Consider the following 72,089-nt stretch of genomic DNA (forward strand, 5'->3'; position numbering starts at 1 on the left):
GGCCAAACGTAATTGAAAGGGGGGCCCGCAGCTCATGACATTCTTTTGGTGAAAAAAACGGGCCCCATTGCAGGGGCCTGTTTTTTTTCTACCAAAGGCAAGTCGCGGCAGTTTGCCGGGCCCCCCTTTCAATTAGGTTTGGCCGGGCCTCTCACATCAGTACCCCTAATACCCTCCCTGATGGCGGCCCTGGGTACCATGATATAGTGCTGGACGGAGTAGCGTTAACAGGCGGTGCCACGGTAGGGGGGCCCAGAAAATGTAGCTGTAGGGGGCCCTGAAATTCCTGATGGCGGCCCTGGTTACACCCCTGGCAATCTGATTTTAGTCTACCCTAAAATGCCTAAAAATCCCAGCCAGACATACAATATAAACTGCTGTACCAGTCGCTACACAAAGCTTATCCAGACTTCCAGTTAATATGTATTAGATTTTTATTGTCAAAGCAACACACGCCTAGAACATCCAATTCGTTCTTTCTTTACTTTTTTTGTCACATTTTTTAGTCCAAGATGGGATTTTTATTTCGAATGTTTTATAAATTATTTTTTGTGTATATATATATATATATATATATATATATATATATACATACACTGTTCTATGTATGTAACTGCTTGGTGTAACTGCAGAGTTCTGTGGTGTATTTTCAGCGTGACAGTTCTGAGTTCACCTCTGCTTCAGTGGAATCTGTTCTTGCTGGTAGTATAAATAAAGTTGTAAGATCACAGCTGTGGTGACGTCACATTAACGCGACTAATTTGAGCGCACTCTATTTTCACATCTGCTGTTCAGGTTTCTGTAAAAAGGAGTTTATGTCCCGCAATGCCTAAGGTGGTGTCGCGGTCGGTGGTTTGCTCGGATACCCGTGACCGGGAGGAGTATGACGATGGAGAGAAGCCATTACACGTGTATTACTGCCTGTGTGGCCAAATGGTGCTTGTGTTAGGTGAGTGCGGCCCTGTCCGGAGTAAAGCCTGGAGCTCCAGCAGGACAGTGCCGGATAAGAAGTGTGCGCTGTATGTACATGAGAGCGGGTGATGGTACAGTAGTTATCTGTCTATATATGGTGGCTGGCAGCCATAATGCCAGGGAATATTATATGGGGGGCTAGTAAATTGTTTTTGGTCAAAGGCGACTTGTGCCGGCCTGTGGGGAATCTCCTGCTGGGAACCGACACCTTTATTATGAAATAAACATGTGTCGCTCATGCTCATTGACTATTAGAGCAGGGGTCTCAAACTAGGCTGGGTAAGTGGGCCACATATAGAAAAAATTAGAAGTTGACAGGCCGCATTTCAGCAACCCAGTTTAAAGAGGCTCTGTCACCAGATTTTGCAACCCCTATCTCCTATTGCAGCAGATCGGCGCTGCAATGTAGATAAGAGTAACGTTTTTTTTTTATTTTTTTAAAACGAGCATTTTTGGCCAAGTTATGACCATTTTTAGATTTATGCAAATTAGGCTTTCTAAAGTACAACTGGGCGTGTATTGTGTTACATCGGGGCGTTTTTACTTCTTTTACTAGCTGGGCGTTGTGAATGGGAGTGTATGATGCTGACGAATCAGCATTATCCACTTCTCTTCGTTACCACCCAGCTTCTGGCAGTGCAGACACACAGCGTGTTCTCGAGAGATCACGCTGTGACGTCACTTCCTGCCCCAGGTCCTGCATTGTGTCAGACCAGCGAGGACACATCGGCACCAGAGGCTACAGTTGATTCTGCAGCAGCATCAGCAGGTAAGATTACGCGTGTCTTGCTGGAATCTCACAGAAAAGATTATACAGCTGGCACCCTCCTGTAACTGCCAGTACCGGAGCTATTCTCCGATCCGGCTGATTAACCCCTCAGATGCTGCTCTCAATAGAGTGCAGCATCTGATGTGTTTTAACCCGACCGGCAACCTAGCAGCGCCATCGCTGGGTTGCTATGGCGTCCGAGTCTGCCTTGTACGGGAGCCGATGAGGACCCGCCTGCGGCGTGTCCTCATAGGCTTGCAGTCAGTGAATAACTGACAGCGCTAATACACTGCACTACGTATGTAGTGCAGTGTATTAGAGTAGCGATCGGGGCATCAGGCCCTCATGTCCCCTAGTGGGACAAGTCAAAAAAGTTAATAAAAATGTCGGGACACAAGTTTCAAGTTAAAAAAAAAAAAGAGCTAAACTGACTTTTTTCCCATAGTAAGTCTTTTATTATGGGAAAAACCTTAAAAAACTATACATAATTGGTATCGCCACGTTCGTAACGACCCAAACTACAAAACTATTATGTAAATTATCCCGCACGGTGTACGCCGTAATAAAACCCCATGAAAAACAACGCCAGAATTTTTGTTTTTAGGTCACATCTCCTCCCAAAAAATGCTATAAAAAATTATTAAAAAGTCACATTTACTCCAAAATTTTACTAATTAAAACGACAATCCGTGCCGCAAAAAATAATTCCTGACACCGCTTTGTGCACGCAAAAATAATAAAGTTATGGGTCTTAGACTATGGCGACACAGAAAACAAATGATTTTATAAAAAAAAGTGATTTTTATTGTGCAAAAGCCGCAATACTTAAAAAAAAACTATATAAATTTGGTATCCCCGTAATCGTATTGACCCGCAGAATAAAGGTAACATGTAATTTAGGGCGCACTGTGGATGCCGAAAAAAAACCCAATAAAAAACTATTCCAGAATTGCTTGTTTTTGGTAATTTCCTTTACCAAAAAATGAAATAAAAAGTGATCAAAAAGTCGTATGTGTTCTAAAATGGTACCAATAAAATCTACAGCCCGTCTCGCAAAAAACAAGCCCGCACACCGCTCCATCAAAATCCAGTAGGTGCTCCTTTGCTTCTGAGGCCGGTGCTTCAGTCCAGTAGCACGCTACGGCCACGTGGGATATTTCCTAAAACTGCAGAAACTGGGCAATAAACATTGAGTTGCGTTTCTCTGGTAAAACCTTCTGTGTTATAAAGAAAATTCGATTAAAAATTAATTTCTGCAAAAAAAATATTGAATTTGTAAATTTCACCTCTACTTTGCTTTAATTCCTGTGAAATGTCTAAAGGGTTAAGAAATTTTCTAAGTGCTGTTTTGAATACTTTGAGGGGTGAAGTTTTTAAAATGGGGTGACCTTTTTGGGGGTTTCTAATATATAAGGCCCTCAAAGTCACTTCACAACTGAACTGGCCCCTGTAAAAATAGCCTTTTGAAATTTTCTTGAAAATTTGAGAAATTGCTGCTAAAGTTCTAAGCCTTGTGAGGTCATAGAAAAATAAAAGGATGTTCAAAAAACGATGCCAATCTAAAGTAGACACATGGGGGATGTTAATTAGCAACAATTTTGTGTGTGGTAACTGCCTGTCTTACAAGCAGATACATTTAAAGAGGCTCTGTCACCAGATTTTGCAACCCCTATCTGCTATTGCAGCAGATCGGCGCTGCAATGTAGATTACAGTAACGTTTTTATTTTATTTTTTTAAAACGAGCATTTTTGGCCAAGTTATGACCATTTTTGTATTTATGCAAATGAGGCTTGCAAAAGTACAACTGGGCGTGTATTATGTGTGTACATCGGGGCGTTTTTACTTTTACTAGCTGGGCGTTAGGAGTGGGAGTGTATGATGCTGACAAATCAGCATCATCCACTTCTGTTTGTTAACACCCAGCTTCTGGCAGTGCAGACACACAGCGTGTTCTCGAGAGATCACGCTGTGACGTCACTCACAGGTCCTGCATCGTGTCGGCCACATCGGCACCAGATGCTACAGTTGATTCTGCAGCAGCATCAGCATTTGCAGGTAAGTAGCTACATCGACTTACCTGCAAATGCCGATGCTGCTGCAGAATCAAATGTAGCCTCTGGTGCCGATGTGTCCTCGCTCGTCTGACACGATGCAGGACCTGTGAGTGACGTCACAGCGTGATCTCTCGAGAACACGCTCTGTGTCTGCACTGCCAGAAGCTGGGCGTTCTGAAGAGAAGTGGATGATACTTCTCGTCAGATTGCCCAGCTAGTAAAAGTAGTAAACACGCCCCGATGTACACACATAATACACGCCCAGTTGTACTTTTACTTTTAAACAAGCCCAGTTGGACTTTTGCAAGCCTCATTTGCATAAATACAAAAATGGTCATAACTTGGCCAAAAAATGCTCGTTTTTAAAAAATAAAAACGTTACTGTAATCTACATTGCAGCGCCGATCTGCTGCAATAGCAGATATGGGTTGCAAAATCTGGTGACAGAGCCTCTTTAAATTGAGAAAAATGCTAATTCTTGCAATTTTTCGCAAAATGTTGGTGTTTTTCACAATTAAATACAGAACATATCGAGAAAATTTTGCCAGTAACAAAGTGCAATGTGTCACGAGAAAACAGTCTCAGAATCGCTTGGATAGGTAAAAGCATTCCGACGTTGTTACCACATAAACTGAAACGTGTCAGATTTGAAAAATGAGGCTCTGTCAGGAAGGTCAAAAGTGGCTAAAGAGGGAAGGGGTTAAATATCGGGCGCCAAATATAACGGCACCGATATCTACATTTTTTTTCTACCTTCCTCCATTATTTAAAGTGCCCCAGGGTTTGTGCAGCCCTCCCCATTACATGCTGCGCATGTATGGGAAGGTGATAGGTACTCTTTTCAGTCAACGAAAACTTCACAACTTATTACCAGCTTCCATGCCCACAGCCTGTTTGGACCAAGCTGAACGCTACTGAATATGATAAGGGGCATCACCGTCTGTATGTTGGCAGCGTCTGATGTTTTTGAAGGGTTAAGTGATTTTGGGCTACTGATCTGTTACTTATTCAAATCTGGAAAAAGTGTCAGTCTACCCACTTTGATGCCAGCTTTCTGCCCTAGAACCTGTTCGGGCCAGACTGATCAACTGATTTTGATGTGTCATTTCTCTCTCTGTTGGCAGTGTGAATTGTGTGGCCCAAAGTAATTTAACCCTTCAAAAACATCAGGTACTTATTCAAATCTGGAAAAATTGCCAACTTGCCAGCTTTTGTGCCCAGAACCTGTTGGCAGTGTGAGATCAGTGTCCCAAAGTCATTTAACCCTATAAATCAAACTTTGTATTGCCCACTTTGATGCCCATCTTTGTGCCAGCTCTTTCTGTTTTTAGGCTTTTTTAAAGTGTTTTCGCTTCTGGGCAGCTTAGTATTTTATTATTAACATAAGTTTTTACTTTATGTTCATAAAAAAACAAAAATACTGAATGCGAATAAGAAACCAACTTCAGCATCGTACATATTCTTCGGATGTAAACCTTTTTGTCAATCATTTTTTATTTTTAAAGTGTTTTTTTACCATTTTAGTAATGACCTGTTCCCATTGCGTTTGAGCCTTCCGTTGGACTTCTACTTTGAGAAAATTTCTGGGAGGCTGAGACTGATGCCACTCTATATGCATACAATGGCATATGTCGCCAATAGGCTTCCTGTGTGTTTGAAAAGTGCAAATTCACACTGCTGCTACCTGGGCATCTCTTCTGCTTGGGCTTGTTACTCAAATGTAGAGGCGGTATAGTCCAGGTGCCCAAAATGGGCTTAGAATGAATCTGTCACTCTTTCTTTTTAGCCCATAGACCACACACTACATAGTGACATGTCAGAAGTTTTAATCAGTGGCGGTCCGAGCACGGAGACCCCCACCGGTCGCTAAAAGAAAGCGGCAGAAGCGCTTGGGTAAGCGCTGAGCCGCTTACTTTCTGATCCGCTTTTCCCGGAAATTGAGTAATTGACGTACGGGCTCAATAGAAATTCTATGAGCCCGTACACCAACTGCTCGGTTGAGCTGCAGTTAGATGTGTTTTTACCGCGATTTGATGCGATTTTCAATGCGGTTGTGGTAAAAAAAAAAAAAGACAGAACCGCATGGAAATATGCACCAAGTCGCGGTAAAACGCATGCGGTTTTTCGATGCCATTCTAACCGCACATCAACCGCAATGCTTGTGCATGGACTCTTACGTCGTCTCACAATCTGTTGGGCTTCATTTATCGGGCAGTCCTTTTTCACATAGATAATTTTAAAACTGGGGCTAGACCTAGATGTTTTTTTGAAGTGAGCGATAAATCGCTGTCCATAGGAATAAATTAGGCTAGGGCTTCTTATCTAACTGCAATACATGGCTGTGATATTGCTGTGTTAAATCGCTGTTCATAGGAACTCATTGAGTAGCTTTAAATTCTCTTTAAAAGCGCTCCAATCAAGTCATTTAGCGGGTTTTTTTTTTTGGTTTTTTTTTTTTCTTTCTTTGTTTTTTATATCTATATCATTGTCGCATGCTGGTTTTTCAGAGCTACACACTTCTCAGGAGCGATTTTGAAGAGGTTTTCAAGATGTTCAATGCTTTCCTATGTACAAACGATTGATAACTGTCCTTTCACATCGTGTTTTTTTTGTAGTCAGAAAAACAGCTCTAGCCTAATGCATTCCTATGGACAGCGATTTATTTCTCACTACATAAAAAAAAAAGTCTAGGTCTAGCCCCAGTTTTAAAATTCACTTGTCTATGCCCCAATAAAAAAACCTGTCAGATATGATCGAATAAAAAAATAAGGGCGGTGTTTTGCCAAAACTCGTATGTCCACATGTAGCGTAAACACTACAGATTTTCCACAGTGTAAGGCCCCATGCACACGACCGTAAAAAAACGGTTTGCGGTCCGCAAAAATGGACCCATTCACTTTCATTGAACGCGGACACCTTTTCCGTAGTACGGAAGGGTGTCAGTGCCGTGGAAATGTTCCGGAAATTATGGAACGTGTCCGTTCTTTTGCATTTTGCGGGCCGTGCTCCCATACTTTGTATGGGAGCACGGCCTGAAAATACGGCTGTCGGTGGCCGGCCGTGTCCGCAATCGCGGGCCGTGATTGCGGGCACGGTCGTGTGCATGAGGCCTAATACAGTAGCAGCAGAGTGGATGAGATTTGAACAAATCTCATCCACATGTGTAAAAAAAATCTGCCGAAAAACCATTCATAGATTGACCTGGGGTGTGGTTTTTTGAATCCGCAGCATGTGAATTTATTCTTTGGAATCACTGATTTTCTGTTTTCTCAATAGAATTCAATGGGGAGTTAAAACCTGCAACAAATAGATGTTGCGATTTTTTTGCAGCGGAAAATCTGCGATTACACCTCAAAAAAAAAGCTTGTACTTAGGCTAAGTTCAAACTAGCGTTAGTATATGTTTACCTCTCTTCCATCAGAGGAAGAGAGGATCGAAACGTTAAACTAAAAGCAATGGTTCTTATAAGAATTACCATCGATTTCAATGGTAATTATTTTGTTTCAGTTGCTTTCCGTTTGTCTCCATTCGCTAGGTTTCAGTTTTTTTCACGGAAACAAAAGTTATGCAGACTACTTTAGTTTCCTTCCATGAAAAAAAAACGTGAACCTAGCGAACGGATACAAACGGAAAGCAACTGAAAGAAAATAATTTACCATTGCAATCAATGGTAATTTTAATGAACCTGTTGCTTTCCGTTTAATCTTTCGATCCTCTCTTCCTCTGACGGAAGAGAGGTAAACGTATACTAGTGTGAAAGAAGGCTTAATCAGATCTCTATAGTTCTCCAACCAGGCCGGCCTCCTCGGATGATGTTTTATCCCATGTAACTGCTGTAGCAGTCACATGGGATAAAACTGCATCTCAGGAGGCCAGGCTGCACAGACAACAGAGGGATGTGTCACCATGACTACGGAGACTGGTAAGTATAGGGTTTTTTTTTTGTTTGTTTTTTTTTTACCACTGTTTTCCGCAGTGGACATTCCGCCCCAAAAGCTGCACCACAATTTGGTGCTTTTTTTGCCTGGACTTCCCTGAGGACTCCACGGCAGATACGCTGGATACTTTTACGCAGCGTATCCGTCCTGTGTGAACCCAGCCATGTTCTATTATGGAGCTGCATCTGCTGTGTCAGTAGAGGCTGAAGCCAATTTTTTACTTATTCACTGGTAGACGCATTACGAGGTTCTGTTCACATCACGTTTTTCTATTCTGTTGAAAGGTACGGTTTTATTTTTTTGGGAAAATGTACCTTTAATAGAGGATGCAGCCGGAAACCAAAATTATTCAGGCTGCTATTTTATGTCTTATTTTACAAAATAAGTCAATGGCGGTTTTGTTGTTTTTAATGAAGCTTTTTTTGCCAGATCCAGGACTATAGAGTCTTCCTTTTATATTTTCTATTCGTTTTGAAACCACTTCTAGATTTGCCTCAAAAATCTGCAACAAATACGTGATGTGTGAATTCAGCCTTGGAGCCATTTTGTTACTCAACGAACCAATTTTATCAAATTCTTGGACACCCGTGAGCAAGATATCATTCTGCCCTCAGATTACCTGCTGTGCCAGCTGTGTCTGATCCTTCAGCTATCTGAGATAACTGACTGATCAGTAAATGAAGGCCAACAGATTGCCAGAATCATGTAAGGACGTAAGAGTCCATTCACACGTTGTGCTTGTATACTAACGGTAGTGTGAACTTAACCTTAGAATCGCATTGGAAAAAAGCATCCAAAACTGCATGTGTTTTTACCGTAACTTGGTACGTATTTCCATGGGGTTGTGTTTGTTTTTTTGTTTTCTTACCATAACGAAAAAAGCGGTAAAAACAAATTTCAAAAAGTAAAGATTCTTTTTAATAAAGTATTTTGAAAGTTACACCATTCACAGACATTTTTATTTATTTAAAAAAAGGGAAACTGTTCACCTTAATAGTTTTTTGTAAGGTAGAATTGTTCTTTACAATGGAAGTGTGACGCTAGTGTGAACAGAGCCTAAACCTGTGTTCCAAAGTGAATGAAAAGATATGGGTTCCATATTCACATGGCCATGTTTGGCCTGTAAAATACGGACAGTATGTGAGCCATATTTCCTAGATCAAACACCGTTCAGGGAGCCGGACTCTTGGCATCATAGTCATCCATGATGCTGTATGGGACAGTAGACCCGTGGTGGTGGTGGGGGGGGGGGGGAGTGACTTTATAGCATCATAGATAACTATGAGGCTAGGAGTTCGGCTCCCTGAACTGTGTTCGGTCTGGGATATATGGCCAATGTACAGTCTGTATTTATTGAAGCAGGCCTAAACAAGCAGCGGAGGGAATATTGGACTCGGGTTGTAACCCGCACATCATGGGCTCACAAGCCACAGGTTGCGAACTATGGAGTACATTCACCCTTTGCTCAGCTGATCATGATCATTCTGTCTTTTTAGGTGGCATTGACCGGTTCTGCAGCTATTTAGCTGTGCCAGTCTATCTGCTCATGTTACTTTCTCTGAGAATATATTAACAAATTTATTTGCGTTTCATGGCTAAATTAAGACTTGTGAACTTGGCTCTTTGGGAAAGCAGCACTTGAATTGTGTAAGGCTATAATTGGATTTGAGTCCTTGTGTGCGATTAGGACTCCCTGCCTGCTGTGCTGCAGTAATGATTTAATTTTTGACCCAGCTCCGTGCCGTGCTGATAACGATTCTTCGCTTATGTTATGTTAATCAAAGACATTTTTTAGCGGTAATGACCAGTACCCTTTTTACTGTTGTCTGCTGTAAACAAAATAATAAAGCATGGCATGCTATGGAGAATTGTAAAACCCCCTCTGAGTCCATGAAGATTTTTATTTTATTTTTGTTCTCTCCGTGCTTGCGCACCTCAGTGTGTCGTTTTTTTGTATTTTTTTTCTTCCGTTTTTTTTGTTGGTGAAAGAGGAGCGATTGCCATACAGGTTAAATAACACTTGTGACAAGTAGGTGATGGAAATGAAGCAAATTCTTCCCTGAGGTAAGCAGCAATAAATATTCTCCCAGCATGGCAGGACTCTTCCCTGCATCCCCCCCCCCCCCCCCCCAATTTATAAAAACCAGAGCAGGTTAGAAAACAGTCAGAGGTAGACAATGATGTGACTGAATACAAATAATTAGGAAAGTCTTCAGACCGTTTCAATTTTTCCACGTTTTGTTATGTTAAAGCCTTGTGCTAAAATAAAGAAAATTCAAGTTTCTCCCCATCATTCTGCACTCAATACCCCAAAATGACGGTGATAAAAGAATAAAGTAAAATATTGCATTGACGTAGGTATTCAGACCCAGCACCTTTTGGCAGCGATAACCGCCTCCAGTCTTTTTCGCTATGATGACACAAGATTTGCATACCTGGATTTGAAGACTTCCTGCCATTCTTCATGGCAGATCCTCTCAAGCTCTATCAGGTTGGATGGGGACAGTCGGTGGACAAACCTTTTGAGGTCTCTACAGAGATGTTCGATTGGGTTCAAGTCAGGGCCCTGGCTGGGCCACTCAAGGACATTCACAGAGTTGTCCCTAAGCCACTCTTATACTGTCTTGGCTGTGTGCTTAGGGTCATTGTCTTGTTGGAAGGTGAACCTTCGGCCCTCTGGATCAGGTTTTCATTAAGAATATCTCTACTTTGCGCCATTCATCTTTCTCTCAACCCAGACCAGTCCCCCTGTCACAGTCACTGAAAAACACCCCCACAGCATGATGCTGCCACCACCATGCTTCATTGTAGGAATTGTGTTGGGTAGGTGATGAGCAGTGCCTGGTTTCCTCCAGAAATGACGCTTAGATCTGAGGCCAAAAAGTTCAATCTTGGTTTCATCTGACCACAGAACCTTGTTTCTTACAGTCTGAGTCCTTTAGGTTTTTTTTTTTTTTGCAAACTCCAGGCGGGCTTTTATTGAGGAGAGGCTTCTTTCTCACCACTCTGCCATAAAGCCCAGATTGGTGGAGTGCTGCAGTGATGGTTAACCTTCTGGAAGTTTCTCCCATTTGCACACAGGATCTTTTGAGCTCAGCCAGAGGGACCATTGGGTTCTAGATCACCTCTCATCCTAAGGCCCTTAGTTTGGTGGGGTGGCCAGTTCTAGGACAAGTCCTGGTTATTCCAAACTTCTTCCATTTTTAATAATTATGGAGGCCACTGTGCTCTTGCAACTTTCAGTTCAGCAGGCAGTTTTTTTTTGTGCCTCCACACAATCCTGTGTCTGAGCTCTACAGGCAGTTCTTTCCTCCTCATGACTTGGTTTTTGCTCTGATATGCATTGTCCGCTGTAAGACCCTATATAGACAGGGGTGTGTCTTTCCAAATCATGTCCAAACAAATGTATTTTTCACAGGTGGACTCCATTCAAGGTGTAGAAACATTTCAAAGATGAGCTAGAGAAATGGGAGGCCCCCAGAGCTAAACTTCAAGTGTCATAGCAAAGGGTCTGAATTAGGGCTGGGCAATTCATTGAAAAATAATTTAAATTCAGCGCATTTAATTTGTCATCTTGCAAATGTCGGTTTTATCAATTATTTTTTTTCCAGTTTAAACTCTATCTGCATATTCAGAATACAGATACAGTTGAATCCAATCGTAGAGCAGGGATCATAAGGTCTCTGCTTTACCATTCACTATGTATCGCCGGACATGAGGCAGTGACCTGATCACGCCTGTCTTTTCTGTGCTGCACATACAGGAGGAGCCGAGGGATCTTCTCCATTCGTTGTTGGAACGGGTTAGGGGAATATGTATATTATTTTTATCAGGGACTATTGAGGCCAGCTGTGGGGGCATTATACATCGTTGGGGCAGCTATGGGGGACTCTATACTGTGTGGGGTGCAGCTATAGGGGCATTATACTGTGTGGAGGGCAGTAATAGGGGCCATTATACTGTGTGGTGGACAGTAATAGGGTGCCATTATACTGTGTGGTGGACAGTAATAGGGTGCCATTATACTGTGTGGTGGACAGTAATAGGGTGCCATTATACTGTGTGGAGGGCAGTAATAGGGTGCCATTATACTGTGTGGTGGACAGTAATAGGGTGCCATTATACTGTGTGGTGGGCAGTAATAGGGTGCCATTATACTGTGTGGTGGGCAGTAATAGGGTGCCATTATACTGTGTGGAGGGCAGTAATAGGGGCCATTATACTGTGTGGTGGACAGTAATAGGGTGCCATTATACTGTGTGGTGGACAGTAATAGGGTGCCATTATACTGTGTGGTGGACAGTAATAGGGTGCCATTATACTGTGTGGTGGACAGTAATAGGGTGCCATTATACTGTGTGGAGGGCAGTAATAGGGTGCCATTATACTGTGTGGTGGACAGTAATAGGGTGCCATTATACTGTGTGGTGGGCAGTAATAGGGTGCCATTATACTGTGTGGAGGGCAGTAATAGGGGCCATTCTACTGTGGAGGGCGACTATAGAGGCATTATACTGTGTGGGGGCATGTATGGGGCATTATACTATGTTGGTCAGTGTCAGGGGGTTTATTATATAAAGTAGTGTACAGCAGGCTCATTGAATAAATAATTCAATAGCATAGCATGCAAATTTGGGGTGTGGCATGCAAAAGGGGTGTGGCCTAAATCTGTCATTAATCGTAATCTAGGTTACATGTTAAATTAATTGTGATTTTTTTTTTATTTACTGTATGTTTCGGACTATAAGACGCACCCGGGTTTTAGGCAACAGAAAATAGGAAAATTATTTGTTAAATAATTTTATTCTGTTTCACCACATTCTTTTATTTTATTTTTTGCACATTTTATTATTTTCCCTAGGGGACTTGAACCAGTGGCCTCTTGATTACATGTGGAGTTACTGAAACAGCGTAACTCGCTGAGCTACGCTGTTTCCCATGCTCTCATAGTAGTGAATGGCAGTTACGGAAGCAGCGAAGCATGCGAGCTACACTATTCCCATAACTACTACGAGAGAGTACAGAAAGTTACAACGGGGTTTAGGGGGCCCCGTTCTAGAGATAGGTGCGGGTCCCAGAGGTGGGACCCTACCCTACCTGACATTTATGACATATCCTGTGGATATCAGAAAAAAGGAGATTTTTGAAGCAGCACTAGTCCCGAGTATGGTGCGGTGCACGCTGTCAAGCCAGGCAGACCCACTCCAGCACGATGTATATCCAAAGAAGTAGTAGGACAACAGCACACGTCTTCAAAGACCCTTCACTCACTTCACTCACTATGGGTCGAAACGTTGCTTGTCGTTTGTGGATATCTTGACAATAAAACCACTTTGATGATTTGAAGACGTGTGCTGTTGTCCTACTACTTCTTTGGATATCCTGTGGATATGTCATAAATGTCCTTCATGGAAAAAAGTTGTGAAAGGATCTGAAGACTTGCCGAATGCACAGTATATGTTCTGTAAAATATTGTGAAATACGTTGGAGGTATGTTATGATTGTTTATAGCCAGAGTGTGGTACTGCTTCCAAGTGACGTAAAAACCACGTCTGAATCGGTGACGAAAAACTGACACAATCGTCCCCCATTGGCAGAGGCGTTGTTTCCCCTGGGCGTCTTTGGCAGATCTGGGGCAAGAAAGCGCCATGATCTTGACGCGGTTTCTGCCTCGGAGTGTCCATTGAATGGGATGCATAAATCTGCAGCGTTTTTTGACTGCAGTCCTTGCATTCTCTTCAATGTGGAAAAAAAAACCTTTAAAATAGCCTCTATCTTCCACAACCGTTCCCTTTTCGTTTACGGCAGTGATGTTTGTGCGACGTCTTTATTTCGTGATCTAAAAAACAGAGAAAATTTTCACGATCCTGTCCCAACCTTCTGGAAACACCCATCGGATGGTCATGTGATTGGATTTCCCAGGGGTTTCCTAGCAACATTTTGTATTGTCTGTTACTTTTGCAAACCCATAGATTTGAATGTCTGCAAAAACGTACAGGGATAGGACATGTTCTATCATTTGCGAAACGGAACAACGGATCCGCAAAACATGGCTGTTTAGATGACTCCATAGAATTGTGCATAAAATGCGGATAGCCTGTGGAAAAACATGGTCGTTTGCATCAGCCATAAGGCTCCATTCACATTGCGTTTTTTCTATCCGCTGGGAATATACGTTTTTAAACACTAAAAAAGTATTGAAAGGTATAGCTCGGTGCGCAAAGACTATAATGGGTCAAACGTAGACCAAAATAGCATCTGTTTGGTCTGTTTGTCATGATTTGCGTTGGTATACTGGTTTTTGAAAGCACTGAAAAGCGTAGTCTGCTACACTATTCTGTACTTCAAAAAAACGTATATGCAACATAACTTTTTTTAGCATTGATTTTACTGGACTACGTATGCAAACGTAATGCTATACGTTTGTATCCGTTTACATACAGTAAATCTATTAGTTTTTTTTTTTTTTTTCTATAACTGTTCTCTTTAAAAAAAAAAGTTTTTTTTTTTTTTTTGGGGTACAAAATGATCGAATGTATACGGACGTATGGGTATATGCTAAATGTACACGCTATAAAAAACACAGACTTAAACAGTAAATGTTATACGTTTTCAATGGTCCACGTTTTTATAATAAAAACGTATACGCTCGGCGGATAGCACAAACTGTGAATGGGGCCTTAGTTGTGCTTTAAAATCCCTCACTTCCGCATTATTAAGCCTTGCTCCTGGTTATTGGTGAAGACTTAGAACAGGTAGTGTATCTGTATTTATATAGTTTCTCCTCTGCTCTTCTGCTTCAGACTGCCAGCTGGAAAAACTTCCCATGAGGCCTCGGGACAGAGCGAGAGTTATTGATGCAGCAAAACACGCTCACAAGTTCTGTAACACAGAGGAGGAGGAAGCGGTGTATCTGCGCAGGTATGTCCCTTGGGTCACATTCTCTGCTCTGCCTTCACTTAGACTGTTAGTCACAGATGAGATACTGGTGTTACATGCATTTTCTATTGCCGTCCACGTCTTGTTTCATTGCTTAGACCTTTCTTTTGTGTAAATGGTTTGTCCCTCAAAGCAGAAAACCAGATTCTATTCTTATTTTGCTGCAGCGGGGCAAGTGTACCAAAGTAGAAGTGATTTCTGCCAGACAATTGTGCTCGGGTATCAATTATCATTCATATATGTAAATGAATCAGGCGTTTTGTTTATGAACACACAGTGCTATATTAAATCCCCTTTTTTTTTTTTCTAAATGAAAGGTGGCATGTCAGTTGTCATTTTGTGTCATTTGAATCGTCCAGTTTTGTGAGGCTAGAAATGGAGTACATGCTTTATAGGTTAGCTCCATCACACAGACTTCCCTCCAGTTACTGTACAAAGAACACTTATCTGATCTACAGTGACCCGTAATATTTCATGCCATAACCTCTCCTATAATGGAATTTGTTATTTGCAGTTTTATTTTCTTCTTGTTACTTTTTAAATGCATCAAAACTTTGTCAACCATTAAGTATGTATCTGTCAATTGAAATCCATGATCCTGAAAAACGACCCTTTAACCCCTTCCCGCTCCTTGACGTACTATTACGTCATGGCAGCTGTATCGTTCGCGCTCCATGCCGTAATAGTACGTCTCGGGAGTAACGGCCGTTTCGGCCGTCCTCCCGACACATACAGGAGCTGTGACGCTGCTGTCTTGTTCAGCAGCTGTCACAGCTCCTACAGCGGGGACCGATCGCTGTGTCCCCGCTGATTAACCCCTTAAAAGCCGCGTTCTATAGAGATCGCGGCTTTTTAGGGGTTAAGCTGCCATCGCCGGCCTGCTACGCGATAGCGGCCGGCGATGGTGACTATGGCAACCGGACACCAAACAATGGCGTCCGGCTATGCCATAGACGGAAGCCTAGTGGGTCCTGACAACGTCAGGACCCACTAGGCTTGCTGTCAGTGAGTAGCTGACAGTTCTAATACACTGCACTACGCATGTAGTGCAGTGTATTAGAATAGCGATCAGGGCCTCCTGCCCTCATGTCCCCTAGTGGGACAAAGTAATAAAGTGAAAAAAAAGTTAAAAAAAGATGTGTAAAAATTAGAAAATAAAAGATTTAAAAGTAATAAAAGTAAAAATCCCCCCTTTTCCCTTATCAGTCCTTTATTATTAATAAAAATATATAAACAAACAAATAAACTATACATAATTGGTATCGCCGCGTCCGTAACGGCCTGAACTACAAAAATATTTCATTATTTATCCCGCACGGTGAACGCCGTAAAATAAAATAATAATAAACCGAACCACAATCACAATTCTTTGGTCACTTCACCTCCCAAAAAATGGAATAAAAAGAGATCAAAAAGTCGCATGCACCTAAAAATGGTACTGATCGAAACTACAGTTCGTTACGCAAAAAATAAGTCCTCGCACGGCTTTATTGATTGAAAAATAAAAACGTTATGGCTCTTAGAATAAGGTAACACAAAAAGTGAATGATTGTTTACAAAACATATTTTATTGTGCAAACGCCATAAGACATAAAAAAAACCTATAAACATCTGGTATCGCCGTAATCGTATCGCCCCGCAGAATAAAGTGAATATGTCATTTATTGCGCACGGTGAACGCTGTAAAAAAAAAAGTATACAAAAACAATAGTAGAATTGCTGTTTTTTAGTCACCGCCACCTAAAAATAGAATAAAAACTGATCAAAAAGCCGCATGCACCCCAAGAAAACTACAATGGATTCCTCAAGGGGTCTAGTTTCCAAATTGGGGTCACTTTTGGGGGGTTCCCAATGTTTTGGCACCACAAGACCTCTTCAAACCGGACATAGTGCCTAATAAAAAAGAGGCCTCAAAATCCACTGGGTGCTCCTTTGCTTCGGAGGCCGGTGCTTCAGTCCATTACCGCCCAAGGGCCACATGTGGGATATTTCTCTAAACTGCAGAATCTGGGTAATAAGTATTAATTTGCGTTTCTCTGATAAATCCTTCTGTGTTCTAAAAAAAATGGTATAAAGAGGATTTTCTGACAAAAAAAAAATGTAAACTTCACCTCTACTTTGCTCTAAATTTTTGTGAAACACCTAAAGGGTTCATAAACTTTCTACATGCTGTTGTGAATACTTTGAGGGGTCTAGTTTCTAAAATGGGGTATTTGATAGGGGTTTCTAATATATGGGCCCCTCAAAGCAACTTCAGAACTGAACTGGAACCTAAAAAAATAAATAAATTAGGCAATACTTCGCTTCTTACATTATACTGATAATGAGCCGTGCCCACCCCGAGATTACACCAGTTTTGACCGTTTGTCTAAACGGAGACCCCTATTAGACCGTTCCAGTGCCTGGTTTTCCCAAGCATACACCCCTGAGAAGTGTATTTCTATTGATGAGTCCCTGGTACATTTTAAAGGGAGGGTTCAATTCCGCGAGTACCTGCCGGGTAAGAGGGCAAGGTATGGCGTGAAGATGTATAAGCTGTGAGAGTGCATCAGGGTATACCTACAGGTTTAGGATATATGAAGGAAAGGCCACCCCCAAACCAGACTGCATCCTGGACTACAATAGGTACATGGGAGTGATGGACTTGTAAGATCAAGCCCTGAAGCCCTACAGCGCCATGCGGTGTGGTATAAGAAGCTGGCCGGGCACATCATACAGATGGCTTTGTACAATGCGTACGTGCTACGTCGATGTGCAGGCCAGACGGGAACTTTCCTGGAATTTCAAGAGGTGATTATCAAGAACCTAATCTTTAGGGACCAAGAAGGGGGGGCACCCAGTACTTCTGGAAGCGAGCCCACACGCATCGTACCAGGGCAACACTTTCCAGGGGAAGTTCCCCAAACTGGCAAGAAGGGAAAAAGTCAAAAGAGGTGCAAAGTCTGCTATAAGAGGGGGATAAGGGAGGACACAATATATCACATGTGACACGTGTCCCGAATAACCAGAGCTCTGTATGAAAGTGTTTTAAAATTTATCATACATCCCTTGGTTTATAATTTACCCCAATTTTACTTACCCTGATGCACTCCACACAGCTTATCCCCCCTCGTCTTTCCCCTCTGGGCCCTGCTGTGTGTCCAGGCAGCTGATAACAGCCACATGTAGGGTATTGCCATACCCGGGAGAACCCACATTACAGTTTATGGGGTGTAGGTCTCCGGTCAAAATGGTCACTACACCTCTAGATGAATGCCTTAAGGGTGTAGTTTTTAAAACGGGGTCACTTCTTGCGGGTTTCAACTGTACTGGTACCTCAGGGGCTTCTGCATACATGACTTCGCACTAGAAAATCCAGAGTAGGCCAAATGGTGGTCCTTTCCTTCTGAGCCCTCCCATTGGCCCAAACGGCAGTTTATCACAACAAATGGGGTATTGCGGCACTCAGAACAAATTGTGCAACAGAATGGGGTATTTTGTTTCTTGTGAAAATAAGAAATTTTCAGCCAAAACTACATATTATTTGACAAAAATAATTTTGTTTTCATTCCCAGCCCAATTCAAATAAGTTCTGTGAAGAAACTATGGGGTCTAAATGGTCACATTACCCATAAATGAATTCCTTGAGGGGTGTAGTTTCCAAAATGGGGTCACTTCTGGTGGGTTTCCATTGCTTTGATACCTCTGGGGCTCTGCAAATGCGACATGGCACACGAAAACCAAACCAGCAAAATCTGTACTCCAAAGAACACACAGCGCTCCTTCCCTTCTGAGGCCTCCCATGGGCCCAAACGGCAGTTTATTGCCACAAATGGGGTATTGATGCACTCAGGAGAAATTGGGCAACAAAATTGAGTATTTTGTTCCCTGTGAAAATAAGAAATTTAGGTAAAAAATTACATCTTATTGGAAAAAATGACATTTTATTAATGTCACAGCCCAATTGAAATAGGTGCTGTGAAAAAACTGTGCGGTCAAAATGCTAACAACAACCATAAATGAATTCCTTGAGGGGTGTAGTTTCCAAAATGGGGTCACTTTTGGTGGGTTTCCATTGCTTTGATACCTCTGAGGCTCTGCAAATGCGACATGGCACCCGAAAACCAATCCAACAAAATCTGGACTCCAACAAACATATAGCGCTCCTTTCCTTCTGAGCCCTCCCATGGGCCCAAACGGCAGTTTATCACCACAAATGGGGTACTGCCACACTAAGGACAAATTGGGCAACAAAATGGGGTATTTTGTTCCCTGTGAAAATAAGAAATTTTGATCACAAATGACATTTTATTGGAAAAAATGACATTTTTTTCATTTCAGAGCCCAATTCAAATACGTGCTGTGAAAAAAATGTGCGTTCAAAATGGTAACAACAACCCTAAATGAATTCCTTGAGGGGTGTAGTTTACAAAATGGGGTCACTATTGGGGGATTCCTACTGTTTTGACACCAACACCTCTTCAAACCTGGCATGCTGCCTAAAATATATTCTAATAAAAAAGAGGACTCAAAATGCACTAGGTGCTTCTTTGCTTCTAGGGCTTGTCTTTTAGTCCACGAGCGCAGTAGGGCAACATGTGGGACATTTCTAAAAACGGCAGAATCTGGACAATACATATTTAGTAGTGTTTCTCTGGTAAAACCTTCTTTGTTACAGAAAAAAAAATGAATAAAATTGAAATTCAGCAAGAAAAATGAAATTTGCAAATTTCACCTCCACTTTGCTTTAATTCCTGTGAAATGCCTGAAGAGTTAAAAAACTTTATAACTGCTGTTTTGAATACTTTGAGGGGTCTAGTTTTTAAAATGGGGTGTTTTATCAGGGTTTCTAATACATAGGCCCCACAAAGCCACTTCAGAACTCAAGAGGTACCTTAAAAAAAAGGCTTTTGAAATTTTCTTAAAAATATGAGAAATTGCTGTTTATGTTCTAAGCCTTGTAACGTCCAAGAAAAATAAAAGAATGTTCAAAAAACGATGCCAATCTAAAGTAGACATATGGGAAATGTGAACTAGTAACTATTTTGGGTGGTATAACCGTCTGTTTTACAAGCAGATGCATTTAAATTCTGAAAAATGCAATTTTTTCAAAATTTTCTCTAAATTTTGCAATTTTTCACCAATAAACACTGAATATATCGACCAAATTTTACCACGAACATGAAGCCCAATGTGTCACGAGAAAACAATCTCAGAATCGCTTGGGTAGGTTTAAGCATTCCGACGTTATTACCACATAAAGTGAAATATGTCAGATTTGAAAAATGGGCTCTGAGCCTTAAGGCCAAAACTAGGCTGCGTCCTTAAGGGGTTAAAGGGAACCTGTCACCATCATTTCACCTATTGAGCTTTACTTATCCCTCGCTGGTCGCTGCTATCAAAAGTTCATTACCGTTATCTCCTCTCCTAAACTCCTCCACTGACTGTAAATAACGCTCTGCAAACATTTTGCGCCTTTTATGTGGGATTTTGTGTGCTGGGGGAAGGTGAATCAAAAGTAAGGCACGGGGTAAACTCGGAAAGACTTGAATTAAGATTTGACTCTTTTCAAACAAAGATTTGACTCTTATGCTCATTAGCATACGGTGTGGGGACACAAAAAAACTGACTACTAAAGCTACAGAGCCGACTAAGAAGACAATTATAGGTTTTATATAGAAATGATTTTTCACCCACTAACACCAGGTATTACTGGTTTAATAGGTGAAATGCTGGTGACAGGTTCGCTTTAGAGGCTCTGTCACCACATTATAAGTGGCCTATATTGTACATGATGTGATCGGCTCTGTAATGTAGATTACAGCAGTGTTTTTTTTATTTAGAAAAATGATAATTTTTGATGGAGTTATGACCTATTTTAGCTTTATGCTAATGAGTTTCTTAATGGACAACTGGGCGTGTTTTACTTTTTGACCAAGTGGGCATTGTGGAGAGAAGTGTATGACGCTGACCAATCAGTGACCAATCAGCGTCATACACTTCTCCCCATTCATTTACACAGCATATAGTGATCTTATTACATCACTATGTGCAGCTGCATAAACACACAGTAACGTTACTCAAGTGTCCTGACCGTGAATATACATTGCCTCCAGCCAGGACGTGATGTGTAGTCAGAATCCTGACACTTCTGTAGCGTCTGTGTGAGAGCTACAGCAAGGTAAGCGTAATCTCGTTTTAAATGACACACACGCACACACACTCACCCGTTCAAAAGTTTGGGGTCACCCAGACAATTTTGCGTTTTCCATGAAAACTCACACTTATATTTATCAAATGAGTTGCAAAATGACTAGAAAATATAGTCAAGACATTGACAAGGTTAGAAATAATAATTTTTATTTGAAATAATAATTTTCACCTTCAAACTTTGCTTTCGTCAAAGAATGCTCCATTTGCAGCAATTACAGCATTGCAGACCTTTGGCATTCTAGCTGTTAATTTGCTGAGGTAATCGGGAGAAAGTTCACCCCATGCTTCCAGAAGCCCCTCCCAAAAGTAGCCTTCTTGCGTACCATACGGTCAAGCTGCTCCCACAACAGCTCTATGGGGTTGAGATCTGGTGACTGCGCTGGCCACTCCATTACAGATAGAATACCAGCTGCCTGCTTCTTCCCTAAATAGTTCTTGCATAATTTGGAGGTGTGCTTTGGGTCATTGTCCTGTTGTAGGATGAAATTGGCTCCATTCAAGCGCTGTCCACAGGGTATGGCATGGCATTGCAAAATGGAGTGATAGCCTTCCTTATTCAAAATCCCTTTTACCTTGTACAAATCTCCCACTTTAGCAGCACCAAAGCAACCCCAGACCATCACATTACCTCCACCATGCTTGACAGATGGCGTCAGGCACTCTTCCAGCATCTTTTCAGTTGTTCTGCATCTCACAAATGTTCTTCTGTGTGATCCAAACACCTCAAACTTCGATGTCTGTCCATAACACTTTTTTTCCAATCTTCCTCTGTCCAATGTCTGTGTGCTTTTGCCCATATTAATCTTTTCCTTTTATTAGCCGGTCTCGGATATGGCTTTTTCTTTGCCACTCTGCCCTGCAGGCCAGCATCCCGGAGTCGCCTCTTCACTGTAGACGTTGACACTGGCGTTTTGCGGGTACTATTTAATGAAGCTGCCAGTTGAGGACCTGTGAGGCATCTATTTCTCAAACTAGAGACTCTAATGTACTTGTCTTGTTGCTCAGTTGTGCAGCGGGGCCTCCCACTTCTCTTTCTACTCTGGTTAGAGCCTGTGTGTGCTGTCCTCTGAAGGGAGTAGTACACACCGTTGTAGGAAATCTTCAGTTTCTTGGCAATTTCTCGCATGGAATAGCCTTAATTTCTAAGAACAAGAATAGACTGTCGAGTTTCACATGAAAGCTCTCTTTTTCTAGCCATTTTGAGAGTTTAATCGAACCCACAAATGTAATGCTCCAGATTCTCAACTAGCTCAAAGGAAGGTCAGTTTTATAGCTCCTCTAAACAGCTAAACTGTTTACAGCGGTACTAACATAATTGCAGAAGGGTTTTCAAGTGTTTTCTAATCATCCATTAGCCTTCTAACACAGTTAGCAAGCACAATGTACCATTAGAACACTGGAGTGATGGTTGCTGGAAATGGGCCTCTATACACCTATGTAGATATTGCATTAAAAACCAGACGTTTGCAGCTAGAATAGTCATTTAGCACATTAACAATGTATAGAGTGTATATTCATTGAAAAAAAACTGCTTTTCTTTCAAAAATAAGGAAATTTCTAAGTGACCCTAAACTTTTGAACGGGTGTGTGTATGTATGTGTGTGTATATGTATGTATATATATATATATATATATATATATATATACACACACACATTCATTCCCTGGTAACGAGCAGATGGCCTGATATATGGGTATGTTGGAGTGCTGTGTCCATCTGTATCTGGACTATATATATATATATATATATATATATATATATATATAATTTATTATTCATGGGAATAGATATGGATATAAAAAAGCCCAGTATCAGTGAATGTGTGAGCCTGGCCTTTAAAATCGTTGTGCACCACTACTCACTAGTAAGAATTTAGCTCCCTATGGTAGTTACAAATGTGCCCCCCTTTTCCTCTAGTAGTAGGAATTGAGTCCCTACGCTTCAGTTGTCAATGCTGACACCCCACTTCCCCATATCTTAGGAATATGCCATTATGTATTAAAGGGGTTTTCTACTAGCAGACAACTGATGACCTATACACCAGATAGGTCATCCATATATGATCAGTGCGTGTCAGACACCCGTACCCCGTACCGATCAGCTGCTCCGGCTGCCTGCGGGCATCGGATGTGATTTCACACTACGCAGTGTACAGAGTCAAAAGCAGTTTGCTCTGTACGTTGCATAGCGGCCGTGCTGCAGAACTGCAGCGCTGCTCCTATTGACTTGAATAGACGCAATGCTGCAGCTTGGCCGCTATTCCGTGACCGCAGCAAACTGCTTGCAGCATTGATGTCCGGAGGAGCCGATCAGTGCGGGGTCCGGCTGTAGGACCCCCACCAATTGTATACTGATGACCTATCTTGTGGATAGGTAGTTGGGCGGTAGTGGAAAATCCCTTTAAGATTGTTTTATAGAGGGATACAAAATGTATCTCCAGCAGTCAACTTTTGGATCCTTTGAGACTTGTATATACAAGTATAGTGTTTCCATTTTTTTCCTCTCGCATTGGCTTTGTCTTATGATTTTGTTTGTAGTCTTTCCTTGCATAGTTGTATTTTTCTTTAGGGAGTTAGCCTCTGTCCGACTGTAGCGTCTGTATTTATGTTCTACAAGGGATATGTTTGAATGAGCGGTGTGTTCCTATTAGTCACAGTAGGAGGTATTATTGAGCTGCTATTTCTTGACCATGCACGTCCTCCCGTCATTTATTTATCAGCTGATTTGCTTTTGATTACTGAAGCCAATTTTCCCTTTGTTTCACAAATCTGCAGGAATCGTCACCTCAAAGAAATCTTCTGCTAGACTGACACAAATGACAGGGCAGAAATGTGCTTCGTTTATTAGCCTTGTGATAATAATTTTTTTCCTGTTAGTTCATCATCATTTGTTTGAAAAAGGGGAACAACTGTAGCCGTCCTAAAGGATAAAGCGTACCTAACCTTTAAGGTGTCTTTTATTCGGAATAAGTTGTCGTAAATGTTTACATGAGGAATAACCTGCCTGGGCATTTTATGACTTGTATATGGTATATAACTTTTTACTAGCAACTGCTGCATGTCTGTGTGTATCTGCATATCTCACTCTGCTCCCCTTCCCTCTCCATAGACTTCTATGGGCATCGTGTCGCACTCTCTGCTCCTCCCTGAAGTGTCTGTCTTGTTACAGAGCCCCTAATTTTCAGCTTCCCTTCAAGAGTGGAGGCTATGGTCGTTATGTTCTGTTCAGTCAGATTTATGTTGCTTTTTGACAGACAAAGCAGTTTTTAATCTGCTGCACTGTTCTAATTAAAAAAAAAAAAGGAAACCTGACCTTACGTTGATAGCAATTTGAGGCACCTGCAATAAGCTACAATGTTAGGTTGAATACCACTGGCCTAAGTGATAAAATTCTGTCTACCTACATCCATCACTAGGGGAAGCATTTGAATTTTTTGGGTTCAATGGAAACTGTATGAAGTAGCGGTAGTGTGCCATACGACCAATGACTGCATTATTTTTGTATTGTACAGGTGAAATGCATTGGAACCATGGTCACCACCTTAACAAACCATGTGGCCAAAAACTGCATCACAAAACCACTGAAATTCCGTTCTTGGCCGCACATCACACTAGTGTAACGTGAACAGGCAGTCTAACACATAATACCTAGGTATTCAGACTAGCCATTAATAAGGTCATTCAACAGCATCAGCGAAAGAAACAAAGGCGATTGAGATGTTCGGTAGATATTAGATTTGACATTTGCTGATTTATATATACAATGTTATTCAAAGATGTTTTCAGTGGATGATTACATTTTGATCCTCTAGATTTTATAGAAAATGGATTTATATCCTTGTATGACCAAATATTAACTTTGATAAAAGTATTTCAATACTGTTTTTTTTTTTTTTTTTTTTTTTTTTTTTTTTTTTTTTTTTTTTTTTTTTTGCAGACCAGATGGAATTGAGCGTCAGTATCGGAAAAAATGCAGCAAGTAAGCAGACAATAATATCTGTTTATGCAGTTTTATTCATGTTTAGAAGCTCACAACCTGAAGTCTAGTCTCTCTCATACCAGTACAGTTAAATGCAGGGTTTTTTTTCCTTTTAAGGGGACAGTTCAGGCTGGAGAAGATGATTGTAGTGTTTAATGAGGTGAACAATAATTCACATTTTCAGTTATCTACTGTACTCTCATCCAAGGATAACCCACTAATTGGGCATTCATCCTTTTTGCCACGTTTTTTCCAATATGTCAAAACTGCAAATGTGAACACCTCTTTTTGCTAGGTGTGCCTCTAAAATGATGATTTTAATAGATTTTACTCTAGTTATAAATAAAAACTACTTTCTTTTGAGAGACATATGGCTGTTTTTATACTACTACTTTTCTTTTATAGAATTTTTAGTTAGGGGTAAAATGTATAAAAAGCTAAATGTTTTATTCTTAAATTTACAGTCTTGAATTAAGGTAAACAAAGTGATTTTGGACCAAAAGGATGCAATTACAGTAATTTTTTTAATTGTGCAATTGTATACTAAAATGTGTTAGAATAGGTTCCCCATTTTTATTTTTTTCTGGGTAGTGAGGAGATTTATCAATACTGTGTAATAGAAGAATCGGCCTCAATGAATGTTATACAGCCGCAGAATAACTCTTAAGGCTGCGTGCACACGACAGTTTGTATTTTGCGGTCTGAAAACAACGGATGTCATCCGTGTGCTTTCGCGACGCCATGCACTTCAATAGGTGAGACTACGCCACAAACACGAATAGGACCTTCTCTGAGTTTTTCTGCTCTGTCCCACAGCCCCCACATGGATCTGTGAAAACCACGGCCATGTGTATGAGGCCATAGAAATTAATGGGTCAGTGTGCTACGCATAGCACACTGACGAAAACAACGGTCGTGTGCATGTAGTGAATCTTTTTCCATGTTTTATATTTATGGGGTGGGTGTATAGCGCCTGTTTAAAATGAGGAAATGTATACAGACGATCAGCTAACCTCTGACTTTTTTCACATTATTTCTGAGCTCTGCTGTAGAGAATTCCCTCCAGCAGCAGCCGTGCGCCTCTGAGCAGTCCCATATTCTAGTTTAAGATCATTCAACAGAAAAATATGACATTTTTATATTCCCCTATGCTCCAGTAAAAAGAGGTCCTGGGAAGGAAAAGCAGAAGACTAGAAAAAACACACTTTGAGTAGTAATCTTCGTAAAATCTGCCTTTACTAGAGGGTAAACGAATAATTACATTTACGTACCACATAAAATAGCAGGTTAATGTTGCGGTCCCTGGGCCATTAGCTAGGTAATTTACATTTCCTCTTTTATGGCACAGCAGTCTCTTATGCACTGTGATTTCCGGTGGATGAAGTTGTCACACTGAGAGCCTGACCTTGTGTGTGACAGGAAAATAATAAGGTTCCTATGTGTATCACCCCTGAACACACGATCTGTCACTTCTCAGCATATTTCTGTATACAGATCACTGATGACGGTGATTTTATAGGCTGTTACCATTATATCACTGTTTGTGATCTGCAATTTGGGGTATGCATACAACAGACAGATCTGTTCCCTGCAACACTGAGATCCAATAATGTAGAAATGAATAAATGCAATACATTTTATAAAATCTGGTATATTGAAAAATAAAGATACGTTGTTTTACTCCAAAATAAAAGTACAAACCTATACAAAACCAGCATTGGACATAAATGCTCAGGCATTAATACGTTTAGAACACAGAATATATACCTTGTGGCGTGCCAAATACAAAATTATTCCATGCTACAATTTTTACCTATCCAAGCGCCACCTGCTTTTGTGCCTTCACTATAACATTTCTGTATCTGAATGCAGGGGCGTAACTAGGAAACACTGGGCCCCACTCCCCTGTGTTCCACACAAACCCTCCCCCTTGTACAAAATGCCCCACTGTAGATAGGGCCATGTGCTGCGTCCCCCCGTGTGGGCAGGGCCATATACCACCCCCCAAACCCAAAAAAATTCTTCTCACGTGGGCCCAATACTCGCGACGAACAGGGCTGTTCAAAAGTGCCGACGGGATCTTTGCGGGAGGGAACACATCGCAAGCCGCCCTGACACTGTCCGTAGCTGATTGGACAGTGCCAGAGAGAAGACATCACACCCCCTTGCCATTTAGTTAGATAGAAACGCCCCATTGACAGTTCAGGTGCTTATTTACATAGTGGGCACCAAATATAACGGTACCGGTATGTAAATAATGGAGGAAGATATTACAATTTTTTTTAAAGTAAGAACGTGTTTGTGAAGCCCTGCCTATTACATGCTGCACATGTATGGGCAGATGAAAATATATCTGGGCATGTTACCCTCCACAAGGGCATTAAGGCCGATTTTAGACCAGTTACTCAAAAGCCCTGAGAAGATGCCAAAGTGGTTTACAATCTCAATTGCCCTGTGTAGTGTTTTTCCTACATCCGACATGAAAAGCACCAGGTCGTCTGCATAGAGATCTATCCTACTCTCTCTTTGTCCCACATGTGCATACTAGTCTTCTAAGGGTTAGACATTTGACTCTAACTATTGACATCCTGTACCATTGGTAAATGTTAATCTGATTACATTGTTCTCTTGCAATGTTACATGCTCGCTCGCTTACTAGTCTTATATTGATTGGACATGTGACACTAACTATTGTTATCCTGTACCGCTGGTTAATGTTCATTTGCAATGTTTCATACTCTCTTGTAAATGCATATTAGTCCTCTATGGCCCATTCTTTCCATGGTACGGTCTATGTCTTTGTAGCTAAACCTCCTTCCTCCTCTCCTTACCTCTCTTCCCTTCCCCCTCCCTGTATTCCTCTTCCTCAATTTCCCTTCCCTTATGCATAATTTACTAGACCTCCACTATACATCCATAATGATACATTTTGAAACATCCTGCCCTGTCGGTATACTTGGAGTTCATCTCTCCTGAGGCTTTAGTGCCTAGATTCGCAAATGTTTGTTCCTCCGTCGCTGTCCATTAGGGAACAGACGGAAGATTTTACACTTTGTTTTATGTTTTTTTTTTTTTTGTATTTGTGCTCTTGTTGTGGGGCTTCTCCCCCCCCCCCCCCCCCTTGGGTTTTCCTAACCCCACTTTTTTCATACCCTCTCTTAGGTTTTCTTCCTACTGGGGAGTCGGCCTCTGGGCCTCTCTACCGCCTGTCCTTTCTTGCTTCTTTACTCCCTTTTCTTTCCACTCCCCGCTCCCATTCCACTCTCAATGGAAATTTTACTCCTCTCTTCTTAATGACCCGATTGTCACCTCTGACATACAACGCTCCATTGATGAGTATTTTACGTTCAACGCCACTAACCCGTGTGTTATGTGGGAAGCCCACAAATTTGTCATTCGTGGTACGTTTATCAAGCATGGTGCTCATTTAAAAAAGGAACATTCTACGGCCATCTCCCTCTTACTTTCTGAGTTTAAGACTTTAAAACTGCTCATAAATGTTCCCGTGACCCAGAGTGTAAGGTGGCCCTTCTTCAGAAACGTGAAGCCCTTTGCCCCCTCCTGTTATCTAAGGCTAAAACTTCCTTATCCAAATGTAAACGTCATTTTTATGAATACGGAAACAAATGTAGTAAATCTCTTGCTAGAGCTTTGCGTATTCAGCAATTACACTCTTAGGCCCCATGCACACGAATGTAAAAACGCCCGTAATTACGGCACATTTTTACAGGCCCACGGACTTCTATTGGCCACGGGTACCTCCCCGTATGCTTACGGGAAGGTGCCCGTGCCATTGAAAAATATAGAACATGTCCAATTTCAGGCCGTAATTACAGCACGGGCAGGCCCATATAAGTCTATGGGGCTCCCGTAATTACTGGTGACTACATGTGTGCACCCATAATTACGGGAGCGTTGCTAGGCGACGTCCGTGAATAGTCACTGTCCAGGGTGCTGAAAGAGTTAAACAATCGGCAGTAACTCTTTCAGCACCCTGGACAGAAACTACCGATCACAATATAGATCAACCTGTTAAAAAAAATAAAATTAAAATAAAAAGACGTTCATACTTACCCAGAACCCCCTGCTTCTTCCTCCTGGGATGATGTTTCAGTCCATGTGACACTTTCTTACTGTACTGTGGGCTGTCATGTTTTATTTAATCTTTGTATCTCTCTCTCTCTGTCTCTCTCTCATGACCCCTGGCGGGCCCCCCTGACGCCCGATGTATTGTCTGTTGACTGTGTGCAGACTGATCGGGTGAGGAGGTGAGGTATCCGACATCAGGAGGTCGGGGAGGAGACTGATAGGAATAACCATCTGCTGCTGACAGAGTGGTGTGACAGTCTCCTCTTCTGCGGAGGAGACGGTTAGCAAGATTGTCTGGTGCCGCTGGAGGAGACTGTTAGCAAGATTGGGTGGGAACGCTGGAGCAGACTGTCAGCAGTATTGGGTGGTGATCCTGGAGGAGATTGTTATGAGGATGGAGGGATATAGACGTTTAGCAGGAGAGGCAAAGGACACACCAGGCGACAGAGGCTACATCGACTTACCTGCAAACGCCGATGCTGCTGCAGAATCAACTGTAGCCTCTGTCGCCTGGTGCCGATGTGTCCTCGCTCGTCCGACACGATGCAGGACCTGGGGCAGGAAGTGACGTCAGAGCGTGATCTCTCTCGAACACGCTGTGTGTCTGTGCACTGCCAGAAGCTGGGTGTTAACGAAGAGAAGTGGATGATGCTGATTCGTCAGCATCATACACTTCTATTCACAACGCCCAGCTAGTAAAACAAGTAAAAACGCCCAGATGTGTACACACAATACAAAAATGCTCATAACTTGGCCAAAAATGCTCATTTTTGAAAAAAAAAACGTTACTGTTATCTACATTGCAGCGCCGATCTGCTGCAATACGAGATAGGGGTTTGAAAATCTGGTGACAGAGCCTCTTTAAAGAGGCTCTGTCACCACATTATAAGTGCCCTGTCTCCTACATAAGGAGATCGGCGCTATAATGTAGGTGACAGTAATGCTTTTTATTTAAAAAAGCTATCGGTTTTCACCACTTTATTAGCAATTTTAGATTTATGCTAATGAGTTTCTTAATGCCCAAGTGGGCGTGTTTTTACTTTAGACCAAGTGGGCGTTGTAGAGAGGAATGTATGACGCTGACCAATCAGTGTCATCCACTCCTCTCCATTCATTTAGTCAGCGCATAGGGATCCTTTTAGATCTCTATGTGCTGTCTTATACTAACACATTAACGATGTCTATTCACAATCCCTCCACTTTGTTACTCTGTCTGTGGTAGTTACAGCAGAGGAAGCGTAATTTCGTTGTAACCTGTCATCTACAGCGTAATCTCGCGAGATTACGCTTCCTCTGCTGTAACTACCACAGACAGAGTAACAAAGTGGAGGGATTGTGAATAGACATCCCGTGAAATGTCTATTCGCTGTCTAAACACTTCACTATTGTTAATGTGTTAGTATAAGATCGCACATAGCGATCTAAAAGGATCCCTATGCGCTGCCTAAATTAATGGAGAGGAGTGCATGACGCTGATTGGCAACTCATTAGCATAAATCTAAAATCGCTTTTAAAGTGGTGAAAACAGAACGTTTTTTTTTAAATAAAAAGCATTACTGTCACCTGCTCCTATATGTAGGAGACGGGGCACTTATAATGTGGTGACAGATTCTCTTTCATTTTAAATACTTTCCACCATGTGGAAGAAAAAAAAAAATACAGCAAAAAACGTAAATATAATAGAAATAAGTAACTCAAAAAAAAAAAAGTTTAATTTGAGACACATTCCCTTTAAAAGGTCTGCTTTCTCCAAGTTCGTCCAGCTTTTATTTTATGAGTAAAGTCACGCTACCCTGATGGAATTCACCATCCCCTCCATCAAAATAAGATTTAGTAAATCTAGACACAGCAGAGTTGTGATTGAATGAACGAGTTGAGCCCACCGCAACCTATTTTACAAATTATAAACCTATAATTTACGCCAGTTCCAGATTTTATCTTTCTGGTGCACTAATAGCCAGAGACTCATTCGTCTCAATTAATCAGGTGCTTCTTACTTTAACTTTCTTTAGAATAAGACTGGCATATGAAACACCAGTCTATGGTCTCATGCACACGGCCATGTTCGTAATCACGGGCCGGGATTGCAGGCACGGACGGCCACCGTCCACATCATCGGCCCGTATGGGAGCACGGCCCATAAAATGCAAAAGAATGGTCATGTCCTATCTTTTGCGGTATACTTCTATGGCCCGGACACCTTCCGGTAAATATACGGGAAGGTGTCCATGGTCAATAGAAGTGAATGAGTCCATAATTGCGGACCGAATTTCTGTCCGTGATTGCGGACTATTTTTACGGTTGTGTGCATGGGGACTTAGGCATGGGGCCTTAGACCATATTTTCATCCATCTGTAAGAACTGTCTGTAAATAAAAATCTGTAGTCATCCGCAACTTAACCGCATATACGGAACAGCATCTGCAAATACGGTCCGTAATGCATCCGTATATACGGACCAAAAATTAAGAAAAGATGCAAAGCGCCACTGTAATGTATCAAATATAAAATATATAAATTTTATTAAATACTAAAATGTAGCATATAAAAAGGTCCACAGACACCCTAAAAGAAAGGCGCACATCAAAAACTCCTGCACATGAGTAATACACAATATCTGCATGGGTCAGAGAATGGGATATAGCATACAAATGCAGACCGTAATGTACAAGTTGGTATATAAATAAATGTTTAATAATAGTCTGTATTATAAGGTGATTCTAGAGAGAAAAGTAACCCTACTGACCCATAAGGTGCTGGAGTAATTGATAGACGTCCACCCCGACGCGCGTTTCGGTGCACTTGCCTTCGTCTGGGGGTGACGTCCTACTAATACATATTGCCTTTTAGAGGTGGAACTAGCCAATTGTATTTGTCAAAAGTCAGGTGTATGTCTTCAAATATTGATAATCGCATACTTGCCTGTATATTTATCGGACGGGAGGGAAAGAACAGAGCTGCGAAACTAGACGTGTGTGTCATAATAAATATATATAAATAAAATAGAATTATATATATATATATATATCGACATGCAACGATATTAGGTCTATCAAATATTAGATATTTATATAGAAATATATTGGTTATAAAAGGTACATCAACACCATATGTAGAACAAAGTGCATGAAATGCAAAGAAAGTCACGAAGACCATAAATATATCATATCAAGAAATATATAGATGACAAATATATATAAAATGATGTGAAAAGTATATAGGCGTGTACGCATGCACACACACACACACACACACACACACACACACACACACACACACACACACACACACACACACACACGCCAACACATAAAAATACAAATAAATAAATCAAGAATTATATCAAGTGCATATTATGTGCAACGTGAAGAATGTGTATACATGTACTGTAGTATCAAACATAGAATTATGTGTATATGAAATATCAGACCTATATCACACCCATCACAAATAGATTTTATTTCATACGGGAGTGCGTGAAGAGCATACATGGGTGCAACAGAGCGCACAAAGGAGTGTACACAAACAAATCGTGTGAATAAGTGGAAAAAATATATATATAAGAAATGTGTATAATGCAAAGTGTGAAAAAATATATGTATATAATGGTGATGAAAAAGGGGAATGTAAAATATGTTTGTAGAATGATAAAATAATGAATAAAAATTGGAATGAATATATATGTGCTGAAAAGTACAGTAAGACCAATATAAACATTGTAAGAGTAACAATACCGTAATGTTAGTTCGAAAATACCATCTATCCATACCGGATCTTATAATACAGACTATTATTTGTATATTACTGTCTGCATTTGTATGCTATACCCCATTCTCTGACCCATTACTCCATGTGCAGCAGATTTTGATGTACGGCTTTCTTTTAGTGTGTCTGTGGACCTTTTTATATGCTACATTTTAGTATTTTCAATAACATATATTTTATATTTGATACTTTACAATTGCGTTTTGCATTTTTCTTCGTTTTTGGTTTGGATGCAGGCAAACATATACTGAATTAATTCCTTTTGATCAACCCTCCTAACAAAACAATTTTCTGATCTACTAATGACTTGGGTGGGTGATCACTACGATACCTTTCTTTTTGGTTTATATCTGTATATACGGATCCGCAATAAGAAGAAAACCACAAATGATGTTCAACATCTGCAAACCGGGCGTCTCCTAGCAATGCTTCCGTAGTTACGGAAGCTCCCATAGACTTCTATGGGGAGTCCATGCTGTAATTACGGAAAAGAATATGACGTTCTATATTTTACGAATAATTGCTACGGAACGGACACCCATCCGTAATAATACGGAAAGATGTTCGTAGCCCATAGAAATGAATTGGTCTGTAATTACGGTCGAAGTCTATAGTCGTGTTCTTGGGTCCTTACTAAACTTCCCCCTATGGGTGAATAAAAAATGTGCTTACTTGCCAAACACCTGGGCCTCCGTTTTTCCTATTGGATGTACTCCGTTTTGGGGCTTATCCTGAGGACTGCTTTGTACTGGCGTTTCGGTGACCTGTTTGCTTTTATATATTAATTTGTGTTCTGTGACTTGAAATAGCCCTGAAAAAAATAAGTTGCTGAGGTCTATGCAACCAGTGGTTCTCCAGCCTTTTTCAGCAGGCTCTGCAAACCACAACCTTCACCTCTGATTTATGTGTTGTGTGCAATTGAGCACGTCATGTTGTAATGGACTACCCTACTGTGCAACAACACCATGAACCTTTTCAAAATAACACTGGAATATTCTGATGTATTTTATTTTCACTTTGTCAGATCTCTACTTTGTACTTGACTGTCATTGCACTCATTTACAGGTGCAGCCTTCCTCTATTCTATCAGCACCAGCAAAAGAATGCCCCCGCAACTTTCATTTTCAATGGAGCTCTGGTCAAATTTGGACAAGGGTTTGGCAAAACAAACATCTATACCCAAAAACCTGATCCACCTAAAAAGGTATATTATCTAAACTATTTTGATTAGTTAACCCCTTCCCGCTCCTTGACGTACTATTACGTCATGGCAGCTGTATCGTTCGCGCTCCATGCCGTAATAGTACGTCTCGGGAGTAACGGCCGTTTCGGCCGTCCTCCCGACACATACAGGAGCTGTGACGCTGCTGTCTTGTTCAGCAGCTGTCACAGCTCCTACAGCGGGGACCGATCGCTGTGTCCCCGCTGATTAACCCCTTAAAAGCCGCGTTCTATAGAGATCGCGGCTTTTTAGGGGTTAAGCTGCCATCGCCGGCCTGCTACGCGATAGCGGCCGGCGATGGTGACTATGGCAACCGGACACCAAACAATGGCGTCCGGCTATGCCATAGACGGAAGCCTAGTGGGTCCTGACAACGTCAGGACCCACTATGCTTGCTGTCAGTGAGTAGCTGACAGTTCTAATACACTGCACTACGCATGTAGTGTAGTGTATTAGAATAGCGATCAGGGCCTCCTGCCCTCATGTCCCCTAGTGGGACAAAGTAATAAAGTAAAAAAAAAGTTAAAAAAAGATGTGTAAAAATAAGAAAATAAAAGTTTTAAAAGTAATAAAAGTAAAAGTCCCACTTTTTCCCTTATCAGGCCTTTATTATTAATAAAAATATATAAACAAACAAATAAACTATACATAATTGGTATCGCCGCGTCCGTAACGGCCTGAACTACAAAATTATTTTGTTATTTATCCCGCACGGTGAACGCCGTAAAAAAAAATATTAATAAACCGTACCACAATCACAATTGTTTGGTCACTTCACCTCCCAAAAAATGGAATAAAAAGAGATCAAAAAGTCGCATGTACCTAAAAATGGTACTGATGGAAAATACAGTTCGTTACGCAAAAAATAAGTCCTCGCACGGCTTTATTGATTGAAAAATAAAAACGTTATGGCTCTTAGAATAAGGTAACACAAAAAGTGAATGATTGTTTACAAAACGTATTTTATTGTGCAAACGCCATAAGACATAAAAAAAAACTATAAACATCTGGTATCGCCGTGATCGTATCGCCCCGCAGAATAAAGTTAATATATCATTTATAGCGCACGGTGAACGCTGTAAAAAAAAAAAGTATACAAAAACAATAGTAGAATTGCTGTTTATTAGTCACCACGCCACCTAAAAATGGAATAAAAACTGATCAAAAAGCCGCATGCACCCCATGAAAACTACAATGGATTCCTCAAGGGGTCTAGTTTCCAAATTGGGGTCACTTTTGGGGGGTTTCCAATGTTTTGGCACCACAAGACCTCTTCAAACCGGACATGGTGCCTAATAAAAAAGAGGGCTCAAAATCCGCTAGGTGCTCCTTTGCTTCGGAGGCCGGTGCTTCAGTCCATTACCGCCCGAGGGCCACATGTGGGATATTTCTCTAAACTGCAGAATCTGGGCAATAAGTATTGAGTTGCGTTTCTCTGATAAATCCTTTTGTGTTATAAAAAAAATGGTATAAAAAGAGTAAATTTCACCTCTACTTTGCTCTAAATTTCTGTGAAACACCTAAAGGGTTCATAAACTTTCTAAATGCTGTTGTGAATACTTTGAGGGGTCTAGTTTCTAAAATGGGGTGTTTGATAGGGGTTTCTAATATATGGGCCCCTCAAAGCAACTTCAGAAATGAACTGGAACCTAAAAAAATAAATAAATGAGGCAATACTTCGCTTCTTACATTATACTGATAATGAGCCGTGCCCACTCCGAGATGACCCCAGTTTTGACCGTTTGTATAAACGGAGACCCCTATTAGACCGTTCCAGTGCCCGGTTTTCCCAAGCATACACCCCCGAGAAGTGTTTTTCTATTGATGAGTCCCTGGTACATTTTAAAGGGAGGGTTCAATTCCGCCAGTACCTGCCAGGTAAGAGGGCAAGGTATGGCGTGAAGATGTATAAGCTGCGAGAGTGCATCAGGGTATACCTACAGGTTTAGGATATATGAAGAAAAGGCCACCCCCAAACCAGACTGCATCCTGGACTACAATAGGTACATGGGAGGGATGGACTTGTCAAATCAAGTCCTGAAGCCCTACAGCGCCATGCGGTGAGGTATAAGAAGCTGGCCGGGCACATCATACAGATGGCTTTGTACAATGCGTATGTGCTACGTCGATGTGCAGGCCAGAGGGGAACTTTCCTGGAATTTCAAGATCTAATCTTTAGGGACCAGGAAGGGGGGGCGCATCGTACCAGGGCAACACTTTCCAGGAGAAGGTCCCCAAACCGGTGGAAAGGGAAAGAGTCAAAAGAGGTGCAGAGTCTGCTATAAGAGGGGGATAAGGAAGAACACAATATACCAATGTGACACGTGTCCCGAAAAACCAGGGCTCTGTATAAAAGATTGTTTTAAAATGTATCATACATCCCTTGATTTTCAATTTACCCTGATGCACTCCGCACAGCTTACCCCCCCTCATCTTTCCCTTCTGAGCCCTGCCGTATGCCCAGGCAGCTGATAACAGCCACATGTAGGGTATTGTCGTACCCAGGAGAACCCACATTACAATTTAAGGGGTGTATATCTCCGGTGGCGCATGCTGGGCACACTATATTGGACACTGAAATGGCATATACATATATAAAATTGCAAATCTCACACTGCACCATCTGCTGCGCATTATCTTTTACACAGTACCTGTGGGGTCAAAATGCTCACTACACCTCTAGATGAATGTCTTAAGGGGTGTAGTTTTTAAAATGGGGTCACTTCTCGGGGGTTTCAACTGTACTGGTACCTCAGGGGCTTCTGCACACATGACTTAGCACCAGAAAAGCTCCAGTAGGCCAAATGGTGGTCCTTTCCTTCTGAGCCCTCCCATGGGCCCAAAGGGCAGTTTATCACCACAAATGGGGTATTGCCGCACTAAGGACAAATTGGGCAACAAAATGGGGTATGTTGTTCCTTGTGAAAATAAGAAATTTTGATCAAAAATGACATCTTATTGGAAAAATATCATTTTTTTCATTTCACAGCCCAATTCAAATAGGTGCTGTGAAAAAACTGTGCGGTCAAAATGATAACAAAAACCATAAATGAATTCCTTGAGGGGTGTAGTTTCCAAAATGGGGTCACTTCTGGTGGGTTTCCATTGCTTTGATACCTCTGGGGCTCTGCAAATGCAACATGGCACCCGAAAACCAATCCAGCAAAATCTGGACTCCAACAAACACATAGCGCTCCTTTCCGTCTGAGCCCTCCCATGGGCCCAAACGGCAGTTTATCACCACAAATGGGGTATTGCCGCACTAAGGACAAATTGGGCAACAAAATGGGGTATGTTGTTCCCTGTGAAAATAAGAAATTTTGATCAAAAATGACATCTTATTGGGAAAAATATAATTTTTTTCATTTCACAGCCCAATTCAAATAGGTGCTGTGAAAAACCTGTGCGGTCAAAATGATAACAAAAACCATAAATGAATTCCTTGAGGGGTGTAATTTCCAAAATGGGGTCACTTCTGGTGGGTTTCCATTGTTTTGATACCTCAACACCTCTTCAAACCTGGCATGCTGCCTAAAATATATTCTAATAAAAAAGAGGCCTCAAAATGCACTAGGTGCTTCTTTGCTTCTAGGGCTTGTGTTTTAGTCCACGAGCGCAGTAGGGCCACATGTGGGACATTTCTAAAAACTGCAGAATCTGGACAATACATATTTAGTAGTGTTTCTCTGGTAAAACCTTCTCTGTTACTAAAAAAAAATTGAATAAAATTGAAATTCAGCAGAAAAAATGAAATTTGCAAATTTAATTTCCACTTTGCTTTAATTCCTGTGAAATGCCTGAAGGGTTAAAAAACTTTCTATATGCTGTTTTGAATACTTTGAGGGGTCTAGTTTTTAAAATGGGGTGTTTTATGGGGGTTTCTAACACATAGTCCCCTCAAATCCACTTCAGAACTGAACTGGCACCTTCAAAAAAAGGCTTTTGAAATTTTCTTAAGAATATGAGAAATTGCTGTTTATGTTCTAAGCCTTGTAACGTCCAAGAAAAATAAAAGAATGTTCAAAAAACGATGCCAATCAAAAGTAGACATATGGGAAATGTGAACTAGTAACTATTTTGGGTGGTATAACCGTCTGTTTTTCAAGCAGATGCATTTAAATTCTGAAAAATGCTATTTTTTGTAAATTTTCTCTAAATTTTGCAATTTTTCACAAATAAAGACTGAATATATCGACCAAATTTTACCACGAACATGAAGCCCAAAGTGTCACGAGAAAACAATCTCAGAATCGCTTGGATAGGTTTAAGCATTCCGACGTTATTACCACATAAAGTGAAATATGTCAGATTTGAAAAATGGGCTCTGAGCCTTAAGGCCCAAACTAGGCTGCGTCCTTAAGGGGTTAAAGGGGTTGTCCAGGAAAAAAGGAGAACGTTGCATCCCCCCCCCTTCCTCCAAAGCACCTCAGGTATTTGCATACTGCCACGCCCCTCTATGGTCACATGGTCCTTCCTGCTCTAATTACAGATTACAGGCAGACGGCTCCCTCCCTGTCTGAGGCCGGATTTACAGGAGCGTGTGCCTTTTGCGTGCGCAAAATAACACGTCGTTTTGCGCGCGCAAAAGGTACATAACCGCTCCGTGTGTCAGCCCCGTACGATGCACGGCTGCGTGATTTTCGCGCAGCTGCCATCATTATGACACGGTTTGTAGCACGTGGTGGTTTTCTGTTTTCATTCATACTTTTTACTGCTGTTGCGCGAATCACGTGCGTCCCACGGAAGTGCTTCCGTGTGGTGCACGTGATTTTCACGCACCCATTGACTTCAATGGGTGCGTGATGCGCAAACAACGCACAAATATAGGACATGTCGTGAGTTTCACGCAGCGGACACACGCTGCATGAAACTCATGGACTGTCTGCACGGCCCCATAGACTAATATAGGTCCGTGCGAGGCGCGTGAAAATCAGGCGCGTTGCACGGACGTATTACACGTTCGTCTGAATAAGCCCTTACACAGTAATAATCATAATTTATCCTTTGTGCCTCCATCTATCGCTGATCTAAGTACAGGCACCCATCTCCCTCCCCCACCCCTTTCACAGCCTGATAAATGTCAGGGTATGTTCACACGCAGAGTCAAAAACGTCTCAAAATACGGAGCCGTTTTCAAGAGAGAGCAGCTCCTGATTTTCAGACGTTTTTTGTGCCAATCACTATTTTCGCTGGGTTTTTACGCCTGTTTTTGGAGCTTTTTTCACTACAGTCTATGGAAAACGGCTCCAAAAACGTCTCAAGAGGTTTCCTGCACTTTTTCGCGGTCGTTTTTTTTATGCGTAAAAAAAACACAAAAACGCTCCTTCGGAACAGAACGCAGTTTTCCCATTGAAATCAATGGGCAGATGTTTGGAGGCGCCCTGCTTCCGATTTTTGCGCTCGTTTTTCGGGAGTTTACTGCCCGAAAAACGGACGAAAATAGGCCGTGTGAACATGCCCGAAGTCTGCCCACTCCACCTAAGTCAGACATCTTGGTACACACAATCCAGTCAGCACATTTACCTCACCTGCTGCTGGATCTGTTTCAAGAGATCCTGTATTAGGCCCTGTTCACACTGAGTTTTTTTTTTTTTTGGCTGGCAGAAAATTCTGCATCAAAATTCTGTCTTGAATTTCGCTTGAATTTTCAGGCAGATTTTGATCTGCCTGCACGCCGTTTGCCAAGTTTTTTTGCCCGCGGCCATTGAGGGGAAAAAGAAGCGGCATGCCCTATCTTCGGGCGTTTACTCCTCTGACCTCCCTCTGACATCTATGGGAGGCAGAGAAAGCGTTTTTCGAAGCGTTTTTGCCCGCTGTGCTCAATGCCTGTGGGCGAAAATCGTGGCAAACGGTGTGGAGGCAGATAAAAATCTGCCTGAAAATTCAAGTGAATTTTCTGCCTGCAAATAACTGCTTCACTGTAAGGCCCTGTTCACAAACACCAAACAGTACTCCAAACATTGGTAAAACTTTTTTTACATTTACTATAAATGTATGTAAGGCCCCATACACACATACGTGCTTTTGTGGGCGCAATTCCCCCGAAAATCTATGGGAGAATTGCAGCCCCATTCACTTATATGGGCCCATGCAAAAGACCGTGGTTTCCAAGGTCCTTGCATGGCCCAGGACCCTGGACCGCGGAAAGAACGGACATTTCTTAGTACGGCCGTGTTCTGCGGTCCAGGCTCATAGAAAATAATGGACAGTGAAGTGAGGTACTTCTCCTGGAGCGGAATCCCCGGCCAATTCGCCGGTGATTCCGCTTCAGAAGTCACTGTGTCCATATATGGACACAGTGAAGTCTGGGACTTCTCCTGGAACGGAATCCCCAATCCCGGGCTTGGGGATTCCGCTCCTACAGTGAGATAAAAAACACCCTCCTCCTCACATGCGCTTCGGACTGTGAGGAGGAGGAGAAGGAGAGAGCGAGCGACGGCCGTCACAGTACACACCGACACCACATATTAAAACTTGCGCATGCGCAAATGTAACACACGGCTGCTGAAGACGCAGCCATATCATTTAACAGAGCATGCGTGGTAGTGTCAACCACGCATGCTCTAAGCAGATGGGGAAACACGTTGTACAGTTACGTCATTTATGACGTAACCGTACAATGTGGAAACCGGAAGTTAGGAGCGAATGGACGGGTATGCACAGGAAGTGCAAATTTTACATGGACAATCGGTCACGTGACGGAAGAGGGGATACGACGATACATCCAGCTAATCAAACGTAAGTACATTACAAAGTTAAATGTTTTCCATTCTTTAGTTTAACTCCTTAACGCCGAAGGACGGATATATCCGTCCTCAGCAGCTGCTAGTTCGCGCAGGAGGACGGATATATCCGTCCTGTGATGGCGCGGGTACTGCCAGTGTACCCACGCGATCAGCGGCAGGAGCACGGCTGTTATACACAGCCTGGCTCCTGCTGCAACTGCCGGAATCGAAGTGCGCTCCGATTCCGGCAGTTTAACCCATTAAATGCCGCTGTCAATAGTGACAGCGGCATCTAATGTGTTTGACAGAGGGAGGGAGCTCCCTCTGTCACCTGATCGGCGCCCCTGCAAACAAATCGCGGGTCGCCGTCGGGTTTCCATGACAGCCGGGGGTCTAACAAAGACCCCCAGGTCTGTCTTCCGCAACTGCCTGTTAGGCGATGCCGGAGGCATGACCTAACAGGTTGCCTGTCAGTTTTGCACTGACAGGCAATAATGCTTTGGTATACTAAGTATACCAAAGCATTATATATGCGATCGGCACATCGCATAGTGAAGTCCCCTGGTGGGACTTAAAAAAATAAATGTCAATCAGTTAAATAAAGTTTGTTGAAAAAAAAATAATAATAATTACAGTCAAAATCAAATAAAACTACTTTTTTTTTGCCCAAAAAGTGGTTTTATTCAGTAAAAGTGTCAAAACAAATAACAAATAACACATACACATATATGGTATCCCAGCGATCGTAACAACTTGACCAATAAAATGAACACATTAATTAAACCACCGGATGAACGGCGTCCAAAAAAAACGCAAAAAACAACGGCAAAATTCTCTCTTTTCTCCCATTCCCCCCATAAAAAATAAAATAAAAGTTAATCTATAAGTCCTATGTACCCCAAAATAGTACTAATGAAAACTACGCATTGGCCCGCAAAAATCAAGCCCACATACGGCCACATAGACGGAAAAATAAAAAAATTACGTCTCTTGGAATGCGGCGATGCAAAAACAAGTAATTTTTTTCTAAAAGGGTTTTTATTGTGCAAACGTAGGAAAAACATATAAAACCTCTACATATTTGGTATCCCCTTAATCGTGCCGACCCATAGAATAAAGGTAACATGTTATTTACGCTGCATATTAAACGGCGTAAATTTATAACGTGAAAATTAATGCTGGAATAGCTGCTTATTTTCAATTCTCTCCTAAAATAAAGTTAATAAAAGTTAATCAATATATTGTAAGCATCTAAAAATGGTACAATTACAAAATTCAACTCGTCCCGCAAAAAACAAGCCCTTATACGGCTATGTCGACGGAATTAAAAAAAAGTTACGACTCTTGGAATGCGACCATGAAAAAACAAAAAATAATCCTTGGTCATTAACGTGCAAAATGGCCCGGTCATTAAGGGGTTAATTAAAAGTTATATTTTGCTTCCGGAAAACCCCTTTAATGTCTCGTATGAAATATTCCAGATTGCTGTGGCTATAAAGTTTAGCTGCAGAAGTGATCGCATTTCAGGTCAGAACATTGTTTTGTGTAACGGCCCTTTTACACGGGCCAATTATCAGGCTAACGCTCGTTCATAGAACGCTCGTTGCCGATCATTGCCCAGTGTAAACAGGGCAGCGATCATCAGATGATTGAGCAAATGCTCGTTCATCTGCTGATCGTATCATTTTAAAAATGACATATATTTTCATTGTCTGCGGCACATCTATGTATGAGCAGGGAGACGTGCTGCCGACATTCTAATAATGTAAGGGGACAAGCTATCGAAGTAACGAGCGCTCGTCCCCATACTAGGTCCATGTGAAAGGGGTAAGCGAGCACCGATCAACGCTCGTTTGTATAGCCCACGAAGGGCCCTGTAAGTGGACCCTAAGTTAAGTGGTCAATAGTGGTTAACTGTTCCTTTCTGTCCTGTTTCCTTCCTGAGGTACAAGTAAACACAAGGGCTGAGGCCTGTATTTAGACAAGGTTCAAGGACCGTTCCCAGTTTCCTTTTCGGGTCAGATGTGGTGTTTAATCTCAATGCAAGCTTTATTCATGTATTTTTTTTTTTTTTTTTTACCAAGAAGACATTTCTACCATTAATGCTATTCCTTTAAATTATTTTTTTTGTTAGGTGATGATGACCAAACGCACTAAAGACATGGGCAAATTCAGCTCTGTTACTGTATCCACTATTGATGAAGAAGAGGAGGAGATAGAGGCGGTAAGTGCATCTATTTTTTACACCACATAGACCATCTATACGGCACATTGTCTACCACGGATTTTAATCTGTGAACTACGGCTGTTCAAACCATCGTCATTGTTTTTACTATAATGGAAACCATGATAGCGGTGCCAGATCCGTCACACGACAGACCCCCAACGGCACCCTGACAGATTATATGGACTATAATTGGTTCTGTCATGGCGTCCATGATTTTGACGGTAAGAGTAATTCTGCATGTTTAACTTTTTTATTTTTTTATATTTCTGTTAAAAAAACAAAAAAACAGCACTGCCGACAGAGGCTCTGAATGGAGCCTTTGACTGAGATTTTGATACGAGTTAAGCGGAGTTCACACTACCGTTTAATAAATCATTGAACAGTTTGAGAACATTTCTATGCTTCGGTTGCATGTCTCATTCTTTTACGTTTTCATTAAATTCAAGTCCCCTGCTCACTGGGCTATGCTAATTTGTTTTAATCTTACAGAGAGAAGTGGCGGATTCCTATGCACAGAATGCAAAAGTGATTGAGAAGCAGTTAGAGAGAAAAGGAATGAGCAAGAGAAGACTGCAGGAGCTGGTATGTGCAATTGCTATTAGATGAGGTCCTCACACTTTGCTCATCCAGAATATACAGGGGTGGACAAGTTACACTAAATTGGTATGTGCATAACCTAATGTAAGTCCTAATATACCAGTGGTATATTGGGTCATTCTTCAGGAGCGTAGAAGCCTACCACAGTTTGTGAGCCGGTGTGTAAGGCGTGCCATTGAAGACGTTTAACTTCATGACAATGTCTGTGAATTAGTTTACAGCACATATGTGGGGTGTTGCTCTTTTTCTACTAGGAATATCATTAGGGTCATGTTTCTATTGTGATTGAAGTTCTGTTCAGTAGAACCACGGTGTATCCAAGTGTGGCTGTGCCTGGTACTGCACAGTCCTATTCAAGTGAATTTGTTCTGCTGATTGGATCCCCACTGATCACAGATTGATGGTCCATCCTAAAATATATTTCTGGAAAGCCTCTATAACACCTTCCCGCATATGGATACAACTTTATGCCCATTTTGACCGTGCCTTAACGCAATTGGCCGTACAGTTACGTCCTGAGAATGAAACAGGCACATGAGCTGTGCCCGCACCATCGGCAGCGAGTGTCGGCTGTAATATACCCGGTGCAAGGGCAGCAATCCGTTATCTCCGATCGCCACAGACATCGTTGATCGGTGCTCGTTTGATTCGGTCACACGGAGCTATGGATGTGGACGATTATCATGTCGGTAGCGTGTCTCCGAGTTTACACAGGGAGATGTGCTGCCGACAACTATGATGATTCACTTTTTTAAAACTATACGAACAGGAGATGATCGAGCGTTTACTCGGTCGTCTGCTGATCCTTTGTTTACACAGGACAATTTCTGGCAACGAGTGTTATATTAACGCTCGTCTGCCCGATAATCGTCCTGTGTAAAACCCCCTTTACTGCCAGTTGAAAAATGACAGTTACAATACACTGCATTACATAAGTAGTATTGCACAGGGGAACAGAAGATCAGGCCTTCAAGTCACCAAGTAAGGCTATGTTCACACGGAGTATTTTGGGGGAGGAATATCTGCCTCAAAATTCCGTTTGGAACTTTGAGGCAGATATTCCTCTCCCTGCACGCCGATTTTCGCGTCAATTATCGTGCCGTTTTTCGCCCGCGGCCATTGAGCGCCGCGGGCATAAAACAGCGAGAAATACGCTTTCTCCTGCCTCCCATTGAAGTCAATGGGAGGTCAGAGGCGGAAGCGCCCGAAGATAGGGCATGTCGCTTCTTTTTCCCGCGAGGCAGTTTTACTGCTCGTGGGAAAAAGATGCCGACGCCTCCCATTGAAATCAATGGGAGGCGTTCTCGGGCCGTTTTTGCCGAGTTTTGCGACGCGGTTTCCGCGTCAAAAAACTCGGCAAAATACCCCGTGTGAACATAGCCTTAGTGTAAAAACGATAGAAAAATAAAAAAAAAGTTTTAAGTAATAAAAACAAGAATCGCCCAGTTTTCATGATCAAGTGCTTTATAATTGGAAAAAAATGAAAAAACTATAATGGGTATTTCCGCATTTGTATCGACCTGAACTATAAAAATATAATATTTATCTCGCAAGTTGAACACCATAAAGAAATAAAATAAAAAACAATGGCAGAATTTCCTTTTTCGGACACCTAGTTTCCCCAAAAAATATGGAAAAAGTTGCAAGTTCACCAAAATGGTACCAATAAAAACAATTCAGATGCGACATGGCATCAGAAAACCATTCCATCAAAATCTGCGCTCTAAAAGATAGAAGGCACACCATTTTTCTTCTGAACGCTGCCTGTGCCCAAACAGCATTTTGACAACATATTGGGTGTGGTCATGCTCATGAAAAAATTGTCTAACAATTTTTGGTGTTTTTTTTTTTTTTTGTTTTCTTCTAAATTCCTTACAATTTTTGAGCTAAAACTACAGATTATTGGAAAATAAAGTTTAATTTTTGTGGCCCAATTATGATAAATTCTATGAAAAACCTGTGGGGTCAGAATGCTCACTAAACACTGAGAATAGTTACATAGTGAGTACGGTTGAAAAAAGACACATGTCCAAGTTCAACCAAGGGATGGGAAAAATTTCTACACATTGACATAGGAGCTGATCTTTTTTTGTTCTAGGAAATTATCAAAAGCCTTTTTTAAAGCCATCTTCTGTAGCTACTGTGACCAGTTTTCACCATAGATTCACAGTAAAGAAGGCTTGTCGCTTCTGCAGATTTAACTTTTTTTCTCTCCAGGAGGAGGGAGTGCCCCCTTGTTTTCTGAGGGGGTTTTACATGGAACTGGATTTCGCCATATTTTTTGTATGTGCCATTCATATATTTTATATAAGTGAATCATGTCCCCCCTTAGTCGTCTTTTTTTCAAGGCTAAATAGGTTTAATTCTTTTGATCTTTCCTCATAACTTAGATTCTCCATGCCCCTAATTAGCTTCGTTGCTCTTCTTTGTATTTTTCCAACTCCAGGGCATCCTTTCTATGAACTGGAGCCCAGAACTGAACTGCATATTCTAGATGAGGCCTCACTAATGCTTTTGTAAAGTGGCAATATTACATCCCTGTCCCGCGAGTCCATGCCTCTTTTAATACACGACAATATCTTGCTGGCCTTTGAAGCAGCTGATTGACATTGCATGCTGTTGTTTAGTCTATGATCTACAAGTACACCCAGATCCTTCTCAACAAGTGACTCCCCCCATTGTAGCTCCCCCTAGGACATATGATGCATGCAGGTTGTTGGTACCCAGATGCATAACTTTACATTTATCTACATTAAGCCTAATTTGCCAAGTGGATGCCCAAACACTTAGTGTGTCCAAATGAGCTTGCAATTTACGAACATCTTCTATAGATTGAACAATACTAAATAGCTTGGTGTTATCTGCAAAAATAAATCATGCTATTAATCCCATCCTCTATATCATTAATAAATAAGTTGAATAATCGTGGTCCCAGCACAGAACCCCGGGGTACACCACTTCTATCCGGGGACCATTCAGAATAGGAGTCATTGACCACAACTCTCTGGATACGGTCCTTAAGGGGTGTAGTTTCCAAAATGGGGTGTTTTTTGGGGTTTTATCTAATGTTTTGGCACCTCCAGGCCTTTTCAAACATGAAATGGTGCCTGGAAAACATCCAAAAAAAAAAAGAAAAGAGGCCCAATAATCCACAAGGTGCTCCTTCATTTCTGAGGCTTGTGTTTGAGTCCAGTAGCACACTAGGGGCGCATGTGGGATATTTTTAAAAACTGCAGAATCGGTGTAATAAATATTGAGTTGTGATTTTCTGTTAACACCTGCTGTTCCTGAAATAAATGGATTAAATTGAGAATCTGCCAGAAAAAAATAAATTTGTACATTTTTATCTCCACATTGCTTTAATTCCTGCGAAACCCCTAAAGTGTTAACAAGCTTCCTAAATGCTGTTTTGAATACGTTGGAGGGTGCAGTTAAATGGGGTGACTTATGAGGGATTTCTGATATATAGGTCCCTCAAAGCTAGTTCATAACTGAAGTAGTTTCTAAAAAAAAAAAAAGTTTTGCAAAATTTGATGAATATTTGAAAAACTGCTAGTAAAGTTATAAGCCTTATAATGTCCTGAAATAAAATTACATAAACAAAATGTTGATTACATAAAGACCTATAGTAAACGTTATGTATTTACTTAATTTGTGTGGTATCATTATCCATTTTAGAAGTAGAGTTTTTGAAATGTTGGAAAATGTAAATAAAATATTGAAAATTTGCATTTTAGATTTCTTTTATAAATAAAAACCTATCGACAAATTTACCACTACCATAAAAAAATGTGTTATGAAAAAATAATCTCAGTCACTTGGATAAGTAAAACCATTCCAAAGTTATTACCACATAAAGTGACACATGTTAAATTTGAAAATCGGACTGGTCCTGATGGCGAAAATAAGTTTTGGTCCTGAAGGTGTTAATGTGTTAACAAATTATTTATAGTCCATGTAATGTGTCCCATCTTATTAGATTTAAATCTCACATATACAGTGAAGGAAATAAGTGTTTGATCCCTTGCTGTTTTTGATATGGTCCAAGCTAAGTTAAATAAAATAAATGTGCACAAGGCCCCGGGACCAGATGTGTTACACCCTAGAGTTCTTAAAGAGCTTAGTTCAGTTACAGTGAAGGAAATAAGTATTTGATCCCTTGCTGATTTTGTAAGTTTGCCCACTGTCAAAGACATGAACAGTCTAGAATTTTTAGGCTAGGTTAATTTTACAAGTGAGAGATAGATTATATAAAAAAAAAAAAAAACAGAAAATCACATAGTCAAAATTATATATATTTATTTGCATTGTGCACAGAGAAATAAGTATTTGATCCCTTTGCCAAACCAGACTTAATACTTGGTGGCAAAACCCTTGTTGGCAAGCACAGCAGTCAGACTGTTTTTGTAGTTGATGGTGAGGTTTGCACACATGTTAGATGGAATTTTGTCCCTCTCCTCTTTGCAGATCATCTGTAAATCATTAAGATTTCGAGGCTGTCGCTTGGCAACTCGGATCTTCAGCTCCCTCCATAAGTTTTCGATGGGATTAAGTTCTGGAGACTGGCTAGGCCACTCCATGACCTTAATGTGCTGCTTTTTGAGCCACTACTTTGTTGCCTTGGCTGTATGTTTCGGGTCATTGTCGTGCTGGAAGACCCAGCCACGAGCCAATTTTAATGTCCTGGTGGAGGGAAGGAGGTTGTCACTCAGGATTTTACGGTACATGGCTCCATCCATTCTCCCATTGATGTGGTGAAGTAGTCCTGTGCCCTTAGCAGAGAAACACCCCCAAAACATAATGTTTCCACCTCCATGCTTGACAGTGGGGACAGTGTTCTTTGGGTCATAGAGGCAGCATTTCTCTTCCTCCAAACACGGCGAGTTGAGTTAATGCCAAAGAGCTCAATTTTAGTCTCATCTGACCACAGCACCTTCTCCCAATCACTCTCAGAATCATCCAGATGTTCCTTTGCAAACTTCAGACGGGCCTGTACATGTGCCTTCTTGAGCAGGGGGACCTTGCGGGCACTGCAGGATTTTAATCCATTACGGCGTAATGTGTTACCAATGGTTTTCTTGGTGACTGTGGTCCCAGCTGCCTTGAGATCATTAACAAGTTCCCCCCGTGTAGTTTTCGGCTGAGCTCTCACCTTCCTCAGGATCAAGGATACCCCACGAGGTGAGATTTTGCATGGAGCCCCAGATTGATGTCGATTGACAGTCATTTTGTATGTCTTCCATTTTCTTACTATTGCACCAACAGTTGTCTCCTTCTCACCCAGCATCTTACTTATGGTTTTGTAGCCCATTCCAGCCTTGTGCAGGTCTATGATCTTGTCCCTGACATCCTTAGAAAGCTCTTTGGTCTTGCCCATGTTGTAGAGGTTAGAGTCAGACTGATTAATTGAGTCTGTGGACAGGAGTCTTTTATACAGGTGACCTGTAAGACAGCTGTCTTTAATGCAGGCACCAAGTTGATTTGGAGCGTGTAACTGGTCTGGAGGAGGCTGAACTCTTAATGGTTGGTAGGGGATCAAATACTTATTTCTCTGTGCACAATGCAAATAAATATATATAATTTTGACTGTTTTTTTTTTTTAAATATAATCTCTCTCTCACTGGTAAAATTAACCTAGCCTAAAAATTCTAGACTGTTCATGTCTTTGACAGTGGGCAAACTTACAAAATCAGCAAGGGATCAAATACTTATTTCCTTCACTGTACGTAGCCCTTTATAATAATCTAAAACTGGATTTCATATTAAAATTGTACTGGTCCTGTGAAGCCAGAAGGCGTTTGTTTAATCCCTCACCTCAGGTGAATTGGCCTGTGTGATCCGCTTTTATTGGTACCAATAACAGTGTATACCTAACCAGTTGCTGCCTCTAGTGGTATTCATTTATCTAACTTCTGTGTGCTATCTATCCTCTACCTGTATAGATATAATGGTCACAATCTTTTTTTTTTTTTTTTTTTTTTTTCTCCACAGGCCGAATTAGAAGCGAAGAAGGCTAAAATGAAGGGAACACTGATTGACAACCAGTTCAAATAGGATAGACACACTTCTTGAAAGAGACAATGATTTACAATGACTTGCCAGCCATCACACATTGCTTCCAAGCAGTGTGTGTGTGTGTGTGTCACCATCTAGCATGTTTCCATGGTGTATGTCACCCCTGATAGCAGAGTTTCTAATCTTCATAAAGAGTAAAATGAACCAGAAAATGTTGCTGAGGCTTAAGAATTCCTTTTTATTTTTTTGAGGAATTCACCAGCTGTTTAATGTTTCTGACTGTGATGGACATCTGTAAATTGTAAAGATCACGCCTAGTTTCTTGTAACTGTTATGTTTGGATTTTTATTGCTTAGATTTTCCCTAAATAAAAAACTGTATTTTACGTATTTTGACTGTTGTCATAATTTCTCTAGATAGTGAAAATTTGAGCTCTGTGGTCTACCAGTTATGCCAATGTCCGTCCCCCCCCCCCCCACCGGGATTCCCTGGAACCTGTTGAGAGATGGGTGCAAGCAAAGTAGTCAACAAATCTTGACCAGAATGTAGAATTATAAAATGCTTTACCCACCCTTACACTAAGCTTTTTTTAAGGTAGGAATGGGATTAGGGGTTCCTAAGGAGTGGGGGAAAAAAAACAGGTTCCCCAATGGTAATAAGGTTGGGAATCACTGAACTAATGTGTTTAGGCCTAAGTATATCAGTATATTTAGGGCATTCACGGGTTTACCAGAGTATATTTAGTTACTAGAAATTTAGTTGCTCCCAAGGAATTAAAAAAAATAAAATAAAAAATAAAAATGCACCAATCAACTAACTGCATTAAGAAAAATAAAACAAATGTGCTGCGACTACACAAGTAGCTAAATATAGACTATTGGGTTCAGGACTTTGGTGAGCTTACTATATAACAGCAAATTTTGCTGGCTATTTTTTGCTTTCTGCCTTCTCACTGCCCTTTTACTTGTACATAACAGATTTACTTGTCACACTGTCAGCTGACCTACTGCGTTCTCTCCCCGTCATTCGGCAACTTAATAAGGTCTGACATCTTCAGGTTGCACAGCAGAGGTGCCATCTGTTAACGAGCTGTAAATTGTCATCTGTGCAAGATCTGTAGCTGCACCCAGAGGGAGAGAGGGCACTTAGCTGGGTGCTGTGTGAGCTGTTTTCTCTGCATGAAATTTAACACCAAGGTAGATTGACCTTTGATTCTGTCCTCTCCTATCAGCCACATTTTCATTTTAATGCACATGGGCAATTTGGTTTTAGTTTGTCATGAATATTGACATTTTGTAAACACCCCCCGATTAATGCTGGGAAGATTTCATTTTATTACCAGTTTTTACATTTGCTTTCCGTTTTTTACTAGCTGCATTTGTTTTTTCCTCACTGAAGTTAATAATAACATTTATGATAAAAATACACAAAGTGAGTTATAAGGCCTCCTTAACCATATAATGACTGAATGCCAACTGGCAGAAAAAACCCTATTTCCCAACTACCATAAAAATGATTACTATCTTTATTAGGCTTTGAAAGCAACTAAACGAACCACATGAATGATTAAAATGACCATACATGCTGTTAGAATAGTATCACTATAAGGCTATGCTTGTATTGTGAGTGGTGCTAAGCACTGTATGACAAATCCATGAGAAGCCAGCAGCTGCAGAACGCTGAGCTACAGTAAACACTGAGTGAAGGTGAATCTACAACAGAGCATGTTTTAAAATTCAAAAAAGCCCCCCTGACATGTTTCGCTACATATGTAGCATCCTCAGGGGTACTGGGGCTAATGACGCGGCGCTGTGGATTTCATGTCGTTAAATAGACCGGACATGCAAAACAGGTGGAGATTCAAGGGAAACAGCCAATGAGATTAGTGCAAGCAATCGAGCCCACTACCCTGTGATATACTCTGTTCCCTAGTGGGGGCGGCACGCATGCCCAGTGTTGGCGGCTTCCCGCACACTCTGTGCAAAACTTCCGTTCGCTGCGACGACGCCCCCCCCCCCTCCCTCCTATGTCTTCTTCCAAGGGGGATCAAAAAGATCAGGGAAGACCGCTTTAATAATCCTGATAACCCCCTTCTGGCCAAAGAGACCATGGTTCACATGGTTAACAACACTCGTACGAGTGGCTGCAACCCCTTCAAAACAGCTAATTGGCGATGTCCCGGGTGTCTGACCCCAACCTATCAGCTATTGATGGCCTATACTGAAGATAGGCCATCAATGTTTAGGGACTGGACAGCCTTTAAAGCCTACCTACGGCTTAGATACAGGGCCCCAGCTTATACTGCATAAGAATACTGTCTGCTGCATCCTGTATATAAGCCTACATTCGGTTTAGATAAAGGGTCCAACAAACCGTATCACACATGCACATGGGCCCTGTATCTAAGGCCCTGTTCACATCACCGCTGCCCTTCCGTTGAGTGGTTCCGTCTGGTTAATCCCTCAACATAAAGGCAAACGGAAACCTTTAGCTTCCGTTTGCATCACCATTGATCTCAATGGTGATGGAAACTTTGCTAATGGTTTCCGTTTGTCACTGTTGTGAACGGGTTCCGTTGTTTTGGCAGAATCCATAGCGCAGTCGATAATGCAAAACAACGGAACCCTGCCACAACGGTGACAAACGGAAATCTTTAGCAACGTTTACGTCACCATTGAGAACAATGGTGACGGAAATCTTTAGCAACGTTTCCGTCACCATTGAGCATAATGGTGAGGGAAACTGAAGCAGAGGTTTCAGTTTGCCTTTCTGTTGAGGGGTTAACCCGACGGAACCCATCAACGGAAGGGCAGAGGTGATGTGAACAGGCCCTTACTAATTTTTTTTTTTTTTATTTTTTTTTACAGGTTCGGTCGTTGGACTACTTCAATGACTGCTTTTTTTATTCTCAATAAAATGGTTAATGAGGGTTGTGTCGGGGAAAACAGTGGCCCTTCCCACCCTGGTAATGCTAGCCTGCTGCTGCTGTGTTGTATCTGGCTGATTATGAAAAATGGGGGGGACCCCACGGCTTTTTTTTTTTAAATAAATGGACAGCATGATGTTGGGTTCCCCCATTTTTATGACCAGCCAGACACAACACAGCAGCAGCAGGCTAGCATTACTAGGGTGGGAAGGGCCACTGGTTTTGGCCTTTCCCAGCCTAATTATACCAGTCTGCGGCCGCCCCAGTGCCCCTCTGTCACTACAGATGGTCGGGTACTAGATCATACCCGGCTCTTCCTGGTGACGCTGGGTACCAGGGTAATAATGGGGATTAGTGTTAACCTCTTCATGTCTAACATTAAGTCGTCGTCGTCGTCCCCCCCCCCCCTTAGTAATGGGTGTTGTGAATCAGCCAACTACAATTACTAGGGCGGTAGTTATAAAGTTTAAACAAATACAAAGACATAGATAAAATATTTTATTGAAATAAAAATTCCACACAACCCTCGTTATCCATTTTATTGAGAATTAAAAAAAAACGCAGTTATCGAAGTAGTCCTCGAATCCGAAGTAGTCCAACAGCCGAACTTGTAAAAAAAACAAAACACACAAAAATAATTTAGTATCACATCAAAAAGAAAAAACAATTATTATTCTTACCTTTCCTGGGTCCAGCGCTGGAGCTGCAATGTCAGCAAGCTGGGCCCTATATCTAATCCAATCGTGTGTGATACTGTCTGCTGAGCCACTGTATCTAATCCTATCGTGTGATACTGTCTGCTGGGCCAATGTATCTAATCTTATCCTTAGCTTTAGGGTCGTAGTGCTATAGATATGCTGTCTCGTGTTTGTGTGTGTGTGTGTGTGTGTGTGTGTGTGTGTGTGTGTATATATATATATATATATATATATATATATAAATATGCACATATTCATACACACACATATTTTTTTTGGGGGGGGGGGGCACATATGTATTGGGGCTATTCCTCCCCTGATGTTTTAAGTTCTTAGTGACACCCCGGCTGCTAGTGCTGCATTGTTGGATCACTTAGGAGACCCAGCGATGCAGCTGAAAGCTGCGGGCCATCGGCCATGAGAAGTTTTGGGGAGGGGGGGCACAAGATGAACCTTTGCATCGGGGTCAATGAGCCTTTAGCTACGCCCCTGCATTTAGCCTATGTAAGTCAGAATCTCCAGCCTCCAGAGTTCTTCGGAGCCCACTCCACCAGGGCTGTATCCACTTCCTGGGCTGAGAGCAGAGGCATCCTTAGATCAGATATGCAAGGCTGCTGCATGGAGCTCTCCTCACAAGAATTACCATTTACAACTGCATACAGCCTCTGACTTGGTCTTTGGTAGAAAGGTACTACAAGCTGTGGTCCCACCCTAAATATTGACTTCTATTCTACATCTCCAGGGGTGCTGTCATAGGTGCAAAGAAGTCTGAGGGTAAGTATGTTTCCATCTCCCCTCTTTCTTCTGCGGTCTGGGGAAATGCTGTGAGTCCCTGTCTCTAGGGGCTGTTTTGTTATTTGGGAAGTGATTTAGTTTGTGAGTTTTTTTTTTTTTTTTTTTTTTTTTTTTTTCTTCTTTTCTTTCCCACGTCACAATGTTTTCACCAATGTTGTCGTTCATGCTGTCGCTGCTGCCTGGTTTTCTAACCTAGTACTTGGCTTATGCCGAAGTTGTTTCCTCCGTGTTTTGCTCTTCCGCGACCTATCAATTGTCATTTTTCAGCCTATAGCCTCCTTCCTCGTGTCTGCCCGTGAATTGATATAGACTTTCTCGGTAGGCAAGGTTTAGGTCTTTAGAATGTCAATGTTCTCTCCTGACCGACGCGTTTTGAAAACTAACTGGAGGACTTTCGGCGTACTGCAACTTTTCCTGTCTAATTCACAGAGGGGTACACATCTCCAAGGGTTCCAGATGAAAGGGAGTATTACTGCAAAAGCAGACTACATAGGGTGTAAAGACACATTGGAGCTGTGATTTTTAAACTTTTTTCAAAGTTGCTTGCATTATACTATTTTAGATGCATTGGAGCAACACAAAATTGGCTGTGACAGTGTTTTCACTATCCAAAGAAAGATTGATTTCAGTGGTGCATTTATCATAGTGATTGTGATATAAACAGCAGAGTATTAAAATGGTTCAAAAGTCTTATTTGTACTGCAGATTTACTAAGCATTGGTACCTTTTAATTTCATGTGTAATAACATTTTTTATATTTTACCCTCTGACCCATAACAGCACCTCTGAAGAGATCGCCCACCTGCAGGACAGGAAACCTGATTTTATAAAAATAAAATAAAAATAAACACACCTTCACAGCCCTAGTTCAGGTTTCCTGTCCTCTGGTTGAGATAGTCTGTGAAAATCTGAGTGCCTCCAGCTTGGACACACTGCAGGGCAGCAGATCCCCTAGCGTCAGACCTTGTTGTTTTTCCTTGGGGGTCTTCTGATAGCTGCTCTCAAAAAAGCCTGATGCTGTCAGTCTGGGGCAATTCCTCCCTGCTTCCCTTTCTTGAGGAATATGCTTTCCCTTGTACCACATTCTGCCGCATGTTGTGTCCTAGGTGGCCGAATTGTTTGACATGACAGATGTCAGAATGCCGTTCTAGTCAGTGTGCAGCTTCTTCTCCGGTGGAGGTGACGTAGACATCTCAGGAAATTGCTGTCCTGGCAGCCCACTTGGGGAGCAAGGGCCTGCAGCATGACCGTAGCCAAAGTCCTGTTCCAGGTAGTCAGTGTATTTAAGCTGATAACCATCATAGCTTCTTCACCTGCAAAGTTCCCATGATGTTTGAACCAGCAAAAGAAGCAGCTTAGGTACACTAAGAATCCAACCTCGGAGTCCAAATCAGATAATGATGCATCGGAGAGATAAAACAGACACAGACAAGTTCTTCAGTAGCTCATGTGATATTCCATGTAGAATGACTACCTGTTCGGTTTATTTATACAAAAACAATCATTAACTCTCTTTCTTCTAGCCCGAATTATACAGGTTAAACTACTTAACCCTTTGGTTACTTTCATAAACCCCTCTTTTGTTTATGCTTATATCATTTGGCCTACAGCAGATATGGATGCCTCACAGAGGTACTTCTGCCCCAGCCAGGTTCTAGCTTGTACAGGGAGGCTTCACCAACCATCTTCACTCCATTCCCCCGTCAGAGCACTGGACCCGCTTTGTCATCTATCCCATTTGCACAGAGTCTCATTCAGTACTCTTTTGTCCCATCCGTATAAATTCATAGATCAGGAGTTCTGGCCTGTGGGTAACAGTTTTTGCCACTTTAGACATACATGTAGGCAATTTACTTATGGCCAATGCAGCTGATTTGAAGGCGAGATATAACTGTAATAAGACTATAAGCAGCTGGGCGGTGACGTGGTAATCCAGAGATCCATCCACCTATCCCACTAAACCAGTTCGCTGCGTTCATAGATGAGTGTCCCTTGTCCCCCCCCCCCTCCCCCACCATGAATCTTCTTTTTCTTGGTGTTTCTGGAGCCACCTTTTCCTTATTTCATCTACTCTTTGGATCTCTGCTTTTATTTGCATGTTGCCTTTCGGATCTATATAATGACAACACGTGGGACCCATTATCTGGCACATTCCACCTTGTGCAGCAGTGAGATACAACATTCCTTTACATTACCAAATAATTAAGCAAGCTTTCTATATTATATGCATTCTTAAACATACAAGTGTTAAAGTAAAATCAGGTGCATACTGGCCAAACAGTAGCTAATTTTCATTTACAACTAGTTCTATCCCTTAACTTAAGTGCCATCACATTGACCCTTTTCCAATTTCCTGTAGTCTCTTGCCTACAGTCTACACATCCTTGGGTTCACTCTTTTGGTAATATTGGCCAATCACCAATGGTCAAAAACATGCCTCACTATTGGAAGAGGGACGCTATCATTTGTCCCCTTATTGTCCCATTCATCTTTAAATTTTTCATTTAGGGTTGAGGCACGGGGCGTCATCAGGCACTGCTTGCAGTGGCTGGCATGGACCCATATCTGTTTTCCCTCGGGCTTTACTGAAGTGGCCATGTTATGGCCCGTCAAACCTTGGCTCGGTACTTTCCTTCACGAGTCTTTTGAGGACGACCTAATCTCCAGGTAATATTGTGTGTGTACCGTTTTTGGAGTTCGGGTCTGGAATGGAGGAAAATACACGTTTATGCACATGTTGTAAATGCTTCTATAAGGACCCGACATACTGGGTAAGATCCATATGCATTGCCTGTAACTGCTGAGGGAAGTACAAGCCTGTCTTGGGGAAACTTCCAAACAAAATTTCATAGGGACTAAGGATCAACTTACAGTTAGGCGTTGCCTGGACTGAGTTCATAGCAAGGGGAAGGGATTCCGTCCAGGGATTCCCTGTCTTTTCCTTTGCCTTTCTGTATCCCCAACTTTAGGGTACCATTCATTCTTTCTACCTTAGCACTGCTCTGGGGGTGGTAGGGAGTGTGGAAAGCCTGTTCTATTCCATGACCTCCTTCATAATTTCTCCAGTAAAATGGGTTCCCCTGTCACTTTCTTTGGTCTTGGGGACTTCATATCTACACACAACTTCACTGAGAATTTTCTTGGCTGTGTTCTTTGCAGTGGGGGAAGATTCTGGCCGGGCTTTAGGCCAGCCTGAGAACTGGTCTACGCATACGAGCACATATTCATACACAACTACCTTGAGTAGTTGTATGTATCCGATCTGCAGTCGCTGGAACGGGTAATCTGGCCGGGATGCGCTTTTTATAGGTACCTTTGCTATTTTACCTATGTTATGCCATGCACATATCATGCAGGCTGCTACAAACCTAGTGGTGCATTATTCAATCCAGGGGCAAGACAATTTGCTGATACCTGGCTGCATATGAACTCGTTGGAGAGGTGCGTTCACTGGTGTGCCAGGTGTGTCATCATTGGGTATAGAGCCCTGTGGAGACATAACTTAGTCCCTACAGCCCAGAGGCCATCCTCTTTCAGGGCAGCCCCTTTCTCTTGCCATTGGTGCTTCTCCACCTTGTCTAATTGTGCCTGGAGGCCCTTCAACACCTGGAGGTCCACTCCTGTCACTAGCAGGTGGGTGAAAGTGCTAACCCCTCCTCCACCGTCCACAGGCAGCATTTTCGCTGCTTTGGCAGCATCATCAGCCCCTCTTTTACCTACTGCCCTAGCCGTGTTCTCTTTGGTGTGGGCTTGCACTTTTATTACGGCTTCCTGGCTGGGTTCTAACAGGGCCTGTAATAGTTTGACAACGGCTCTTGCATTCCTAATGGCTTACCCGATGATCTAACAAAATCCCTACTACGCCAGATGACCCCATAATCGTGGGCGATGCCAAAAGCCAGAGTTTGTGTAAATGTTGGCCGTCTTTCCTTTTGCCAGGTTACAAGCCTCAGCGAGTGCCTCCAGCTCTGCTTCTTGTGCAGAACAAGAAGGTGGGAGTTTTCTCTGGATAATTACCTCATGTATCGTGACTACCGCGTATCCTGTCTTGTAGGTGCTTTCATGGTGGAATCGGGTCTCATACACATTTTGAACACCAACCCCCCCCCCCCCCCCCCCAGCTCTGAGTTTTTTAACTCAACAGAATTATGTGATGTCTCACTGAGATGTAACTGATCAGTTTTGTCACTACATCCCCTCTTTGTAGAAGTAATGTAGCAGGGTTCAAAACTGAACATGTCGGTACAGTGAGGTCGAATTTCTGCCTCTCTATCTGGGGACAAATGTTTGACCACCTGAGATATGCAATGGCTTAGAAAAAGGACTTTTTCCTGACAAAATAAATTTTGTATGTCTTTCACTTTCAGGCACCTCGGATACACCATACCTATACACCGTTTCATTAAGGCATTGGTGGTTACCACAGCATATCCACTTTAAGATATGCATCAGGAATTGCATCTGTACATACGTTTTCAAGACCCTACATCTCACCCTTTATTCATTTTAAGCAATCATGGGGAGGGTCCGAATTTTCAATATCTGTATGTTCTATCTTTTAATTATTTTCCTCCCATACTTTTGGACCCAGCGGAAGCAATGTGTTCAAGACACTGCAATGTTAGATTAGTACATGTGAAAATGCAACGATGGAGACATTGTATTTAGGGAGTCTAGTCTAGCACCACCACTGGTGAAGACACCTCATTCCTGGCGCTGCTTTTACAGCAGTCCACATTTGTAATCCATCTTTCATGCAGACAAATACTTAGACCCTATTTACACGACCGGGATTCCCGGCCGCGTGACAGACGTTTTTTGAACGGCTGTCACACGGTCGCAGTAGGAGCAATAGACCTCAAATGGGGGCTATTCACACGGCCAATTTTTTATTTTTTTTTGACGACCCGGTAAACTGTGCCATAAAAAAATGGTGCTTTCCCTATTTTTGGCCATTCTCCCGGCCGTACGGCTCCCATAGAAGTCTATGGGGCCGTGTAAAGCACGGCTGTCACTCGGATGTGATCCAAGTGACAACCAAACTTTCTGCCGGTCGTTCGCTCTCTTCTCCTCCTCACAGTGCGAAGTGCATAGGAGGAGGAGAAGGGTTTTTTTTTTTTTTGCTCCCTGTAGGAGCGGTATCCCCAATTCCCGGCCACAGCGTTGCCGAATCTGTGGCCGGGGATTCTGCTTCAGGAGAAGTCCCTGACTTTACTGTCCATATATGTACAGTGAAGTCAGGAACTTCTCCTGGAATGGTCCCCTACAGTGACGCTATCTACAGAAAGGTAGGGGGGTGCCATCTATGGTGGGGGCGTGCTATGTAAAAGGGTGCTGTGTAGAACTACCTACAGGTGGGCTGTGTGGCATTACCTACTGGTGGGCTGTGTGGCATTGCCTACAGGGGGGGCTGTGTGGCACTGCCTACAGGGGGGGCTGTGTGGCACTGCCTACAGGGGGGGCTGTGTGGCACTGCCTACAGGGGGGGCTGTGTGGCACTACCTACAGGGGGGCTGTGGCAGTATCTACAGAGTAGTGTGTGGCAAAAAATTTACAAATTAAATTCATCCATTTTTAGAATGGACTGGGGAAAAAACAGATGCAAAACTTGTCAAAATCGGCCGTTAAAAACAGAAACATGGCCCGGAACGGAGGGAAAACGACCGTGAAAATCGGACCAAAACGGCCGTTTTTATCGGCCGACACTTGGACCCTGTGGTGTGAATAGAGCCTTAGGCGGGATTCACACGACCGGGTCCCGCCCGAGCCCAGTAAAATCGGCCATTTTTCCCGGCCAGTTTGCATTATTTTTGCATCCGGGCCTGGCAGATCTGGACAGTGACATCGGCGGCAACTCCTGAAGGGGAATCCCCATGTGTTCGGGGATTCCGCTTCAGGAGTTTCCCCTGATGTTACTGCCCAGATATGGACAGAGACATCAAGTGCTCTGTCCAGGAGCGGAATCCCCGAATACACTGGGATTCCGCTCCTTCAGGGAGCTAAAATGGAGCTAGCACATAGCAGAGCGGGGAGATACCTCCCTGCTCTGCTATAGTGGCGTCGCTACAGTAGTAGCAGCCGCAGCAGCAGCTGCTAGCGGCGCCATGGAAGGTGTCGCCGGGCCAGGACGCTTTTAAAACGAACAGGGGAAGGGAGCCAGCGCAGTGCTCCCTTCCACCTGCTGTACACCCCGGCCCTGCCACACTGTACAGCCATTCGTCCAAATGGCATAAACTCCTCCTCCTCACATGCACTCTGCGCTGTGAGGAGGAGGAGATAGAGCGCAAGCGACGGAAAACCCGGCCATCACTCGGGACACATTCCGGTGATGGCCGTGTATTACCCGGCCCCATAGACTTCTATGGGAGCCGGGCGGCCGGGTACCCGGCCGAAAATAGAGCATGTCCTACTTTTTGATGGCCGGTTTTCCCGGCCGTCAAAAAAATCGGTCGTGTGAATAGCACCATTAGGGGTCTATTATTCCTAATGCAGCCGGGTGCCGGCCGATTTATGAACGGCTGGCACCCGGCCGGGAAACCCTGTCGCGTGAATGAGGCCTAAGTCTGAGCTGCTTGTAGTATTTCACTATCAGCATGTGGAGCCATGATGAGATAATGGTTGAGACTATATCATAGCTTTGTCCTTCAGTCACAAGAAAGAGATCCCCTCAGTATTGTGTGTTACAGAGGGCGGCACGAAGAACATCAGTGTGGAGATCAGACACACTTACCGTTCACATTACTTCTGATAATCCCATATACTCTAATCAGTGCCTCTTGCCTCACAACTTCCTCTCAGCCCCATTCTTTTAGAACTATGAGTCTCAGCAAGACACAATGCTGAAAGAAATGAAGACTGTTGTCTTTATAATTCTGAATCCTAGCTTTACACAGCTTAAGGCCCCATGCACACGACCGTAAAAACTCCAGTAATTATGGGCCGTAATTACGGGCCCATAGACTTCTATTGGCCACGGGTACCTCCCCGTATGCTTATGGGAAGGTGCCCGTGCCGTTGAAAAAGATAGAACATGTCCTATTTCAGGCAGTAATTACGGCACGGGCAGCCCATAGAAGTCTATGGGGCTCCCGTAATTACGGGTGACTACGTGTGTGCACCTGTAATGTTGCTAGGTGACTTCCGTAAATAGTCACTGTCCAGGGTGCTGAAAGAGTTAAACGGTCGGCATTAACTGTTTCAGCACCCTGGACAGTGGCTACCGATCACAATATAGATAAAGCTGTAAAAAAAAAAGGACGTTCATACTTACCCAGAACTCCCTGCTTCTTCCTCCAGTCCGGCCTCCTGGGATAACGTTACAGCCCATGTGACCGCTGCAGCCAATCACAGGCCAATCACTGGCTGCAGCGGTCACATGGACTGCCGCGTCATCCAGGGAGGTCGGACTGGATGTCATGAGGTACGCGTCACCAAGACAACGGCCGGGTAAGTGTGAATTTATTTTACTTTTATTACGGAAAGGGCTGTCCATTCTCTCTATCCTGCACTGATAGAGAGAAGGCTGCCGATTTAGTGCAGTGCAATTTTGCAGCCAAAAACGTGCCCGTAAATAGCGGTGGAATACTGGTGACACCGGACCCGTATTTACGGGCACGGGTCCGTAAATACTGATGCAATACGGGTCGAATACGTGTAACCAAGGACCCGTATTTACGCCAGTATTTACGGGTGGACAAAAATACGCTCGTGTGCACGAGGCCTAACTTAGTTATTTAAACCTTATAGATAAGGTACATTAAAAAGCCAGCCTATTTACACAAACTTGTACTTATATTCTGGTGACAGAGCCTCTTTAAGTGCCCTATCTCCTACATAATCTGATTGGCGCTGTAATGTAGATAACAGCAGTGGTTTTTATTTTGATAAAGGATAATTTTTTTATCAAGTTATGAGCAATTTTGCTAATTTAGTTTCTTAATGACCAACTGGGCGTGTTTGTACTTTTGACCAAGTGGGCGATGTACAGAGGAGTGTATGGCGCTGACCAATCAGTGACCAATCAGCGTCATACACTTCTCATTGTTCCAGCCCAGCATGATCCACAGCACAGTGTGATTGTGCAGTGAAAGAAGCTGGGCTGGAACAATGAGAAGTGTATGACGCTGATTGGTCAGCATCCTACACTCCTCTGTACAATGCCCAGTTGGTCAAAAGTAAAAACACGCCTAGTTGTCTATTAAGAAACTAATTGGCATAAATCTAAAATTGCTCATAACTTGCTCAAAAATTATCGTTTTTCAAAATAAAAACCACTGTTATGTACATTACAGCGCCAATCATATTATGTAGGAGATTGTCACCAGATTGTCAGCAGTGTTTTTTATTTAGAAAAACTATCTCTATTTTCACCAAGTTATGAGCGATTTTAGCTTTATGCTAATTACTTTCTTAATGGACAACTGGGCGAGTGTATGACGATAACTAATCAGTGTCATACACTTCTCTCCATTCATTTAATCAGCACATAGTGACCCTGCGTTGTTCACTATGTGCTGTCACATACTCGCTCATTAACGTTACTGAAGTCTCTTGACAGTGAATAGACATTCCTTCCAGCCAGGACGGGATGTCTATTCACAATCCCGACACTTCGGTAACGTTTGTGTGGTACTTACAGCACAGCAAGCGTAATCTCGCTAAGCTGTCCTTTACAGCGTGATCTCGCGCCCATCTCATTATGTAGGAGATAGGGCATTTATAATCTAGTGACAGAGCCTCTTTAAATTCAGTGTTCAAGCGCTTTTTTACACCCTAAAATAACGAACAGTTCAATTAGTTCAGTAGAAACACAAAATGTTCTCAATCTGGATCGAAACATCAAACAGTACAGCTGGTTAGGAGTGGAGAGCATGCAGTACAGATCTAAAAATCAATCTTATACTGTGTCTCCCACCCCATCAGTCATGCAATACCTGCTCAGTTTGTAAAGTTTGTAAGCTTTGACACACACACACACACACACACACACACACACACACACACACACACACACACACACACACGTCTGCATCATACTTCTCGTCATAATCCACATTACTCACTGCAAACTTCCTAACTGTATTAGTCTTCGTCATCACTAGTACAGTCACTCTTCTTGTCAAAATCTATGCCTGTATACATATACTATTCATATCAACTTCCTTGTAACCACATTGATCAACATTCATTAACCCAACATGTCCGGAAGTAGTCATCTTACTGTACGGCCGCGGCTTCCGGTCCACAAGAAAATGGCGCAGGATGTCGCTCGGCCGAAGACCTTCCATTTGGACTGTGTGTGGGCGACGCATGCGCCGTTCCCACACAGACCGCGTACACCATAGTGAATGCGAACGGCTCCCGTTCGCATTCTCTATGGATATGTATGTGCCGTATTCCATCTCTGTATGTGTCGTTAATCGACACATACAGAGATTTAAAAAAATGGCAGCCCCCATAGTGAAGAAAAAGTTAGAAAAAAAAAAAAAAAAGTAAAACACAAATAAATACAATTTATTTTAATAAAACACAAAGCAAATTGATATATAAAAAAAATAAAAATTTGCGACACCCTTCCTTTAACATTCTGTCACAACCATCTACTGCCTCATTTCCTTCTCTACTGGCAAGTAGATCAACTGCTAGATGTCCACCGTCCCTCGGACGGTGTTTACTTGAAGAACTGCCCATTTGGAGTTCTTCTTAATACTAGTTCCCAGAACTTGGATTTCTAGTCAGTACTTTTTATAGTCTTTTCATTCTCTCTAAAACAACAAAGCGGTAGGATATATCTACTGGCCACTATATTAACCGCTAGATGACCACCGTCCCCCGGACGGTGTCTACTTGAAGTACTACCCTTTTGGAGTTGTTCTTTACTACCAGTTGCCTAGAAAGTGGAATTAATGTCACTTTCTATCCAGTAGTTTTTATAGTCTTACAATAGGGCTGACATAGAAACAGCCTCCAAACAAGACAAATACAGACACACACAGTTAAGGGTTACAAGAGACAAATTGTGATCGCAGGCTGTTACATTCATACAGTTACGCAGCCTGGAGTCAATGGGACCCAGGCACGAGTGATGGGTGAAACTATTTGTAAGAATCAAAGGTTCTTACTTACTGTGGTTTTGTAGTTTCACCAATCCTTCATTTAGCAGTGATTGTCCGGTTAAACTGGCCCGTTGTGGGTCCCGGGTTTCAGCAACAATGAAATGTCGGAGTAGCCTGGGTTTGAGAGAGCTAAAGATACTCTAAGAATCCAACCTCAGAGCCCAAATCAGATAACAATGAATTGGAGAGATGACAAAGACAAGTTCTTCAGTATCGCATGTGACATTCTCTGTAGAATGATGCCCTGTTCAGTTTATTTATACAGGACAAGATGCCAAAGAGAGAGAACCAACAAAATCCAATAGAAAACGGACACAATTACAAATATAGCCTCGTTGCAGAGGTAGCTTAACTAATTAGGTTTAAGATCATTTATGGTTTATACATACATGTTAGTTGAACAAAGAAGGAACCTGTCGAGCACGCCCTGTGTCCCCACCTTTGGAAATAAACAAGTTAAACTGAACTTGAACCCCTTAATGACCAGCCTATTTTAAACCTTAATGACCAAGCTATATTTTAAGTTTTTCCATCGTCACATTCCAAGAGCTATAACTTTTTTATTTTTGCGTTGACATAGCTGTATAAGGTCTTGTTTTTGCGGGACAAGTTGTATTTTTTAATAGAACCATTTTGGGGTACATATAATTTATTGATTAACTTTTTTTTGGGGAGGAATAGAAAAAAAACTTAAACTTTGCCACTCTTTTTTGCGTCCTAAATCTACGCCGTCTACCATGTGGTATAAATAACACACTAACTTTATTTAGCGGGTTGTTATGATTTCAACTATACCAAATTTGTATTGATTTTTTTATGTTTTACACAGTAAAAACACATTTTCCAGTACATCCCTCATGGCAGCACTACAGGAGGTTGCCCTATTGACCTCTGTAGGGACAGGAAGACAGAGAGGTTAAAAGGCCCCTCCCACCACCCCTTGCCAGTGTTCTTCCTGTCCCCACAGGGTCAGGAGCAGAGAGACGTCGCTCCTGTATTGTGCAGGAAAAGAAACTCGGGCAGGGGGCAAGATCGGGGGGTCCGTGCACTCCCCCTTCTCTTCCCCCTAAAGCCCAGGCTAACACCCCTCGAATGAGGGGTCCCTTAGCTCCCACCTTGAGACACCTATCGGAGGAATCCTAGGCAGGGTTCGGGTAGTGTGTGGGGGCTGGGGATTCCCAAGCAGGCTTCGGCCTGGCCGCGGACCAGGCGGGGACCGGCAGCTCCATAGATGTGGACGCACCGGCAGGGATCCTCGCTGCGCCGCATAGCAAGCCTCAGTCGCCGGCTATGGCGGCTGCACTACAAGGAAAGACGAATAGCCGACCGGAAATGACGTCAGGCTACTTCCGGTCCGCGGCCATCTTGGAAGGCGGGAAATTCAAAACGCCCGCATTTAAAGGGACACGCACGGGTATGTAGTTAGAGCTGATAACTCTAACTTGGATTATTTTCGTGGATTGCATATTGCATTGCCTGTTACCTGTCGCGGTATGGAACTTCCTCGTCCTGATGAATCTCCAGATATGTCCCAGGGTCACGTGAGTCTCACCCTTGGGGTAAGGGTTATGACTCCTTATGTATGTACACCATACTTTACCTACCTTCTGTTTTCTCTAGGATAAAGATTCCTCTCAGAGACAAACTGATAAAAAGAAGGTTAAAAAATGTGCGACTTGTGCAAAAAAATTGCCAGAATCACATAGGAAACAATTGTGTCAGGATTGTATTGCAAAAATACTAAAGGAGGAACAACCAACGTTCATGTCCGAACTTAGGGCTATGATTCGTGAAGAAGTGGGTCAGTCAGTAGCCTCCCTCGCCCCTCCTCAAGAAACTCCCTCCCACTCCTGGGCAAAAAGACCACGGATGGAAGTGGATCAAAAATATTGTCCTCCCTCTCAGGGGTCTGACTCGGAGTAGGAGTGTTATTACCTATCAGAGGGTGAGTTAGAAGAAGGAGAGGAACTCTTGCCTTCAACTTCTTCCACTCAAGAGAAAAAAAAATTTCTTCTCTTCCGAGATGTCTGATACCTTAATTCAAGCAATATGGGAAACCATGGATATTCCCGAAGAAGACCAACCACATACCATCCAGGATGAGATGTTTGGAGGTCTAACGGAAAAGAAAACAAAGGTTTTTCCGGTAAACGAAAACCTCAAAAGAATGGTGGCAACTGAATGGGAAGATTCAGAAAAAAGGCTCTTCATTTCAAGAGATTTTAAAAACGGACTTCTCTTTGATCCAGAAGACACTAAACCTTGGGATGAGATGCCAAAAGTAGATGTCCCAGTAGCCAGGGTTGCTAAAAAACCCGCAATCCCATTTGACGATTCCTCTCAGTTGAAGGACGCCATGGACCGAAAGGCAGAGGGGCTACTGAAAAGAGCGTGGGAATCTTCCTCTGCTTTGATCTCGACTAATATCGCGGCCACATCAGTAGCAAGAGCAATGTTTATATGGTTAAACCAGCTGGAGACCCATTTGATGATGAAAAATGGCAACCAGATTCTTGGTAGACGCTTCAGCGGAATCTATTCGATTTGCTGCCAGGAATGGGGCTCTCTCAAATGCTGCTAGAAGAGCATTATGGCTCAAAATGTGGTCAGGAAATACGAAGTCCAAGAACAAATTGTGTTCTATCCCGTTTACAGGGTCTCTGATGTTCGGTCCTCTCCTCGATAACATGCTGGAGAATGCAGCAGATAGAAAAAAGGGGTTTCCTGAAGAGAAACCAAAAACCCCCTCAGTTTGGGAGGTTTCGCCAACAGAGGGATCCTACCTTACAGAACTACAGCGGGAAAGGGAAGTCCGGTCACTGGAGTTACCCCAAAGGAAAAAGGGGTCGAGGATATCTCCTTAAACCCAAATAATTAATTCCAGCCCTCAAAGCAATGACGCCAAGAGAATAGGAGGAAGACTCCTACAATTTTATCCCAAATGGTCGAGTATAACCCAGAACTCCTGGGTTCTAAAGATCATAGAAGAAGGGTACAAAATAGAATTTTCCTCCATTCCTCCAGAGAAATTTCTTATAACCCAGTACCAAGCAAAAGACCTTCATCAGATCCTTATCCAGGACGTCCAGAAACTACTCAAATTGAGAGCCATTTCTCCAGTTCCCCACAACGAAATATGCAAAGGCCACTATTCAAAAATCTTCTTAGTCAAAAAACCAAACGGTTCCTACAGGACAATAATCAACTTGAAGGTCCTGAACAAATGGGTGATATATCGAAAATTCAAGATGGAGTCTATCAAATCGAATATTCCTCTAATAAGGGAAGAGGCATCAATGTGTACGATCGATTTAAAGGATGCGTATTATCACGTTCCTATCCACCCCGCGTACCAGAGATTCCTCAGATTCGCAATTCAGGACGGTCCTTCCATTCTCCACTTCCAGTTTGTCTGCCTCCCTTTCGGCATTTCCTCCGCCCCCAGAATTTTTACAAAAATATACCATATCTAGACGACTTTTTGTTGACGGCAGATACTCTGTCTATCTTAGACAGTCATCGGTCACAGGTTCTTTCCCTACTACAGGAATTGGGATGGATAATCAACTTTCAGAAGTCGAGTCTTCCTCCCCAAAAACAGAAGGTCTTCTTAGGAGTACTGCTAGACTCCTCCCTTCAACATTCCTTCCTCCCAAGAGAGAAACAAATACTCCTACTGGCAGAAGTAAGGAAATTTTGGGGGAAAGACGCCTGTTCCATAAGGGAATGTATGCGGATGTTGGGAATGATGACATCTTGCATCCAATCTATTCCATGGAGCCAATTTCACTCCAGACCCTTACAGAATCTGATCTTGTCCCAGTGGGATCGAAAACAGAACTCCCTGAATTCAAGAATTCTAATTTCCGAGACTGTGAAATCATCCCTCCTGTGGTGGCTCTGCACAAACAACATAGACAAGGGAGTCCCCTGGAGAACTTCTCCTTATGTAGTGATTACCACAGATGCCAGCAAACACGGCTGGGGGTCGGTAATCCAAGACCAGCACTTTCAGGGCCTGTTCAAATGAAGATGATGTCCTCAAACTTCAGAGAACTAAAAGCCGTATGGGAGACACTTATAAGAGCTTCACCCATCATAAAAGGGAAGCATATAAGAATTTTATCGGACAACACGACAGCGGTGTCCTTTCTTCGCCATCAAGGGGGAACAAGACACACGCTTCTTCAGGCCCCCTCTACACAAATTTTCAGTTGGGCAGAAGAAAATGTCCTATCAGTCTCTGCAGTCCACCTAAAAGGCTCAGAGAACCTATCAGCAGATTTCCTGAGTCGGGAAAAAATAGACCCTGGAGAATAGTCCCTAAACAGGGAAGTCTTTCTGTCCTTAACCCGAAGGTGGGGTTATCCACAAATAGACCTGTTTGCCACGAGGAAAAACTCCCAAGTAGAGACATTCTTCTCCCTAAATCTCAGACAACCCATTGGGAGTAGATGCATTGTCCCAACCCTGGGGCAAGGATCTGGCCTATGCCTTTCCTCCGTTTCCTCTAATACCAATGGTATTAAGAAAAATCCAGGAAGATTTGACAAAGCTCATCATTATTCTTCCCTATTGGCCAAAAAGAAGTTGGTTTCCAATTGTAAAATACCTAGCGTTGGAAGACCCTATCATGCTCCCAATCAGAAAGAATCTTCTCTCCCAGGGTCCCTTATTCCTTCAGGGAATAGAAACTCTGAAATTATCAGCCTGGATCCCGAAAGGCAGATCTTGAGGAACCACAGTCTGTCAGATGAGGTAATTTCAACTATCTTATCAAGTCATAAAAAAGTTACCTCAAAAATCTATCAAAAAATTTGGAAGAAATTCTGTTCCTGGTATGGAGACCCAGGACCAGACCCCTTTTCTCCCAACATTGCGAAAATTTAAGATTTTTTACAATCGGGATTCAAAAAAGGGCTTAGTCCTAGTACCTTAAAAGTACAGATTTCAGCCTTAGGAAATTTTTTTAATACTCCCCTGGCTGAATATCGGTGGATCAGAAGATTCACTCAAGCGGTCTCTAAACTGAAACCTTCCCTAAAGAAATCCGTTCCTACCTGGGATTTGAATGTGGTGTTAACGACTCTTTGTGTGCCCCCCTTTGAGCCGCTCGACACAATTAGTATGCACTTTTTAACTCTAAAAGCTGCATTCTTAGTCGCTATTACTTCAGCAAGAACGATTGGAGAAATCCAATCTGTCAGTCATAGAACCGTACCTAAAAGTACAAGAGGATAAGATCATCCTAAAGCTGGTTCCCTCCTTTATTCCAAAGGTATCTACTGCTTTCCATAGAGAACAAGAAATAATTCTACCTTCCTTTTATCCAGATCCAAAAAACCAACAAGAAGAAAAATTCCATTGCCTGGATGTCAGGCGAACAATTCTTCAGTATCTGGATAGAACCTCGTCCTGGAGACCAGATAAAAATCTATTTGTCCTGTTTGGGGGAAAGAATAGAGGAAAGCCTCAAAAAGCTCTCTAGCGAGATGGGTAAAAACCCCCATACAAGAAGCCTACAAGTCCCAAGGACTATGTGCCCCCGAAGGCATCAGAGCCCATTCAACGAGGGCAGTTTCGGCATCCTGGGCAGAAAGAAGAGAAGCCTCTATGGACCAAATCTGCAGAGCTGCCACTTGGTCAAACCATCATACCTTTTGCAAACATTATAGGCTCGATGTCCTGTCCGATACGGATTTAAGTTTTGGATGGAAAGTCCTTCAATCCATAGTCCCACCCTGAGCATTATAATCTGGTATTGCTCCTGTAGTGCGGTCATGAGGGATGTACTGGAAAATAGCAATTGGACCTACCGGTAATTGTATTTCCAGGAATCCATCATGACAGCACTCTTACATTCCCTCCCTTATTGAATTCTGATTTGTGCAATTAACATGTCAGTTATTATCCCTAGAAATAAAATAGGGTTGCATCCATCCTGGTGTAGTAATTGAAAAACACTGGCAAGGGGTGATGGGAGGGGCCTTTTAACCTCTGTCTTCCTGTCCCTACAGAGGTCAATAGGGCAACCTCCTGTAGTGCTGTCATGATGGTTTCCTGGAAATACAATTACCGGTAGGTCTAATTGCTATTTTTTTTTCAAAATAATTTTAATTTGTGTCTCCATATTTGAAGAGCCATAACGTTTTTTGTTTTTTTTTTCTGCCGATGCAGCTGTATGAAGACTTTTTTTTGCGGGATGACTTTTATTTTTTTTATTGGTGCAATTTTGGAGTAGATGCGACTTTTTAATCACTTTTTATCAAAAAATTTTTATGGCAGGATTCACAGAAAACAGCAATTTTTGCATTGTTTTTTATTTTCTTTTTTACAGCGTTCACCGTGCAGGTTAAATAATGCGATGGCTTTATAGTTGGGGTTGTTACGGACACGGCGATACCAAATATGTGTAACTTTTTTACTTTATTTTGTTTTTTTTAATAATAAAGCATTTTGTAAGGGGAAAAGGTGGGTTTTTCATTTTTTTATTCACTTTTTTTTTTAATTAACTTTATTAAACTTTTTTTTAACTTTTTTACTAGTACCACTAGGGGACTTTACTATGCGATCGTCCCATCTCTTTTATAATACCCTGCAATACTTTGGTATTGCAGTGTATTACTGCCTGTCCATTTAAAACATGGCATGACCTAGCAGGCATTCACTACAGGCAGACCTGGGTGCCATGTTTAGGCCCCCGGCTGCCATAGAAAACATCACACCCGGCGATCTTATTGCCAGGTGCCGGTGCGATGAGAGAGGGAGCTCCCTCCCTCCAAAACCACTCAGATGCGGAGCTCACTATTGAGTGCCGCATCTGAGGGGTTAAATGGGTGAGATCGATACTGATATCGATCTCACCCGTTAGAGCAAGGATGCTGAGAGCAGGGAGAGTTAACGGCTCCCTGCTCTGTTTATTTATTCTGATGCAGCGCAGTGAAAAGGCGTATGCGTACGAATAAAGCCCATTAGTGGCCGCCGTGAAAAGGCGTATTGGTGGTCACGAATGGGTTAAACTTTCCTGGGGGTTTTACAGACCACTTACACAAAAACAATCATTATCTCTTTATCTCATTCTTATAGTCCAAATTATATGGGATAATCTACTTAATCTTTCCATTACTTTCATACACTGAAGGCTGTGATTTGACCAGTTTCTCCAGTCTGGTGTTTCTTGAATTATGTGAATAGTTATCCACCACAAACGAGTGGTAGGACAATATTTTTTCTAATTTTATCATTTTAAATTGTGTTTTTAGGGCTCTAAAGAAGGGCCTAGGAATAGGAGAGAATAGATTAATAAGAAATGTGCTGAGTGTAAAAAGAAAATAGCAATATCGTATTCTAAATCTTTGTCACTCATGCTTAAATAAGGTAATTGCTGAAGAATCCTCTAGTCTACGTTCCAGTATTAATGAAATGGCTCGTACCAAGGTAAAGAATTTCCTTAAAACATCTCAAGAGCCAGAAAGATATGCCCCGTACCTCTTCTAACAGCACAAGATTTTCACACATGTCTTCCAATGACAACAAGTTAGAGGAGGAAGAAGGAGAATGACATTCCAGTTCTGACAACCTCTGACGATGACACGAGGGGAAAAAACCCTCTTTGCTGCTTAAAACTATCCGTGCGGCCATGAATATTGAAGATACTAAAGAGCCCCGTGCTGTGCAGAACGTTTAGTTTGTGGGACTGGGACCTAGGAAACATAGAACATTCTCTATACATAAGTGTTGCTAGTTTATTAAAGAGAGAATGTAAATACCCAAAGATAATTTTTTGTACCTAAGATCCTTAAAGGAAGTATTCTTTTGAATAGGAAAATTCCAAATATTGGGATGGAGCCCCTAGACTAGTTGACCCTGTCACCAAGTAGTCTGGAAAAAGTTCCCTAACATTTGAAGATCTAGGATCCTTCGCAGATCCCATAGACCAGATTACCATGAAAAAAAACATGGGAGACCTCAGCTGCTGCCTTGAAACTGGGTACTGCCGCCACTTGTGTGGCTTGTTCGCTTAGAATCTGGATTTCTTAGTTAAAGATGCATGTCAGAGATAATACCCCTAG

The 72,089-nt window shown here is 42.2% G+C and overlaps 1 protein-coding gene across 2 annotated transcripts; it reads left to right on the forward strand.

Annotated features, from left to right (window-relative positions):
- Positions 1-732: 732 nt before the first annotated feature.
- Positions 733-49,872, forward strand: STEEP1 (STING1 ER exit protein 1). 2 transcript variants are annotated; one of them, XM_075834280.1, is made up of 7 exons: positions 733-949; positions 14,538-14,655; positions 24,803-24,844; positions 33,763-33,901; positions 42,779-42,868; positions 43,361-43,453; positions 49,460-49,872. In XM_075834280.1, exons 1-7 carry the CDS (start codon positions 826-828, stop codon positions 49,520-49,522), a joined length of 669 nt encoding a protein of 222 aa, XP_075690395.1. In that variant the 5' UTR covers positions 733-825; the 3' UTR covers positions 49,523-49,872. The 2 variants fall into 2 exon arrangements, with proteins under 2 accessions (XP_075690395.1, XP_075690396.1); XM_075834281.1 differs by lacking the exon at positions 24,803-24,844.
- Positions 49,873-72,089: the final 22,217 nt, after the last annotated feature.

This window comes from Rhinoderma darwinii, chromosome 8 (genome assembly GCF_050947455.1).
Source record: "Rhinoderma darwinii isolate aRhiDar2 chromosome 8, aRhiDar2.hap1, whole genome shotgun sequence".
NCBI lineage: Eukaryota > Metazoa > Chordata > Amphibia > Anura > Rhinodermatidae > Rhinoderma > Rhinoderma darwinii.

Coding starts and splice junctions, on each gene's coding strand:
- STEEP1 (XM_075834280.1), top strand. CDS start 826: ATGCCTAAGGTGGTGTCGCGGTCGGTGGTTTGCTCGGATACCCGTGAC. Junction 24,845..33,762: donor TATCGGAAAAAATGCAGCAA/GTAAGCAGACAA, acceptor ACTCATTTACAG/GTGCAGCCTTCCTCTATTCT. Junction 33,902..42,778: donor AACCTGATCCACCTAAAAAG/GTATATTATCTA, acceptor TTTTTTTGTTAG/GTGATGATGACCAAACGCAC.